Source organism: Sesamum indicum, linkage group LG4 (genome assembly GCF_026168435.1).
Source record: "Sesamum indicum cultivar Baizhima isolate 11 linkage group LG4, ASM2616843v1, whole genome shotgun sequence".
In the NCBI taxonomy this organism is placed as follows: domain Eukaryota; kingdom Viridiplantae; phylum Streptophyta; class Magnoliopsida; order Lamiales; family Pedaliaceae; genus Sesamum; species Sesamum indicum.
The window spans coordinates 17,023,362-17,084,309 of NC_142660.1; the positions used below are offsets into that span (position 1 = coordinate 17,023,362).

A 60,948-nucleotide genomic window follows, 5' to 3' on the forward strand; every position below is an offset into this window, starting at 1 on the left:
CGCGCAGGCGGGGCTGTTTCCGCACACGCGCCGGCAGCGTCCGCACAGGCGCGCGCGCGCACGTCGGCAGTGGCTTCCTACACGGGCGCCCGTCTGCTGCCGACAGGCCTGCGCGCGCGCACGTCGGCAGTAGTCGGGCAGGCGGCGTCTGCCGCCGTCGGCAGTTTTTTCCCGATGCTTCTTCAATCTTCTGGGACGCATAATATAACATAATATAATAAAATAAATATTTCGCGATTCAAATACGATGCGTAAAAAATTAAAATATTATTCTAATCTGTCTTCATATTTTTCCCTTTTTTCCCATTTATTTATTATTTTTTTTAATAATTATAATAATTAAATAAATATTTTAAATTAATAATTAATAATAATTATTTTAATTAAAATAATTAAATAAATCGTGTGATTTTGGGGCGACGTGAAAATTTTTATGCTGCGGCCGCCCAAGGCGCGCGCGCGCACGGCGGCAGTGCCCGAGCAGGCGCGGGCGCACACCGTTTTTCCCTTTTTTCCCATTTATTTATTATTTTTTTTAATAATTAAAATAATTAAATAAATATTTTAAATTAATAATTAATAATAATTATTTTAATTAAAATAATTAAATTAATCGTATGATTTTGAGGCGACGTGAAAATTTTTATGCTGCGGCCGCCCAAGGCGCGCGCGCGCACGGCGGCAGTGCCCGAGCAGGCGCGGGCGCAGGCCGGCAGTGCCCGCGCTGGCGCGCGCGCGGGCGCCCGTCGGCAGTGCCCGCGCGGGGGCGCCCGTCGGCAGTGCCCGACCGGGCGCAGGCGCGGGCGCCCGACCGCCCTGCCTGTGCCCGCGCAGGCGCGCGCGCGCGGGCGCCCGTCCGCCCTGCCTGTGCCCGCGCAGGCGCGCGCGCGCGGGCGCCCGACCGCCCTGCCTGTGCCCGCGCAGGCGCGCGCGCGCGGGCGCCCGTCCGCCCTGCCTGTGCCCGCGCAGGCGCGCGCGCCAGGGCGCCCGTCGGCCCTGCCTGTGCCCGCGCAGGCGCGCGCGCGCGGGCGCCAGTCGGCCCTGCCTGTGCCCGCGCAGGCGCGCGCGCGCGGGCGCCGGTCGGCCATGCCTGTGCCCGCGCAGGCGTGCGCGCGCGGTCGCCGGTCGGCCATGCCTGTGCCCGCGCAGGCGCGCGCGCGCGGGCGCCGGTCGGCCATGCCTGTGGCCGCGCAGGCGCGCGCGCGCGGGCGCCAGTCTGCCGTGCGCACGCGGCCGCCGGCCGGCGGCGTCTTCCGGCGGCGGCGGCGGCGGCGTCTTCCGGCGGCGGCGGCGGCGGCGTCTTCCGGCGGCGGCGGCCGGCGGTGGCTGCCGGCCGGCGGTGGCTGCCTGCCGGCGGCGTATTCCGGCCGGTGGCGGCGGCCCTGCCGGCCGGCGGCCGGCGGCGTCTTCCGGCCGGCGGCGGTTTTTTCCCAAATTTTTTTCAAACTTTTGCGACACATAATATAACTGAATATAATAAAATAAATATTTCGCGATACAAATACGATGCGTAAAAAATTAAAAAATTATTCTAATGTGACTTCATATTTTTCCCTTTTTTCCCTTTTATTTATTATTTTTTTAATAATTAAAATAATTAAATAAATATTTTCATAACTCAAAAATAAATAATTTCGACAAAAATTAATTAGTCATGTGATTTTGCGGTGACGTGCAAATTTTCGGCAGCGTCCGCAAAGGCGCGCGCGCACACGTCGGCAGCGTCCGCAAAGGCGCGCGCGCGCACGCGGGGCTGTTTCCGCAAAGGCGCGCGCGCGCACGCGGGGCTGTTTCCGCACCTGCGCGCTCGCGCCGGCGGGGCTGTTTCCGTAAAGGCGCGCGCGCGCACGCGGGGCTGTTTCCGCACCGGCGCGCGCGCGCTCGCGGGGCTGTTTCCGCACCGGCGCGCTCGCGCCGGCGGGGCTGTTTCCGCAAAGACGCGCGCGCGCACGCGGGGCTGTTTCCGCACCGGCGCGCTCGCGCAGGCGGGGCTGTTTCCGCACACGCGCCGGCAGCGTCCGCACAGGAGCGCGCGCGCACGTCGGCAGTGGCTTCCTACACGGGCGCCCGTCTGCTGCCGAAAAGCCTGCGCGCGCGCACGTCGGCAGTAGTCGGGCAGGCGGCGTCTGCCGCCGTCGGCAGTTTTTTCCCGATGCTTCTTCAATCTTCTGGGACACATAATATAACATAATATAATAAAATAAATATTTCGCGATTCAAATACGATGCGTAAAAAATTAAAATATTATTCTAATCTGTCTTCATATTTTTCCCTTTTTTCCCATTTATTTATTATTTTTTTTAATAATTAAAATAATTAAATAAATATTTTAAATTAATAATTAATAATAATTATTTTAATTAAAATAATTAAATTAATCGTGTGATTTTGGGGCGACGTGAAAATTTTTATGCTGCGGCCGCCCAAGGCGCGCGCGCACGGCGGCAGTGCCCGAGCAGGCGCGGGCGCACGCCGTTTTTCCCTTTTTTCCCATTTATTTATTATTTTTTTTAATAATTAAAATAATTAAATAAATATTTTAAATTAATAATTAATAATAATTATTTTAATTAAAATAATTAAATTAATCGTGTGATTTTGAGGCGACGTGAAAATTTTTATGCTGCGGCCGCCCAAGGCGCGCGCGCGCACGGCGGCAGTGCCCGAGCAGGCGCGGGCGCACGCCGGCAGTGCCCGCGCTGGCGCGCGCGCGGGCGCCCGTCGGCAGTGCCCGACCGGGCGCAGGCGCGGGCGCCCGACCGCCCTGCCTGTGCCCGCGCAGGCGCGGCCGCCCGTCGGCAGTGCCCGCGTGGGGGCGCCCGTCGGCAGTGCCCGACCGGGCGCAGGCGCGGGCACCCGACCGCCCTGCCTGTGCCCGCGCAGGCGCGGGCGCCCGTCCGTCCTGCCTGTGCCCGCGCAGGCGCGGGCGCCCGACCGCCCTGCCTGTGCCCGCGCAGGCGCGCGCGCGCGGGCGCCCGGCCGCCCTGCCTGTGCCCGCGCAGGCGCGCGCGCGCGGGCGCCCTACCGCCCTGCCTGTGCCCGTGCAGGCGCGCGCGCGCGGGCGCCCTACCGCCCTGCCTGTGCCCGCGCAGGCGCGCGCGCGCGGGCGCCCGTCCGCCCTGCCTGTGCCCGCGCAGGCGCGCGCGCGCGGGCGCCCGTCCGCCCTGCCTGTGCCCGCGCAGGCGCGCCCGCGCGGGCGCCCGTCCGCCCTGCCTGTGCCCGCGCAGGCGCGCGCGCGCGGGCGCCCGTCCGCCCTGCCTGTGCCCGCGCAGGCGCGCGCGCGCGGGCGCCCGTCCGCCCTGCCTGTGCCCGCGCAGGCGCGCGCGCGAGGGCGCCCGTCGGCCCTGCCTGTGCCCGCGCAGGCGCGCGCGCGCGGGCGCCGGTCGGCCATGCCTGTGCCCGCGCAGGCGCGCGCGCGCGGGCGCCGGTCGGCCATGCCTGTGCCCGCGCAGGCGCGCGCGCGCGGGCGCCGGTCGGCCATGCCTGTGCCCGCGCAGGCGCGCGCGCGCGGGCGCCGGTCGGCCATGCCTGTGCCCGCGCAGGCGCGTGCGCGCGGGCGCCAGTCGGCCATGCCTGTGGCCGCGCAGGCGCGCGCGCGCGGGCGCCAGTCTGCCGTGCGCGCGCGGCCGCCGGCCGGCGGCGGCGGCCGACGGCGTTTGCCGGCCGGCGGCGGCGGCGGCCGGCGGGTTCTGCCGGCCGGCGGCGTCTTCCTGCGGCGGCGGCGGCGGCTTCCGGCGGCGGCGGCTTCCGGCGGCGGCCGGCGGCGGCGGCGGCCGGCGGTGGCTGCCTGCCGGCGGCGTATTCCGGCCGGTGGCGGCGGCGGCCAGCGGCGGCGGCGGCGGCCGGCGGCTTTTCCGGCCGGCGGCGGTTTTTTCCCAAATTTTTTTCAAACTTTTGCGATGCATAATATAACTGAATATAATAAAATAAATATTTCGCGATACAAATACGATGCGTAAAAAATTAAAAAATTATTCTAATGTGACTTCATATTTTTCCCTTTTTTCCCTTTTATTTATTATTTTTTTAATAATTAAAATAATTAAATAAATATTTTCATATCTCAAAAATAAATAATTTCGACAAAAAATAATTAGTCATGTGATTTTGCGGTGACGTGCAAATTTTCGGCAGCGTCCGCAAAGGCGCGCGCGCACACGTCGGCAGCGTCCGCAAAGGCGCGCGCGCGCACGCGGGGCTGTTTCCGCACCTGCGCGCTCGCGCCGGCGGGGCTGTTTCCGCAAAGGCGCGCGCGCGCACGCGGGGCTGTTTCCGCACCGGCGCGCGCGCGCTCGCGGGGCTGTTTCCGCACCGGCGCGCTCGCGCCGGCGGGGCTGTTTCCGCAAAGACGCGCGCGCGCACGCGGGGCTGTTTCCGCACCGGCGCGCTCGCGCAGGCGGGGCTGTTTCCGCACACGCGCCGGCATCATCCGCACAGGCGCGCGCGCGCACGTCGGCAGTGGCTTCCTACACGGGCGCCCGTCTGCTGCCGACAAGCCTGCGCGCGCGCACGTCGGCAGTAGTCGGGCAGGCGGCGTCTGCCGCCGTCGGCAGTTTTTTCCCGATGCTTCTTCAATCTTCTGGGACGCATAATATAACATAATATAATAAAATAAATATTTCGCGATTCAAATACGATGCGTAAAAAATTAAAATATTATTCTAATCTGTCTTCATATTTTTCCCTTTTTTCCCATTTATTTATTATTTTTTTTAATAATTAAAATAATTAAATAAATATTTTAAATTAATAATTAATAATAATTATTTTAATTAAAATAATTAAATTAATCGTGTGATTTTGGGGCGACGTGAAAATTTTTATGCTGCGGCCGCCAAAGGCGCGCGCGCGCACGGCGGCAGTGCCCGAGCAGGCGCGGGCGCACGCCGTTTTTTCCCTTTTTTCCCATTTATTTATTATTTTTTTTAATAATTAAAATAATTAAATAAATATTTTAAATTAATAATTAATAATAATTATTTTAATTAAAATAATTAAATTAATCGTGTGATTTTGAGGCGACGTGAAAATTTTTATGCTGCGGCCGCCCAAGGCGCGCGCGCGCACGGCGGCAGTGCCCGAGCAGGCGCGGGCGCACGCCCGCAGTGCCCGCGCTGGCGCGCGCGCGGGCGCCCGTCGGCAGTGCCCGCGCGGGGGCGCCCGTCGGCAGTGCCCGACCGGGCGCAGGCGCGGCCGCCCGACCGCCCTGCCTGTGCCCGCGCAGGCGCGGCCGCCCGTCGGCAGTGCCCGCGCGGGCGCGCGCGCGGGGGCGCCCGTCGGCAGTGCCCGAGCGGGCGCAGGCGCGGGCGCCCGACCGCCCTGCCTGTGCCCGCGCAGGCGCGGGCGCCCGACCGCCCTGCCTGTTCCCGCGCAGGCGCGGGCGCCCGTCCGCCCTGCCTGTGGCCGCGCAGGCGCGGGCGCCCGACCGCCCTGCCTGTGCCCGCGCAGGCGCGCGCGCGCGGGCGCCCGGCCGCCCTGCCTGTGCCCGCGCAGGCGCGTGCGCGCGGGCGCCCTACCGCCCTGCCTGTGCCCGCGCAGGCGCGCGCGCGCGGGCGCCCGTCCGCCCTGCCTGTGCCCGCGCAGGCGCGCGCGCGCGGGCGCCCGACCGCCCTGCCTGTGCCCGCGCAAGCGCGCGCGCGCGGGCGCCCGTCCGCCCTGCCTGTGCCCGCGCAGGCGCGCGCGCGCGGGCGCCCGTCCGCCCTGCCTGTGCCCGCGCAGGCGCGCGCGCGAGGGCGCCCGTCCGCCCTGCCTGTGCCCGCGCAGGCGCGCGCGCGAGGGCGCCCGTCGGCCCTGCCTGTGCCCGCGCAGGCGCGCGCGCGCGGGCGCCGGTCGGCCCTGCCTGTGCCCGCGCAGGCGCGCGCGCGCGGGCGCCAGTCTGCCGTGCGCGCGCGGCCGCCGGCCGGCGGCGGCGGCCGGCGGCGTTTGCCGGCCGGCGGCGGCGGCGGCCGGCGGGTTCTGCCGGCCGGCGGCGTCTTCCGGCGGCGGCGGCCGGCGGTGGATGCCGGCCGGCGGCCGGCGGTGGCTGCCTGCCGGCGGCGTATTCCGGCCGGTGGCGGCGGCGGCCGGCGGGGTCTGCCGGCCGCCGGCGGCGGTTTTTTCCCAAATTTTTTTCAAACTTTTGCGACGCATAATATAACTGAATATAATAAAATAAATATTTCGCGATACAAATACGATGCGTAAAAAATTAAAAAATTATTCTAATGTGACTTCATATTTTTCCCTTTTTTCCCTTTTATTTATTATTTTTTTAATAATTAAAATAATTAAATAAATATTTTCATAACTCAAAAATAAATAATTTCGACAAAAATTAATTAGTCATGTGATTTTGCGGTGACGTGCAAATTTTCGGCAGCGTCCGCAAAGGCGCGCGCGCACACGTCGGCAGCGTCCGCAAAGGCGCGCGCGCGCACGCGGGGCTGTTTCCGCAAAGGCGCGCGCGCGCACGCGGGGCTGTTTCCGCACCTGCGCGCTCGCGCCGGCGGGGCTGTTTCCGCAAAGGCGCGCGGGGCTGTTTCCGCACCGGCGCGCGCGCGCTCGCGGGGCTGTTTCCGCACCGGCGCGCTCGCGCCGGCGGGGCTGTTTCCGCAAAGACGCGCGCGCGCACGCGGGGCTGTTTCCGCACCGGCGCGCTCGCGCAGGCGGGGCTGTTTCCGCACACGCGCCGGCAGCGTCCGCACAGGCGCGCGCGCGCACGTCGGTAGTGGCTTCCTACACGGGCGCCCGTCTGCTGCCGACAGGCCTGCGCGCGCGCACGTCGGCAGTAGTCGGGCAGGCGGCGTCTGCCGCCGTCGGCAGTTTTTTCCCGATGCTTCTTCAATCTTTTGGGACGCATAATATAACATAATATAATAAAATAAATATTTCGCGATTCAAATACGATGCGTAAAAAATTAAAATATTATTCTAATCTGTCTTCATATTTTTCCCTTTTTTCCCATTTATTTATTATTTTTTTTAATAATTAAAATAATTAAATAAATATTTTAAATTAATAATTAATAATAATTATTTTAATTAAAATAATTAAATTAATCGTGTGATTTTGGGGCGACGTGAAAATTTTTATGCTGCGGCCGCCCAAGGCGCGCGCGCGCACGGCGGCAGTGCCCGAGCAGGCGCGGGCGCACGCCGTTTTTCCCTTTTTTCCCATTTATTTATTATTTTTTTTAATAATTAAAATAATTAAATAAATATTTTAAATTAATAATTAATAATAATTATTTTAATTAAAATAATTAAATTAATCGTGTAATTTTGAGGCGACGTGAAAATTTTTATGCTGCGGCCGCCCAAGGTGCGCGCGCACACGGCGGCAGTGCCCGAGCAGGCGCGGGCGCACGCCGGCAGTGCCCGCGCTGGCGCGCGCGCGGGCGCCCGTCGGCAGTGCCCGCGCGGGGGCGCCCGTCGGCAGTGCCCGACCGGGCGCAGGCGCGGGCGCCCGACCGCCCTGCCTGTGCCCGCGCTGGCGCGGCCGCCCGTCGGCAGTGCCCGCGCGGGGGCGCCCGTCGGCAGTGCCCGACCGGGCGCAGGAGCGGGCGCCCGACCGCCCTGCCTGTGCCCGCGCAGGCGCGGCCGCCCGTCGGCAGTGCCCGCGCGGGGGCGCCCGTCGGCAGTGCCCGACCGGGCGCAGGCGCGGGCGCCCGACCGCCCTGCCTGTGCCCGCGCAGGCGCGGCCGCCCGTCGGCAGTGCCCGAGCGGGCGCAGGCGCGGGCGCCCGACCGCCCTGCCTGTGCCCGCGCAGGCGCGGGAGCCCGACCGCCCTGCCTGTGCCCGCGCAGGCGCGGGCGTCCGTCCGCCCTGCCTGTGCCCGCGCAGGCGCGGGCGCCCGACCGCCCTGCCTGTGCCCGCGCAGGCGCGCTCGCGCGGGCGCCCGGCCGCCCTGCCTGTGCCCGCGCAGGCGCGTGCGCGCGGGCGCCCTACCGCCCTGCCTGTGCCCGCGCAGGCGCGCGCGCGCGGGCGCCCGTCCGCCCTGCCTGTGCCCGCGCAGGCGCGCGCGCGCGGGCGCCCGACCGCCCTGCCTGTGCCCGCGCAGGCGCGCGCGCGCGGGCGCCCTTCCGCCCTGCCTGTGCCCGCGCAGGCGCGCGCGCGCGGGCGCCCGTCCGCCCTGCCTGTGCCCGCGCAGGCGCGCGCGCGCGGGCGCCCGTCCGCCCTGCCTGTGCCCGCGCAGGCGCGCGCGCGGGGGCGCCCGTCCGCCCTGCCTGTGCCCGCGCAGGCGCGCGCGCGAGGGCGCCCGTCGGCCCTGCCTGTGCCCGCGCAGGCGCGCGCGCGCGGGCGCCAGTCGGCCCTGCCTGTGCCCGCGCAGGCGCGCGCGCGCGGGCGCCGGTCGGCCATGCCTGTGCCCGCGCAGGCGCGCGCGCGCGGGCGCCGGTCGGCCATGCCTGTGCCCGCGCAGGCGCGCGCGCGCGGGCGCCGGTCGGCCATGCCTGTGCCCGCGCAGGCGCGCGCGCGCGGGCGCCAGTCTGCCGTGCGCGCGCGGCCGGCGGCCGGCGGCGTATTCCGGCCGGCGGCGGCGGCGGCCGGCGGGGTCTTCCGGCCGGCGGCGGTTTTTTCCCAAATTTTTTTCAAACTTTTGCGACGCATAATATAACTGAATATAATAAAATAAATATTTCGCGATACAAATACGATGCGTAAAAAATTAAAAAATTATTCTAATGTGACTTCATATTTTTCCCTTTTTTCCCTTTTATTTATTATTTTTTTAATAATTAAAATAATTAAATAAATATTTTCATAACTCAAAAATAAATAATTTCGACAAAAATTAATTAGTCATGTGATTTTGCGGTGAAGTGCAAATTTTCGGCAGCGTCCGCAAAGGCGCGCGCGCACACGTCGGCAGCGTCCGCAAAGGCGCGCGCGCGCACGCGGGGCTGTTTCCGCAAAGGCGCGCGCGCGCACGCGGGGCTGTTTCCGCACCTGCGCGCTCGCGCCGGCGGGGCTGTTTCCGCAAAGGCGCGCGCGTGCACGCGGGGCTGTTTCCGCACCGGCCCGCGCGCGCTCGCGGGGCTGTTTCCGCACCGGCGCGCTCGCGCCGGCGGGGCTGTTTCCGCAAAGACGCGCGCGCGCACGCGGGGCTGTTTCCGCACCGGCGCGCTCGCGCAGGCGGGGCTGTTTCCGCACACGCGCCGGCAGCGTCCGCACAGGCGCGCGCGCGCACGTCGGCAGTGGCTTCCTACACGGGCGCCCGTCTGCTGCCGACAGGCCTGCGCGCGCGCACGTCGGCAGTAGTCGGGTAGGCGGCGTCTGCCGCCGTCGGCAGTTTTTTCCCGATGCTTCTTCAATCTTCTGGGACGCATAATATAACATAATATAATAAAATAAATATTTCGCGATTCAAATACGATGCGTAAAAAATTAAAATATTATTCTAATCTGTCTTCATATTTTTCCCTTTTTTCCCATTTATTTATTATTTTTTTTAATAATTAAAATAATTAAATAAATATTTTAAAATAATAATTAAAATAATTAAATAAATATTTTAAATTAATAATTAATAATAATTATTTTAATTAAAATAATTAAATAATCGTGTGATTTTGAGGCGACGTGAAAATTTTTATGCTGCGGCCGCCCAAGGCGCGCGCGCGCACGGCGGCAGTGCCCGAGCAGGCGCGGGCGCACGCCGGCAGTGCCCGCGCTGGCGCGCGCGCGGGCGCCCGTCGGCAGTGCCCGCGCGGGGGCGCCCGTCGGCAGTGCCCGACCGGGCGCAGGCGCGGGCGCCCGACCGCCCTGCCTGTGCCCGCGCAGGCGCGGCCGCCCGTCGGCAGTGCCCGCGCGGGGGCGCCCGTCGGCAGTGCCCGACCGGGCGCAGGCGCGGGCGCCCGACCGCCCTGCCTGTGCCCGCGCAGGCGCGGCCGCCCGTCGGCAGTGCCCCCGCGGGGGCGCCCGTCGGCAGTGCCCGACCGGGGGCAGGCGCGGGCGCCCGACCGCCCTGCCTGTGCCCGCGCAGGCGCGGCCGCCCGTCGGCAGTGCCCGCGCGGGCGCGCGCGCGGGGGCGCCCGTCGGCAGTGCCCGAGCGGGCGCAGGCGCGGGCGCCCGACCGCCCTGCCTGTGCCCGCGCAGGCGCGGGCGCCCGACCGCCCTGCCTGTGCCCGCGCAGGCGCGGGCGCCCGTCCGCCCTGCCTGTGCCCGCGCAGGCGCGGGCGCCCGACCGCCCTGCCTGTGCCCGCGCAGGCGCGCGCGCGCGGGCGCCCGGCCGCCCTGCCTGTGCCCGCGCAGGCGCGTGCGCGCGGGCGCCCTACCGCCCTGCCTGTGCCCGCGCAGGCGCGCGCGCGCGGGCGCCCGTCCGCCCTGCCTGTGCCCGCGCAGGCGCGCGCGCGCGGGCGCCCGACCGCCCTGCCTGTGCCCGCGCAGGCGCGCGCGCGCGGGCGCCCGTCCGCCCTGCCTGTGCCCGCGCAGGCGCGCGCGCGCGGGCGCCCGTCCGCCCTGCCTGTGCCCGGGCAGGCGCGCGCGCGAGGGCGCCCGTCCGCCCTGCCTGTGCCCGCGCAAGCGCGCGCGCGAGGGCGCCCGTCGGCCCTGCCTGTGCCCGCGCAGGCGCGCGCGCGCGGGCGCCAGTCGGCCCTGCCTGTGCCCGCGCAGGCGCGCGCGCGCGGGCGCCGGTCGGCCATGCCTGTGCCCGCGCAGGCGCGCGCGCGCGGGCGCCGGTCGGCCATGCCTGTGCCCGCGCAGGCGCGCGCGCGCGGGCGCCGGTCGGCCATGCCTGTGCCCGCGCAGGCGCGCGCGCGCGGGCGCCGGTCGGCCATGCCTGTGGCCGCGCAGGCGCGCGCGCGCGGGCGCCAGTCTGCCGTGCGCGCGCGGGCGCCGGCCGGCGGCGGCGGCCGGCGGCGTTTGCCGGCCGGCGGCGGCGGCGGCCGGCGGGTTCTGCCGGCCTGCGGCGTATTCCGGCCGGTGGCGGCGGCGGTGGCTGCCGGCCGGCAGCGGCGGCGGCCGGCGGCGGTTTTTTCCCAAATTTTTTTCAAACTTTTGCGACGCATAATATAACTGAATATAATAAAATAAATATTTCGCGATACAAATACGATGCGTAAAAAATTAAAAAATTATTCTAATGTGACTTCATATTTTTCCCTTTTTTCCCTTTTATTTATTATTTTTTTAATAATTAAAATAATTAAATAAATATTTTCATAACTCAAAAATAAATAATTTCGACAAAAATTAATTAGTCATGTGATTTTGCGGTGACGTGCAAATTTTCGGCAGCGTCCGCAAAGGCGCGCGCGCACACGTCGGCAGCGTCCGCAAAGGCGCGCGCGCGCACGCGGGGCTGTTTCCGCACCTGTGCGCTCGCGCCGGCGGGGCTGTTTCCGCAAAGGCGCGCGCGCGCACGCGGGGCTGTTTCCGCACCGGCGCGCGCGCGCTCGCGGGGCTGTTTCCGCACCGGCGCGCTCGCGCCGGCGGGGCTGTTTCCGCAAAGACGCGCGCGCGCACGCCGGGCTGTTTCCGCACCGGCGCGCTCGCGCAGGCGGGGCTGTTTCCGCACACGCGCCGGCAGCGTCCGCACAGGCGCGCGCGCGCACGTCGGCAGTGGCTTCCTACACGGGCGCCCGTCTGCTGCCGACAGGCCTGCGCGCGCGCACGTCGGCAGTAGTCGGGCAGGCGGCGTCTGCCGCCGTCGGCAGTTTTTTCCCGATGCTTCTTCAATCTTCTGGGACGCATAATATAACATAATATAATAAAATAAATATTTCGCGATTCAAATATGATGCGTAAAAAATTAAAATATTATTCTAATCTGTCTTCATATTTTTCCCTTTTTTCCCATTTATTTATTAATTTTTTTATAATTAAAATAATTAAATAAATATTTTAAATTAATAATTAATAATAATTATTTTAATTAAAATAATTAAATTAATCGTGTGATTTTGGGGCGACGTGAAAATTTTTATGCTGCGGCCGCCCAAGGCGCGCGCGCGCACGGCGGCAGTGCCCGAGCAGGCGCGCGCGCACGGCGGCAGTGCCCGAGCAGGCGCGCGCGCACGCCGTTTTTCCCTTTTTTCCCATTTATTTATTATTTTTTTTAATAATTAAAATAATTAAATAAATATTTTAAATTAATAATTAATAATAATTATTTTAATTAAAATAATTAAATTAATCGTGTGATTTTGAGGCGACGTGAAAATTTTTATGCTGCGGCCGCCCAAGGCGCGCGCGCGCACGGCGGCAGTGCCCGAGCAGGCGCGGGCGCAGGCCGGCAGTGCCCGCGCTGGCGCGCGCGCGGGCGCCCGTCGGCAGTGCCCGCGCGGGGGCGCCCGTCGGCAGTGCCCGACCGGGCGCAGGCGCGGGCGCCCGACCGCCCTGCCTGTGCCCACGCAGGCGTGGGCGCCCGTCGGCAGTGCCCGCGTGGGGGCGCCCGTCGGCAGTGCCCGACAGGGCGCAGGCGCGGGCGCCCGACCGCCCTGCCTGTGCCCGCGCAGGCGCGGCCGCCCGTCGGCAGTGCCCGCGCGGGGGCGCCCGTCGGCAGTGCCCGACCGGGCGCAGGCGCGGGCGCCCGACCGCCCTGCCTGTGCCCGCGCAGGCGCGGCCGCCCGTCGGCAGTGCCCGCGCGGGCGCGCGCGCGGGGGCGCCCGTCGGCAGTGCCCGAGCGGGCGCAGGCGCGGGCGCCCGACCGCCCTGCCTGTGCCCGCGCAGGCGCGGGCGCCCGTCCGCCCTGCCTGTGCCCGCGCAGGCGCGGGCGCCCGACCGCCCTGCCTGTGCCCGCGCAGGCGCGCGCGCGCGGGCGCCCGGCCGCCCTGCCTGTGCCCGCGCAGGCGCGTGCGCGCGGGCGCCCTACCGCCCTGCCTGTGCCCGCGCAGGCGCGCGCGCGCGGGCGCCCGTCCGCCCTGCCTGTGCCCGCGCAGGCGCGCGCGCGCGGGCGCCCGACCGCCCTGCCTGTGCCCGCGCAGGCGCGCGCGCGCGGGCGCCCGTCCGCCCTGCCTGTGCCCGCGCAGGCGCGCGCGCGCGGGCGCCCGTCCGCCCTACCTGTGCCCGCGCAGGCGCGCGCGCGAGGGCGCCCGTCGGCCCTGCCTGTGCCCGCGCAGGCGCGCGCGCGAGGGCGCCCGTCGGCCCTGCCTGTGCCCGCGCAGGCTCGCGCGCGCGGGCGCCAGTCGGCCCTGCCTGTGCCCGCGCAGGCGCGCGCGCGCGGGCGCCGGTCGGCCATGCCTGTGCCCGCGCAGGCGCGCGCGCGCGGGCGCCAGTCGGCCATGCCTGTGGCCGCGCAGGCGCGCGCGCGCGGCCGCCTGCCGGCGGCGGCGGCCGGCGGTGGCTGCCTGCCGACGGCGTATTCCGGCCGGTGGCGGCGGCGGCCGGCGGGGTCTGCCGGCCGGCGGCGGCGGCGGCGGCCGGCGGCGGTTTTTTCCCAAATTTTTTTCAAACTTTTGCGACGCATAATATAACTGAATATAATAAAATAAATATTTCGCGATACAAATACGATGCGTAAAAAATTAAAAAATTATTCTAATGTGACTTCATATTTTTCCCTTTTTTCCCTTTTATTTATTATTTTTTTAATAATTAAAATAATTAAATAAATATTCATAACTCAAAAATAAATAATTTCGACAAAAATTAATTAGTCATGTGATTTTGCGGTGACGTGCAAATTTTCGGCAGCGTCCGCAAAGGCGCGCGCGCACACGTCGGCAGCGTCCGCAAAGGCGCGCGCGCGCACGCGGGGCTGTTTCCGCAAAGGCGCGCGCGCGCACGCGGGGCTGTTTCCGCACCTGCGCGCTCGCGCCGGCGGGGCTGTTTCCGCAAAGGCGCGCGCGCGCACGCGGGGCTGTTTCCGCACCGGCGCGCGCGCGCTCGCGGGGCTGTTTCCGCACCGGCGCGCTCGCGCCGGCGGGGCTGTTTCCGCAAAGACGCGCGCGCGCACGCGGGGCTGTTTTCGCACCGGCGCGCTCGCGCAGGCGGAGCTGTTTCCGCACACGCGCCGGCAGCGTCCGCACAGGCGCGCGCGCGCACGTCGGCAGTAGCTTCCTACACGGGCGCCCGTCTGCTGCCGACAGGCCTGCGCGCGCGCACGTCGGCAGTAGTCGGGCAGGCGGCGTCTGCTGCCGTCGGCAGTTTTTTCCCGATGCTTCTTCAATCTTCTGAGATGCATAATATAACATAATATAATAAAATAAATATTTCGCGATTCAAATACGATGCGTAAAAAATTAAAATATTATTCTAATCTGTCTTCATATTTTTCCCTTTTTTCCCATTTATTTATTATTTTTTTTAATAATTAAAATAATTGAATAAATATTTTAAATTAATAATTAATAATAATTATTTTAATTAAAATAATTAAATTAATCGTGTGATTTTGGGGCGACGTGAAAATTTTTATGCTGCGGCCGCCCAAGGCGCGCGCGCGCACGGCGGCAGTGCCCGAGCATGGGCGGGCGCACGCCGGCAGTGCCCGCGCTGGCGCGCGCGCGGGCGCCCGTCGGCAGTGCCCGCGCGGGGGCGCCCGTCGGCAGTGCCCGACCGGGCGCAGGCGCGGGCGCCCGACCGCCCTGCCTGTGCCCGCGCAGGCGCGGCCGCCCGTCGGCAGTGCCCGCGCGGGGGCGCCCGTCGGCAGTGCCCGACCGGGCGCAGGCGCGGGCGCCCGACCGCCCTGCCTGTGCCCGCGCAGGCGCGGCCGCCCGTCGGCAGTGCCCGCGCGGGGGCGCCCGTCGGGGGCGCCCGACCGGGCGCAGGCGCGGGCGCCCGACCGCCCTGCCTGTGCCCGCGCAGGCGCGGCCGCCCGTCGGCAGTGCCCGCGCGGGCGCGCGCGCGGGGGCGCCCGTCGGCAGTGCCCGAGCGGGCGCAGGCGCGGGCGCCCGACCGCCCTGCCTGTGCCCGCGCAGGCGCGGGCGCCCGTCCGCCCTGCCTGTGCCCGCGCAGGCGCGGGCGCCCGACCGCCCTGCCTGTGCCCGCGCAGGCGCGCGCGCGCGGGCGCCCGGCCGCCCTTCCTGTGCCCGCGCAGGCGCGTGCGCGCGGGCGCCCTACCGCCCTGCCTGTGCCCGCGCAGGCGCGGGCGCCCGACCGCCCTGCCTGTGCCCGCGCAGGCGCGCGCGCGCGGGCGCCCGGCCGCCCTTCCTGTGCCCGCGCAGGCGCGTGCGCGCGGGCGCCCTACCGCCCTGCCTGTGCCCGCGCAGGCGCGCGCGCGCGGGCGCCCGTCCGTCCTGCCTGTGCCCGCGCAGGCGCGCGCGCGCGGGCGCCCGACCGCCCTGCCTGTGCCCGCGCAGGCGCGCGCGCGCGGGCGCCCGTCCGCCCTGCCTGTGCCCGCGCAGGCGCGCGCGCGCGGGCGCCCGTCCGCCCTGCCTGTGCCCGCTCAGGCGCGCGCGCGAGGGCGCCCGTCCGCCCTGCCTGTGCCCGCGCAGGTGCGCGCGCGAGGGCGCCCGTCGGCCCTGCCTGTGCCCGCGCAGGCGCGCGCGCGCGGGCGCCAGTCGGCCCTGCCTGTGCCCGCGCAGGCGCGCGCGCGCGGGTGCCGGTCGGCCATGCCTGTGCCCGCGCAGGCGCGCGCGCGCGGGCGCCGGTCGGCCATGCCTGTGCCCGCGCAGGCGCGCGCGCGCGGGCGCCAGTCGGCCATGCCTGTGGCCGCGCAGGCGCGCGCGCGCGGGCGCCAGTCTGCCGTGCGCGCGCGGCCGGCCGGCGGCCGGCGGTGGCTGCCGGCCGGCGGCCGGCGGTGGCCGGCGGTGGCTGCCTGCCGGCGGCGTATTCCGGCCGGTGGCGGCGGCGGCCGGCGGGGTATGCCGGCCGGCGGCGGCGGCGGCCGGCGGCGTCTTCCGGCCGGCGACGGTTTTTTCCCAAATTTTTTTCAAACTTTTGCGACGCATAATATAACTGAATATAATAAAATAAATATTTCGCGATACAAATACGATGTGTAAAAAATTAAAAAATTATTCTAATGTGACTTCATATTTTTCCCTTTTTTCCCTTTTATTTATTATTTTTTTAATAATTAAAATAATTAAATAAATATTTTCATAACTCAAAAATAAATAATTTCGACAAAAATTAATTAGTCATGTGATTTTGCGGTGACGTGCAAATTTTCGGCAGCGTCCGCAAAGGCGCGCGCGCGCACGCGGGGCTGTTTCCGCAAAGGCGCGCGCGCGCACGCGGGGCTGTTTCCGCACCTGCGCGCTCGCGCCGGCGGGGCTGTTTCCGCAAAGGCGCGCGCGCGCACGCGGGGCTGTTTCCGCACCGGCGCGCGCGCGCTCGCGGGGCTGTTTCCGCACCGGCGCGCTCGCGCCGGCGGGGCTGTTTCCGCAAAGACGCGCGCGCGCACGCGGGGCTGTTTCCGCACCGGCGCGCTCGCGCAGGCGGGGCTGTTTCCGCACACGCGCCGGCAGCGTCCGCACAGGCGCGCGCGCGCACGTCGGCAGTGGCTTCCTACACGGGCGCCCGTCTGCTGCCGACAGGCCTGCGCGCGCGCACGTCGGCAGTAGTCGGGCAGGCGGCGTCTGCCGCCGTCGGCAGTTTTTTCCCGATGCTTCTTCAATCTTCTGGGACGCATAATATAACATAATATAATAAAATAAATATTTCGCGATTCAAATACGATGCGTAAAAAATTAAAATATTATTCTAATCTGTCTTCATATTTTTCCCTTTTTTCCCATTTATTTATTATTTTTTTTAATAATTAAAATAATTGAATAAATATTTTAAATTAATAATTAATAATAATTATTTTAATTAAAATAATTAAATTAATCGTGTGATTTTGGGGCGACGTGAAAATTTTTATGCTGCGGCCGCCCAAGGCGCGCGCGCGCACGGCGGCAGTGCCCGAGCATGCGCGGGCGCACGCCGTTTTTCCCTTTTTTCCCATTTATTTATTATTTTTTTTAATAATTAAAATAATTAAATAAATATTTTAAATTAATAATTAATAATAATTATTTTAATTAAAATAATTAAATTAATCGTGTGATTTTGAGGCGACGTGAAAATTTTTATGCTGCGGCCGCCCAAGGCGCGCGCGCGCACGGCGGCAGTGCCCGAGCAGGCGCGGGCGCACGCCGGCAGTGCCCGCGCTGGCGCGCGCGCGGGCGCCCGTCGGCAGTGCCCGCGCGGGGGCGCCCGTCGGCAGTGCCCGACCGGGCGCAGGCGCGGGCGCCCGACCGCCCTGCCTGTGCCCGCGCAGGCGCGGCCGCCCGTCGGCATTGCCCGCGCGGGCGCGCGCGCGGTGGCGCCCGTCGGCAGTGCCCGAGCGGGCGCAGGCGCGGGCGCCCGACCGCCCTGCCTGTGCCCGCGCAGGCGCGGGCGCCCGTCCGCCCTGCCTGTGCCCGCGCAGGCGCGGGCGCCCGACCGCCCTGCCTGTGCCCGCGCAGGCGCGCGCGCGGGCGCCCGGCCGCCCTGCCTGTGCCCGCGCAGGCGCGTGCGCGCGGGCGCCCTACCGCCCTGCCTGTGCCCGCGCAGGCGCGCGCGCGCGGGCGCCCGACCGCCCTGCCTGTGCCCGCGCAGGCGCGCGCGCGCGGGCGCCCTACCGCCCTGCCTGTGCCCGCGCAGGCGCGCGCGCGCGGGCGCCCGACCGCCCTGCCTGTGCCCGCGCAGGCGCGCGCGCGCGGGCGCCCGTCCGCCCTGCCTGTGCCCGCGCAGGCGCGCGCGCGCGAGGGCGCCCGTCCGCCCTGCCTGTGCCCGCGCAGGCGCGCGCGCGCGAGGGCGCCCGTGGGCCCTGCCTGTGCCCGCGCAGGCGCGCGCGCGAGGGCGCCCGTGGGCCCTGCCTGTGCCCGCGCAGGCGCGCGCGCGAGGGCGCCCGTGGGCCCTGCCTGTGCCCGCGCAGGCGCGCGCGCGCGGGCGCCCGTCGGCCCTGCCTGTGCCCGCGCAGGCGCGCGCGCGCGGGCGCCGGTCGGCCCTGCCTGTGCCCGCGCAGGCGCGCGCGCGCGGGCGCCGGTCGGCCCTGCCTGTGCCCGCGCAGGCGCGCGCGCTCGGGCGCCGGTCGGCCATGCCTGTGCCCGCGCAGGCGCGCGCGCGCGGGCGCCGGTCGGCCATGCCTGTGCCCGCGCAGGCGCGCGCGCGCGGGCGGCAGTCGGCCATGCCTGTGGCCGCGCAGGCGCGCGCGCGCGGGCGCCAGTCTGCCGTGCGCGCGCGGCCGCCGGCCGGCGGCGGCGGCGGCCGGCGGGTTCTGCCTGCCGGCGGCGTCTTCCGGCGGCGGCGGCCGGCGGTGGCTGCCGGCCGGTGGTGGCTGCCGGCCGGCGGCGGCGGCGGCCGGCGGCGTCTTCCCGCCGGCGGCGGTTTTTTCCCAAATTTTTTTCAAACTTTTGCGACGCATAATATAACTGAATATAATAAAATAAATATTTCGCGATACAAATACGATGCGTAAAAAATTAAAAAATTATTCTAATGTGACTTCATATTTTTCCCTTTTTTCCCTTTTATTTATTATTTTTTTAATAATTAAAATAATTAAATAAATATTTTCATAACTCAAAAATAAATAATTTCGACAAAAATTAATTAGTCATGTGATTTTGCGGTGACGTGCAAATTTTCGGCAGCGTCCGCAAAGGCGCGCGCGCACACGTCGGCAGCGTCCGCAAAGGCGCGCGCGCGCACGCGGGGCTGTTTCCGCACCTGCGCGCTCGCGCCGGCGGGGCTGTTTCCGCAAAGGCGCGCGCGCGCACGCGGGGCTGTTTCCGCACCGGCGCGCGCGCGCTCGCGGGGCTGTTTCCGCACCGGCGCGCGCGCGCTCGCGGGGCTGTTTCCGCACCGGCGCGCTCGCGCCGGCGGGGCTGTTTCCGCAAAGACGCGCGCGCGCACGCGGGGCTGTTTCCGCACACGCGCCGGCAGCGTCCGCACAGGCGCGCGCGCGCACGTCGGCAGTGGCTTCCTACACGGGCGCCCGTCTGCTGCCGACAGGCCTGCGCGCGCGCACGTCGGCAGTAGTCGGGCAGGCGGCGTCTGCCGCCGTCGGCAGTTTTTTCCCGATGCTTCTTCAATCTTCTGGGACGCATAATATAACATAATATAATAAAATAAATATTTCGCGATTCAAATACGTTGCGTAAAAAATTAAAATATTATTCTAATCTGTCTTCATATTTTTCCCTTTTTTCCCATTTATTTATTATTTTTTTATTAATTAAAATAATTAAATAAATATTTTAAATTAATAATTAATAATAATTATTTTAATTAAAATAATTAAATTAATCGTGTGATTTTGGGGCGACGTGAAAATTTTTATGCTGCGGCCGCCCAAGGCGCGCGCGCGCACGGCGGCAGTGCCCGAGCAGGCGCGGGCGCACGCCGTTTTTCCCTTTTTTCCCATTTATTTATTATTTTTTTTAATAATTAAAATAATTAAATAAATATTTTAAATTAATAATTAATAATAATTATTTTAATTAAAATAATTAAATTAATCGTGTGATTTTGAGGCGACGTGAAAATTTTTATGCTGCGGCCGCCCAAGGCGCGCGCGCGCACGGCGGCAGTGCCCGAGCAGGCGCGGGCGCACGCCGGCAGTGCCCGCGCTGGCGCGCGCGCGGGCGCCCGTCGGCAGTGCCCGCGCGGGGGCGCCCGTCGGCAGTGCCCGACCGGGCGCAGGCGCGGGCGCCCGACCGCCCTGCCTGTGCCCGCGCAGGCGCGGCCGCCCGTCGGCAGTGCCCGCGCGGGGGCGCCCGTCGGGGGCGCCCGACCGGGCGCAGGCGCGGGCGCCCGACCGCCCTGCCTGTGCCCGCGCAGGCGCGGCCGCCCGTCGGCAGTGCCCGCGCGGGCGCGCGCGCGGGGGCGCCCGTCGGCAGTGCCCGAGCGGGCGCAGGCGCGGGCGCCCGACCGCCCTGCCTGTGCCCGCGCAGGCGCGGGCGCCCGTCCGCCCTGCCTGTGCCCGCGCAGGCGCGGGCGCCCGACCGCCCTGCCTGTGCCCGCGCAGGCGCGGGCGCCCGACCGCCCTGCCTGTGCCCGCGCAGGCGCGCGCGCGCGGGCGCCCGGCCGCCCTTCCTGTGCCCGCGCAGGCGCGTGCGCGCGGGCGCCCTACCGCCCTGCCTGTGCCCGCGCAGGCGCGGGCGCCCGACCGCCCTGCCTGTGCCCGCGCAGGCGCGCGCGCGCGGGCGCCCGGCCGCCCTTCCTGTGCCCGCGCAGGCGCGTGCGCGCGGGCGCCCGTCCGTCCTGCCTGTGCCCGCGCAGGCGCGCGCGCGCGGGCGCCCGACCGCCCTGCCTGTGCCCGCGCAGGCGCGCGCGCGCGGGCGCCCGTCCGCCCTGCCTGTGCCCGCGCAGGCGCGCGCGCGAGGGCGCCCGTCGGCCCTGCCTGTGTGTCAAGGGCCGCCCGCGCACTCGGCACCCTTGACGCACATTCGGCACATTTCGGCCACCCAACCGCTCTACTCGGCCGACCAACAACCTTCGCCCAGACGCTAGGCTTCCGCAGTCTTAGAGTTTTTAGGCGTTGGTCTTTTGTCTTGTACTTGATGTACGTTGTAAATACTTTTGTTTGCTCAGGGGGACGTTAGGCCTCCTGAGGTGCGATGTTCAGCTTTTTCAATGTTTACTGCTGTCAATAGGAAAAACTTTTTTAAGCCTATTATAGTGGGGAATGAGTTCTCGAAGCTTGGTGTAGTCTACGTGCTAGTGTCCCCCTCAAGGCGATCCCCTTGCGCTAGCATCGTTGTACAATGTATATGCAATCGTTCAATGCAATGAAATCTATTTTCTGAACCGCGTGCTCAATTTACTGCTTTCGTACTGCACCTTGCTTACTGTTGCTTGCTGCTGTTGCTATTGCTGTTGCTATTCCTGTCGGTGTGCTGTGCTAGTGCCCGTCGGGTTGTCGGTGGTGTGTTGCTATTGGCGGAAGTAGTCGGCGGACTGCTAGCCACACGGTGCCCCTTTCCCCGCATTGCGGAAGGCGCCTCGTGAGAAGTGGTATCAGAGCCTCGATACCTCATGGGGCCGAGGCGGGTTGCTGTGACCCAAGCTAATTCTGCTGCGAGAATGTCGGGGCAAGATGCCGAGAGCCCGCGACGAGCAGCGTCGCCTAGCGAGCGAGCTGCGAACCTGGAGGATGAAAACTCCCGGTTGACGGAAATGGTGATGAATTTGGAAGAGAAGGTCTCTTCCCTCGAAACGGAAGTGTCGGTGCTGAGTGCCGAACTCGACGAATGTCGGCAGGTTGTCCAAGAGATGGGCAGTGCTTTTGGAGGTGGCGGTATCGCCGATATGCGGCGCGAAATGGAGCAGATGTCGATTCAGATTGGTTTGCTCCAACGTGCAGTGAGTAACGCCCCTGTTGTTGCTCAGGATCATGGTGCTAGGCTTCGGATTCCTGAACCGAAGGCCTATGGCGGTGCTCGGGATGCGAAGGAGGTCGAGAACTTCCTTTTTGATATAGAACAATACTTCCTTGCGGCAAATGTGGAAGATGAGGCAAGGAAGGTGTCGACGGCGACCATGTATCTAACGGGTGATGCCAAGCTGTGGTGGCGCACCAAATATGCGGAGATCCAAGCCAATCAGTTGCGGCTTGATACCTGGGCTCTTCTTCGGGAAGCGATTCGAGAGCAGTTCTTCCCGGAGAACGTCGAGTACAATGCCAGGCGGGCATTGCGGAAGTTGGAGCACACAGGCTCCGTGCGAGATTATGTGAAATCTTTCTCGGCACTGATGCTGGACATTCGGGACATGTCGGAGAAGGACAAGCTCTTCACATTCATGGAGGGCCTGAAACCGTGGGCGCGTCTTGAGCTGCAGCGCCAACGGGTGACTGATTTGGGGTCGGCTATGGCAGCGGCCGAACGCTTGACAGATTTCAACCCAGAGGGCCGGAGGGACAGGCAGACGACGCCTGGTCCTGTACAGAATAAGCCGGGCGGGGCGAGATCATTCAAGAGTAACTCCAATAGAGGTGGGGGAGATCGGAAGCCCCACGCTCAGAGTAGTTCAATGGGGAGTTCTGGCAAGAACAGGCCCCAGGAGACAAAGCAGGGGGCGCCGCAGAAGAACAGTGGATGCTTCCTATGCGACGGCCCGCATAGATATCGGGACTGCCCGAAGAAACAACTGTTGAACGCGCTGGCGACCTTTACTGACAAGGCGTCGCCCGCAAAGACTATGGAGCCACAAGCATCTGCGAGTGGTGGGCATGATTCGGAAGAAGAGGAGGACAACTTGGGCGCCATCTCCCAATGGTGCAACACGCTGTCCCAAGTGGCGGCAAAGAAGTTGGTGCCACCACATGCAAGAAAGACTGCCCCGGCTCTTACTGCGAGCCAGCCGGAAGAGGAAGCACAGCCCCGGAATCCTCGGAAGAAAGGGCTGATGTTTGTGGATGTGAAGATTCATGGCAAGCCCATCCGTGCCATGATCGATACTGGAGCTACGCACAACTACCTTGCGAGCGCCGAAGTAGAGAGACTTGGGCTCGTGCTGGAGAAGGGAGTTGGGCGAGTAAAGGCGATAAACTCGGCCGCACAACCTATTGCTGGTGTGGCCAAATCTGTGCTGATTAAGGTTGGTTCTTTTGAGGGCAAGACCAACCTTTCTGTCGTGGTGATGGACGACTTCAAGCTCATCCTCGGGCTTGAATTTTTGCGGGACACACGTACAGCGGTTTTGCCGCACGTTGATTCGTTGATGATGTTGGGGGCCAAACCTTGTATTATCCCCACATTGGCCGGGCGTACAGGAGAGAAAAATCTGTCGGCCATGCAGTTTGAGAAGGGGCGCAAGCGGAACGAACCATCCTACTTGTGCACCCTTCGTTTTGACGAAATTGAGGAGACGTCAGGGCCCATCCCTGGCGAAATAAAGAAGTTGCTGAAAGAGTTCGAAGACGTGATGCCGGACGAGCTGCCTCGGAAGCTTCCGCCGAAGAGGGCAGTGGATCACGAAATCGAATTGGTGCCTGGCACGAAGCCGCCCGCCAGGGCACCATACAGGATGTCGCAGCCTGAGCTGGTGGAGCTTAGGAAACAACTGAAGGACATGTTGGAGAGCGGAATAATCAAACCCGCTAAGTCGCCGTATGGGGCGCCGGTCCTATTTCAGAAGAAGGCCGACGGCTCCCTACGTATGTGTTGTGACTATCGGGCGTTGAACAAGATTACAGTGAAAAACAAGTACCCGATACCGTTGGTGGCGGATTGCTTTGACCGTCTAAGCCGGGCGAAATATTTCACTAAGATAGACTTGAGGTCGGGCTACTGGCAGGTCCGAATCAAGGAGGGCGATGAGGCAAAGACGACAGTGGTCACACGGTATGGAGCTTTCGAATTCCTTGTCATGCCTTTCGGCCTGACGAACGCTCCCGCAACCTTCAGCACGTTAATGAACCAGGTACTCCATGGTTTTCTAGATGAATTTGTGGTGGTGTACCTGGACGACATCGTGATTTACAGCAGAACCTTGGCCGAGCATGTAGACCATCTGCGGCAGGTTCTGACGAGACTCCGTGAGCACGAGCTATATGCGAAGGTGTCGAAATGCTCGTTTGCTCAGGAGACAATCAGTTTCTTGGGGCACATTGTGGAGAGAGGACGCATACGAATGGACCCCAAGAAAGTTCAGGCTATTGAGGAGTGGCAGCTGCCGAAAGACGTTCATGACTTGCGCTCATTTCTTGGGTTGGCAAATTATTATCGGCGTTTTGTGAAGGGCTACTCCGAGATAGCTCGGCCCCTGACGGATTTATTGAAGAAGACGGAGACTTGGAATTGGACACCCCAATGCCAAGTCGCCTTCGACAATTTGAAGAAAGCAATTGTGACAGACCCTGTGTTGGCCTTACCGGACATGTCGAAGCCGTTCGTGGTGGAGACAGACGCTTCAGATTTTGCGTTAGGAGGGGTCCTAATGCAAGATGGCCATCCAGTTGCCTTTGAGAGCAGGAAGCTTAAAGATGTTGAGCGGCGCTATTCGGTGCATGAGAAAGAACTACTAGCCGTCGTTCATTGCCTAAGATTATGGCGGCATTATTTGTTGGGCTCTCACTTTGTGGTCAGGACGGACAACACTGCGGTAAGTCACTTTATGTCGCAGCCGAAGCTGACCAGTAGACAGGCACGCTGGCAGGAGTTGCTGTCGGAATTTCACTTCGTGCTGGAGTATCGGGCCGGCTCCAGCAATCATGTGGCAGACGCCCTCAGCCGTAGGGCGGATTTGGCGAGTTTGGGGTCGGTAGCAGCGCTCTCCTCTAGCGCAGTTGCCACCTCTATCAGGGATCGGGCGCGGGAGTTATTGTCGAAAGATCCAGCAGCGCAGGGCCTGATCCAGCTTGTCGAGCAGGGCAAAGCTCGGCAATTTTGGTTGGAAGATGGATTGCTGATGACCAAGGGAAACCGCCTATATGTGCCGAAAGGTGGGGACCTAAGGAAATCACTTATCTCAGAGTGCCACGACACTCTTTGGGCGGGACACCAGGGAGAGGAGCGTACTTATGCCTTGGTGCAGAGGGCCTATTATTGGCCGCAGATGCGGGACGACGTGGAGACTTACGTCCGCACCTGCCTGATATGCCAGCAGGATAAGGCAGACCATCAGAAGAAGGCGGGTCTGCTACAACCATTGCCCATCCCAAAGAGACCATGGGAAAGCGTATCCATGGACTATATTTCTGGATTGCCTAAGGTGGGAGACTTAGGCTCTATTATCGTCGTGGTGGACCGATTATCCAAATATGCTACTTTCATTGCAGCCCCAAAGCACGTTACGGCAGAAGGGACGGCTCATCTCTTCTTCAAACATATTGTCAAATATTGGGGACTGCCAAAGGACATCGTCAGTGACCGGGACTCCCGTTTCACCGGCGTCTTTTGGACCGAGCTATTCAAAATCCTCGGGTCCAAACTTTCTATGAGCTCGAGCTATCACCCACAATCTGACGGCCAGACGGAACGCTTTAATTCGATGTTGGAGGAATACCTTCGGCACTTTGTGCGAGGTACGCAGAAAGATTGGGTGAAGCTCTTGGATGTCGCTCAGTTGTGCTTCAATGCTCAAAAGAGCTCTTCGACCAACAAGAGCGCTTTTGAAATTGTCACTGGGCAGCAACCGCTCCTCCCTCACACTCTCGACTCCCCACAAAGTGTGAGATCCCCTCTCGCCCGAAGCTTCTCCCAGGAATGGAAGCAGAACGTTGACATCGCCAGAAGTTGCCTGGAGAAAGCTCAGAAGCGGATGAAAAAGTATGCTGATCAAAACCGCCGCTTCATCGAGTTCAATGCGGGAGACCTTGTGATGGTGAAGGTCCCAGACCCAAGATTATCGAAGTCATCAAGGGGGAGAGATCCTCGGTTGATGCAAAAATATGTTGGCCCTTTATCTATCATAAAGCGTATTGGAACGGTGGCCTACAAGGTAGAGTTGCCTTCCTGGTGGAAAATCCATAACGTCTTCCATGTGAGTCAGCTAAAGAAATATTCAGCAGACAAGGAGGACGATGCCCGCAATCAGCCCAGCCGCCCGCAACTTGAATTGACGAAGACTAAGGAGAAGGTGGCTGAAGCTATCCTAAATCACCGAGTTACGAGTACCGCAAAGCGCAACCACACGGAGTACTTGGTGAAATGGAGGGGATGCAGCAGCGAGGAGAACACTTGGGAGCGCATGACGAACCTCAAGGCGTTTCTACCTCTTGTCGAAGCGTATCATGCTTCTCATGCGCGGAGGACGTCGCCATCTCAGGTGGGGGAGAATGTCAAGGGCCGCCCGCGCACTCGGCACCCTTGACGCACATTCGGCACATTTCGGCCACCCAACCGCTCTACTCGGCCGACCAACAACCTTCGCCCAGACGCTAGGCTTCCGCAGTCTTAGAGTTTTTAGGCGTTGGTCTTTTGTCTTGTACTTGATGTACGTTGTAAATACTTTTGTTTGCTCAGGGGGACGTTAGGCCTCCTGAGGTGCGATGTTCAGCTTTTTCAATGTTTACTGCTGTCAATAGGAAAAACTTTTTTAAGCCTATTATAGGGGGGAATGAGTTCTCGAAGCTTGGTGTAGTCTACGTGCTAGTGTCCCCCTCAAGGCGATCCCCTTGCGCTAGCATCGTTGTACAATGTATATGCAATCGTTCAATGCAATGAAATCTATTTTCTGAACCGCGTGCTCAATTTACTGCTTTCGTACTGCACCTTGCTTACTGTTGCTTGCTGCTGTTGCTATTGCTGTTGCTATTCCTGTCGGTGTGCTGTGCTAGTGCCCGTCGGGTTGTCGGTGGTGTGTTGCTATTGGCGGAAGTAGTCGGCGGACTGCTAGCCACACGGTGCCCCTTTCCCCGCATTGCGGAAGGCGCCTCGTGAGACTGTGCCCGCGCAGGCGCGCGCGCGCGGGCGCCGGTCGGCCCTGCCTGTGCCCGCGCAGGCGCGCGCGCGCGGGCGCCGGTCGGCCATGCCTGTGCCCGCGCAGGCGCGCGCGCGCGGGCGCCGGTCGGCCATGCGCGCGCGGCCGCCGGCCGGCGGCCGGCGGCGGCGGCCGTCGGTGGCTGCCGGCCGGCGGCGGCGGCGGCCGGCGGTGGCTGCCTGCCGGCGGCGTATTCCGGCCGGTGGCGGCGGCGGCCGGCGGGGTCTGCCGGCCGGCGGCCGGCGGCGTCTTCCGGCCGGCGACGGTTTTTTCCCAGATTTTTTTCAAACTTTTGCGACGCATAATATAACTGAATATAATAAAATAAATATTTCGCGATACAAATACGATGTGTAAAAAATTAAAAAATTATTCTAATGTGACTTCATATTTTTCCCTTTTTTCCCTTTTATTTATTATTTTTTTAATAATTAAAATAATTAAATAAATATTTTCATAACTCAAAAATAAATAATTTCGACAAAAATTAATTAGTCATGTGATTTTGCGGTGACGTGCAAATTTTCGGCAGCGTCCGCAAAGGCGCGCGCGCGCACGCGGGGCTGTTTCCGCAAAGGCGCGCGCGCGCACGCGGGGCTGTTTCCGCACCGGCGCGCGCGCGCTCGCGGGGCTGTTTCCGCACCGGCGCGCTCGCACCGGCGGGGCTGTTTCCGCAAAGACGCGCGCGCGCACGCGGGGCTGTTTCCGCACCGGCGCGCTCGCGCAGGCGGGGCTGTTTCCGCACACGCGCCGGCAGCGTCCGCACAGGCGCGCGCGCGCACGTCGGCAGTGGCTTCCTACACGGGCGCCCGTCTGCTGCCGACAGGCCTGCGCGCGCGCACGTCGGCAGTAGTCGGGCAGGCGGCGTCTGCCGCCGTCGGCAGTTTTTTCCCGATGCTTCTTCAATCTTCTGGGACGCATAATATAACATAATATAATAAAATAAATATTTCGCGATTCAAATACGATGCGTAAAAAATTAAAATATTATTGTAATCTGTCTTCATATTTTTCCCTTTTTTCCCATTTATTTATTATTTTTTTTAATAATTAAAATAATTAAATAAATATTTTAAATTAATAATTAATAATAATTATTTTAATTAAAATAATTAAATTAATCGTGTGATTTTGGGGCGACGTGAAAATTTTTATGCTGCGGCCGCCCAAGGCGCGCGCGCGCACGGCGGCAGTGCCCGAGCAGGCGAGGGCGCACGCCGTTTTTCCCTTTTTTCCCATTTATTTATTATTTTTTTTAATAATTAAAATAATTAAATAATTATTTTAAATTAATAATTAATAATAATTATTTTAATTAAAATAATTAAATTAATCGTGTGATTTTGAGGCGACGTGAAAATTTTTATGCTGCGGCCGCCCAAGGCGCGCGCGCGCACGGCGGCAGTGCCCGAGCAGGCGCGGGCGCACGCCGGCAGTGCCCGCGCTGGCGCGCGCGCGGGCGCCCGTCGGCAGTGCCCGCGCGGGGGCGCCCGTCGGCAGTGCCCGACCGGGCGCAGGCGCGGGCGCCCGACCGCCCTGCCTGTGCCCGCGCAGGCGCGGGCGCCCGACCGCCCTGTCTGTGCCCGCGCAGGCGCGGCCGCCCGTCGGCAGTGCCCGCGCGGGGGCGCCCGTCGGCAGTGCCCGACCGGGCGCAGGCGCGGGCGCCCGACCGCCCTGCCTGTGCCCGCGCAGGCGCGGCCGCCCGTCGGCAGTGCCCGCGCGGGGGCGCCCGTCGGCAGTGCCCGAGCGGGCGCAGGCGCGGGCGCCCGACCGCCCTGCCTGTGCCCGCGCAGGCGCGGGCGCCCGTCCGCCCTGCCTGTGCCCGCGCAGGCGCGGGCGCGCGGGCGCCCGTCCGCCCTGCCTGTGCCCGCGCAGGCGCGCGCGCGCGGGCGCCCGACCGCCCTGTCTGTGCCCGCGCAGGCGCGGCCGCCCGTCGGCAGTGCCCGCGCGGGGGCGCCCGTCGGCAGTGCCCGACCGGGCGCAGGCGCGGGCGCCCGACCGCCCTGCCTGTGCCCGCGCAGGCGCGGCCGCCCGTCGGCAGTGCCCGCGCGGGGGCGCCCGTCGGCAGTGCCCGAGCGGGCGCAGGCGCGGGCGCCCGACCGCCCTGCCTGTGCCCGCGCAGGCGCGGGCGCCCGTCCGCCCTGCCTGTGCCCGCGCAGGCGCGGGCGCGCGGGCGCCCGTCCGCCCTGCCTGTGCCCGCGCAGGCGCGCGCGCGCGGGCGCCCGACCGCCCTGCCTGTGCCCGCGCAGGCGCGCGCGCGCGGGCGCCCGTCCGCCCTGCCTGTGCCCGCGCAGGCGCGCGCGCGAGGGCGCCCGTCGGCCCTGCCTGTGTGTCACTGGCCGCTCCTTGGGCAAGACGGCCGGCAGTGACTTGCGGAGGACGTGCGGGCGGCTAGGGGAGGCCGGCCGGCACGCAGGTGCGCAAACGGCCTTCGAGCAGAGACTCTTACCGATTGGGGATTGCAAACCTGTTCGTATGGGAACTTCCTTGATGTGTGGGGATGCTATCCGCCAAGTATGAAGTCATTCCGAGGACGTTTGGGCAAGGAGATATAAGGGCGACGATCAGGCGCCACCCTGCGCGCGAGCAGTTTAGAAATGCATGAAGCAGAGTGCTTTATCTTTCGAGATTTGCAAAACTGTTTCTATGGCGAGATCCTTGGAGTGTTGGGAACACCTCCAAGATGTTTCAGAGGTAGACGGTTCCGTTTGGGTAGGAAACGACGATGATCTTCAGAGTCTGCCAGTGCAGTGGCGAGACTGTAATTTCAGAATATTGCGTGGGCAATTCCTCAGCGATGGATGATCGGATGGGGCTGAAATTCAAGAGTTATGATGTAGAAGTCGTAGGCTACGCTACGGTTCAAGCGGCACGTGATTTGGACGTCGGTTGAGGGAGATACGAAAAAGGTGCGCTCCTCAACCCCCTTCAATGTCTACTGCTGGAAAGAGGAAAAACTTTCTTAAGCCTATTATAAGGGGGGTATGATGCGGTGAGCTCCAGCCGGCCCTCCCCGTGCACGACGGCAGTGGCGGTAGGCAACGTCGGCACTAAATGAGCATCTCTTGGGGGCATGTTGGGGGCCTCCAAGGGCCGGCTCTAGGCATCTCAAAGGAGTGTTTAGAGTCCCCGAAAGGCATGGGAACCGGACGGGCAGCGTAGGGCCAGGACGGCCGACGTTGGGCACAAATGCGGCCGAGAGGTTCCGTGTTACGTGCAAGATTGCTCCGCGGGCTGCGAGATATTTGGGGCAACACCTCTCGTGCGAATGGGTGATCGAGGCAAGCACTCCAAGAACTCGTGATCCAACTCATGGCACGCGCTATCGGGTTCTAGCCGTCCATGGGGGTCCGTTGGCCAAGATGAGCGGTCGTGGGGCGACGCCGCATTGTGGGCAAATTATGTAGCCACGTCGAAAGGCAAGAAGGCATGTCGGGCATGCCATGCGGGATCAAAGCAAGATGTCGGCATATCATGTGGGCCTCGGACTTAAGGTGCGGTCCTACTCGGGCAAGGCATAAAAGACGGCCACGACGAAGGCGTGCGCCAAGGATGCCCCGAGTGTGCATTGGACATGATACGGGCGTTGCGGGCGCATGCGGAGCGCCGTAATGCCGAGGCAGAGCGAGGATGCTCCTTGCCATCGAGGGATGCGTCGGCGGGTTCCGAGATTGTGGGCGAGACGCATGGCGGCAGACTAGCTAGTCGGGGCCGGCCGCTAAGAGACGCTAAGGCGTGCGTGCCGAGAGCCTCGGCGAACATGGGCATTTTGGATAGGCGAGCGCAAAGGCACGCGGTGCCGCGCAGGGATGCGTTCAGATGTCGTGCTAGCGAGCTTCAGTGTCGAAGACACGCGACGAACAGTCGGTAAACTCTGAGATGTGCGAAGGCTGGTCGAAGGTTGGGTGAAACCTGAGACGCCGCACGGGCGAAAAATATATTCCGCTGCGTGACAAGAGAGTCCGCCCGTGACACTGTGCCCGCGCAGGCGCGCGCGCGCGGGCGCCGGTCGGCCCTGCCTGTGCCCGCGCAGGCGCGCGCGCGCGGGCGCCGGTCGGCCCTGCCTGTGCCCGCGCAGGCGCGCGCGCGCGGGCGCCGGTCGGCCATGCCTGTGCCCGCGCAGGCGCGCGCGCGCGGGCGCCAGTCTGCCGTGCGCGCGCGGCCGCCGGCCGGCGGCGGCGGCGGCCGGCGGGTTCTGCCGGCCGGCGGCGTCTTCCGGCGGCGGCGGCGGCGGCGGCCGGCGGTGGCTGCCTGCCGGCGGCGTATTCCGGCCGGTGGCGGCGGCGGCCGGCGGGGTCTGCCGGCCGGCGGCGGCGGCGGCAGGCGGCGTCTTCCGGCCGGCGGCGGTTTTTTCCCAAATTTTTTTCAAACTTTTGCGACGCATAATATAACTGAATATAATAAAATAAATATTTCGCGATACAAATACGATGCGTAAAAAATTAAAAAATTATTCTAATGTGACTTCATATTTTTCCCTTTTTTCCCTTTTATTTATTATTTTTTTAATAATTAAAATAATTAAATAAATATTTTCATAACTCAAAAATAAATAATTTCGACAAAAATTAATTAGTCATGTGATTTTGCGGTGACGTGCAAATTTTCGGCAGCGTCCGCAAAGGCGCGCGCGCACACGTCGGCAGCGTCCGCAAAGGCGCGCGCGCGCACGCGGGGCTGTTTCCGCAAAGGCGCGCGCGGGCACGCGGGGCTGTTTCCGCACCTGCGCGCTCGCGCCGGCGGGGCTGTTTCCGCAAAGGCGCGCGCGCGCACGCGGGGCTGTTTCCGCACCGGCGCGCGCGCGCTCGAGGGGCTGTTTCCGCACCGGCGCGCTCGTGCCGGCGGGGCTGTTTCCGCAAAGACGCGCGCGCGCACGCGAGGCTGTTTCCGCACCGGCGCGCTCGCGCAGGCGGGGCTGTTTCCGCACACGCGCCGGCAGCGTCCGCACAGGCGCGCGCGCGCACGTCGGCAGTGGCTTCCTACACGGGCGCCCGTCTGCTGCCGACAGGCCTGCGCGCGCGCACGTCGGCAGTAGTCGGGCAGGCGGCGTCTGCCGCCGTCGGCAGTTTTTTCCCGATGCTTCTTCAATCTTCTGGGACGCATAATATAACATAATATAATAAAATAAATATTTCGCGATTCAAATACGATGCGTAAAAAATTAAAATATTATTCTAATCTGTCTTCATATTTTTCCCTTTTTTCCCATTTATTTATTATTTTTTTTAATAATTAAAATAATTAAATAAATATTTTAAATTAATAATTAATAATAATTATTTTAATTAAAATAATTAAATTAATCGTGTGATTTTGGGGCGACGTGAAAATTTTTATGCTGCGGCCGCCCAAGGCGCGCGCGCGCACGGCGGCAGTGCCCGAGCAGGCGCGGGCGCACGCCGTTTTTCCCTTTTTTCCCATTTATTTATTATTTTTTTTAATAATTAAAATAATTAAATAAATATTTTAAATTAATAATTAATAATAATTATTTTAATTAAAATAATTAAATTAATCGTGTGATTTTGAGGCGACGTGAAAATTTTTATGCTGCGGCCGCCCAAGGCGCGCGCGCGCACGGCGGCAGTGCCCGAGCAGGCGCGGGCGCACGCCGGCAGTGCCCGCGCTGGCGCGCGCGCGGGCGCCCGTCGGCAGTGCCCGCGCGGGGGCGCCCGTCGGCAGTGCCCGACCGGGCGCAGGCGCGGGCGCCGGACCGCCCTGCCTGTGCCCGCGCAGGCGCGGCCGCCCGTCGGCAGTGCCCGCACGGGGGCGCCCGTCGGCAGTGCCCGACCGGGCGCAGGCGCGGGCGCCCGACCGCCCTGCCTGTGCCCGCGCGGGCGCGGCCGCCCGTCGGCAGTGCCCGCGCGGGCGCGCGCGCGGGGGCGCCCGTCGGCAGTGCCCGAGCGGGCGCAGGCGCGGGCGCCCGACCGCCCTGCCTGTGCCCGCGCAGGCGCGGGCGCCCGACCGCCCTGCCTGTGCCCGCGCAGGCGCGGGCGCCCGTCCGCCCTGCCTGTGCCCGCGCAGGCGCGGGCGCCCGACCGCCCTGCCTGTGCCCGCGCAGGCGCGTGCGCGCGGGCGCCCGTCCGCCCTGCCTGTGCCCGCGCAGGCGCGCGCGCGCGGGCGCCCGACCGCCCTGCCTGTGCCCGCGCAGGCGCGCGTGCGCGGGCGCCCGACCGCCCTGCCTGTTCCCGCGCAGGCGCGCGCGCGCGGGCACCCGTCCGCCCTGCCTGTGCCCGCGCAGGCGCGCGCGCGAGGGCGCCCGTCGGCCCTGCCTGTGCCCGCGCAGGCGCGCGCGCGAGGGCGCCCGTCGGCCCTGCCTGTGCCCGCGCAGGCGCGCGCGCGCGGGCGCCAGTCGGCCCTGCCTGTGCCCGCGCAGGCGGACGCGCGCGGGCGCCGGTCGGCCATGCCTGTGCCCGCGCAGGCGCGCGCGCGCGGGCGCCGGTCGGCCATGCCTGTGCCCGCGCAGGCGCGCGCGCGCGGGCGCCGGTCGGCCATGCCTGTGGCCGCGCAGGCGCGCGCGCGCGGGCGCCAGTCTGCCGTGCGCGCGCGGCCGCCGGCCGGCGGCGTCTTCCGTCGGCGGCGGCCGGCGGTGGCTGCCGGCCGGCGGCGGCGGCGGCCGGCGGTGGCTGCCTGCCGGCGGCGTATTCCGGCCGGTGGCGGCGGCGGCCGGCGGGGTCTGCCGGCCGGCGGCGGCGGCGGCCGGCGGCGTCTTCCGGCCGGCGGCGGTTTTTTCCCAAATTTTTTTCAAACTTTTGCGACGCATAATATAACTGAATATAATAAAATAAATATTTCGCGATACAAATACGATACGTAAAAAATTAAAAAATTATTCTAATGTGACTTCATATTTTTCCCTTTTTTCCCTTTTATTTATTATTTTTTTAATAATTAAAATAATTAAATAAATATTTTTATAACTCAAAAATAAATAATTTCGACAAAAATTAATTAGTCATGTGATTTTGCGGTGACGTGCAAATTTTCGGCAGCGTCCGCAAAGGCGCGCGCGCGCACGCGGGGCTGTTTCCGCAAAGGCGCGCGCGCGCACGCGGGGCTGTTTCCGCACCTGCGCGCTCGCGCCGGCGGGGCTGTTTCCGCAAAGGCGCGCGCGCGCACGCGGGTCTGTTTCCGCACCGGCGCGCGCGCGCCGGCGGGGCTGTTTCCGCAAAGACGCGCGCGCGCACGCGGGGCTGTTTCCGCACCGGCGCGCTCGCGCAGGCGGGGCTGTTTCCGCACACGCGCCGGCAGCGTCCGCACAGGCGCGCGCGCGCACGTCGGCAGTGGCTTCCTACACGGGCGCCCGTCTGCTGCCGACAGGCCTGCGCGCGCGCACGTCGGCAGTAGTCGGGCAGGCGGCGTCTGCCGCCGTCGGCAGTTTTTTCTCGATGCTTCTTCAATCTTCTGGGACGCATAATATAACATAATATAATAAAATAAATATTTCGCGATTCAAATACGATGCGTAAAAAATTAAAATATTATTCTAATCTGTCTTCATATTTTTTCCTTTTTTCCCATTTATTTCTTATTTTTTTTAATAATTAAAATAATTAAATAAATATTTTAAATTAATAATTAATAATAATTATTTTAATTAAAATAATTAAATTAATCGTGTGATTTTGGTGCGACGTGAAAATTTTTATGCTGCGGCCGCCCAAGGCGCGCGCGCGCACGGCGGCAGTGCCCGAGCAGGCGCGGGCGCACGCCGTTTTTCCCTTTTTTCCCATTTATTTATTATTTTTTTTAATAATTAAAATAATTAAATAAATATTTTAAATTAATAATTAATAATAATTATTTTAATTAAAATAATTAAATTAATCGTGTGATTTTGAGGCGACGTGAAAATTTTTATGCTGCGGCCGCCCAAGGCGCGCGCGCGCACGGCGGCAGTGCCCGAGCAGGCGCGGGCGCACGCCGGCAGTGCCCGCGCTGGCGCGCGCGCGGGCGCCCGTCGGCACTGCCCGCGCGGGGGCGCCCGTCGGCAGTGCCCGACCGGGCGCAGGCGCGGGCGCCCGACCGCCCTGCCTGTGCCCGCGCAGGCGCGGCCGCCCGTCGGCAGTGCCCGCGCGCGGCCGCCCGTCGGCAGTGCCCGCGCGGGGGCGCCCGTCGGCAGTGCCCGACCGGGCGCAGGCGCGGGCGCCCGACCGCCCTGCCTGTGCCCGCGCAGGCGCGGCCGCCCGTCGGCAGTGCCCGCGCGGGGGCGCCCGTCGGCAGTGCCCGACCGGGCGCAGGCGCGGGCGCCCGACCGCCCTGCCTGTGCCCGCGCAGGCGCGGTCGCCCGTCGGCAGTGCCCGCGCGGGCGCGCGCGCGGGGGCGCCCGTCGGCAGTGCCCGAGCGGGCGCAGGCGCGGGCGCCCGTCCGCCCTGCCTGTGCCCGCGCAGGCGCGGGCGCCCGACCGCCCTGCCTGTGCCCGCGCAGGCGCGCGCGCGCGGGCGCCCGGCCGCCCTGCCTGTGCCCGCGCAGGCGCGCGCGCGCGGGCGCCGGTCGGCCCTGCCTGTGCCCGCGCAGGCGCGCGCGCGCGGGCGCCGGTCGGCCATGCCTGTGCCCGCGCAGGCGCGCGCGCGCGGGCGCCAGTCTGCCGTGCGCGCGCGGCCGGCGGCCGGCGGCGTTTGCCGGCCGGCGGCGGCCGGCGGTGGCTGCAGGCCGGCGGCGGCGGCGGCCGGCGGGGTCTGCCGGCCGGCGGCGGCGGCGGCCGGCGGCGGTTTTTTCCCTAATTTTTTTCAAACTTTTGCGACGCATAATATAACTGAATATAATAAAATAAATATTTCGCGATACAAATACGATGCGTAAAAAATTAAAAAATTATTCTAATGTGACTTCATATTTTTCCCTTTTTTCCCTTTTATTTATTATTTTTTTAATAATTAAAATAATTAAATAAATATTTTCATAACTCAAAAATAAATAATTTCGACAAAAATTAATTAGTCATGTGATTTTGCGGTGACGTGCAAATTTTCGGCAGCGTCCGCAAAGGCGCGCGCTCACACGTCGGCAGCGTCCGCAAAGGCGCGCGCGCGCACGCGGGGCTGTTTCCGCAAAGGCGCGCGCGCGCACGCGGGGCTGTTTCCGCACCTGCGCGCTCGCGCCGGCGGGGCTGTTTCCGCAAAGGCGCACGCGCGCACGCGGGGCTGTTTCCGCACCGGCGCGCGCGCGCTCGCGGGGCTGTTTCCGCACCGGCGCGCTCGCGCCGGCGGGGCTGTTTCCGCAAAGACGCGCGCGCGCACGCTGGGCTGTTTCCGCACCGGCGCGCTCGCGCAGGCGGGGCTGTTTCCGCACACGCGCCGGCAGCGTCCGCACAGGCGCGCGCGCGCACGTCGGCAGTGGCTTCCTACACGGGCGCCCGTCTGCTGCCGACAGGCCTGCGCGCGCGCACGTCGGCAGTAGTCGGGCAGGCGGCGTCTGCCGCCGTCGGCAGTTTTTTCCCGATGCTTTTTCAATCTTCTGGGACGCATAATATAACATAATATAATAAAATAAATATTTCGCGATTCAAATACGATGCGTAAAAAATTAAAATATTATTCTAATCTGTCTTCATATTTCTCCCTTTTTTCCCATTTATTTATTATTTTTTTTAATAATTAAAATAATTAAATAAATATTTTAAATTAATAATTAATAATAATTATTTTAATTAAAATAATTAAATTAATCGTGTGATTTTGGGGCGACGTGAAAATTTTTATGCTGCGGCCGCCCAAGGCGCGCGCGCGCACGGCGGCAGTGCCCGAGCAGGCGCGGGCGCACGCCGTTTTTCCCTTTTTTCCCATTTATTTATTATTTTTTTTAATAATTAAAATAATTAAATAAATATTTTAAATTAATAATTAATAATAATTATTTTAATTAAAATAATTAAATTAATCGTGTGATTTTGAGGCGACGTGAAAATTTTTATGCTGCGGCCGCCCAAGGCGCGCGCGCGCACGGCGGCAGTGCCCGAGCAGGCGCGGGCGCACGCCGGCAGTGCCCGCGCTGGCGCGCGCGCGGGCGCCCGTCGGCAGTGCCCGCGCGGGGGCGCCCGTCGGCAGTGCCCGACCGGGCGCAGGCGCGGGCGCCCGACCGCCCTGCCTGTGCCCGCGCAGGCGCGGCCGCCCGTTGGCAGTGCCCGCGCGGGGGCGCCCGTCGGCAGTGCCCGACCGGGCGCAGGCGCGGGCGCCCGACCGCCCTGCCTGTGCCCGCGCAGGCGCGGCCGCCCGTCGGCAGTGCCCGCGCGGGGGCGCCCGTCGGCAGTGCCCGACCGGGCGCAGGCGCGGGCGCCCGACCGCCCTGCCTGTGCCCGCGCAGGCGCGGCCGCCCGTCGGCAGTGCCCGCGCGGGGGCGCCCGTCGGCAGTGCCCGACCGGGCGCAGGCGCGGGCGCCCGACCGCCCTGCCTGTGCCGGCGCAGGCGCGGCCGCCCGTCGGCAGTGCCCGCGCGGGCGCGCGCGCGGGGGCGCCCGTCGGCAGTGCCCGAGCGGGCGCAGGCGCGGGCGCCCGACCGCCCTGCCTGTGCCCGCGCAGGCGCGGGCGCCCGACCGCCCTGCCTGTGCCCGCGCAGGCGCGGGCGCGCGGGCGCCCGGCCGCCCTGCCTGTGCCCGCGCAGGCGCGCGCGCGCGGGCGCCCTACCGCCCTGCCTGTGCCCGCGCAGGCGCGGCCGCCCGTCGGCAGTGCCCGCGCGGGCGCGCGCGCGGGGGCGCCCGTCGGCAGTGCCCGAGCGGGCGCAGGCGCGGGCGCCCGACCGCCCTGCCTGTGCCCGCGCAGGCGCGGGCGCCCGACCGCCCTGCCTGTGCCCGCGCAGGCGCGGGCGCCCGACCGCCCTGCCTGTGCCCGCGCAGGCGCGCGCGCGCGGGCGCCCGGCCGCCCTGCCTGTGCCCGCGCAGGCGCGCGCGCGCGGGCGCCCTACCGCCCTGCCTGTGCCCGCGCAGGCGCGCGCGCGCGGGCGCCCGTCCGCCCTGCCTGTGCCCGCGCAGGCGCGCGCGCGCGGGCGCCCGACCGCCCTGCCTGTGCCCGCGCGGGCGCCCGTCCGCCCTGCCTGTGCCCGCGCTGGCGCGCGCGCGCGGGCGCCCGTCCGCCCTGCCTGTGCCCGCGCAGGCGCGCGCGCGAGGGCGCCCGTCCGCCCTGCCTGTGCCCGCGCAGGCGCGCGCGCGAGGGCGCCCGTCGGCCCTGCCTGTGCCCGCGCAGGCGCGCGCGCGCGGGCGCCAGTCGGCCCTGCCTGTGCCCGCGCAGGCGCGCGCGCGCGGGCGCCGGTCGGCCATGCCTGTGCCCGCGCAGGCGCGCGCGCGCGGGCGCCGGTCGGCCATGCCTGTGCCCGCGCAGGCGCGCGCGCGCGGGCGCCAGTCTGCCGTGCGCGCGCGGCCGGCGGCCGGCGGCGTTTGCCGGCCGGCGGCGGCCGGCGGCGGCCGGCGGTGGCTGCCGGCCGGCGGCGGCGGCGGCCGGCGGGGTCTGCCGGCCGGCGGCGGTTTTTTCCCAAATTTTTTTCAAACTTTTGCGACGCATAATATAACTGAATATAATAAAATAAATATTTCGCGATACAAATACGATGCGTAAAAAATTAAAAAATTATTCTAATGTGACTTCATATTTTTCCCTTTTTTCCCTTTTATTTATTATTTTTTTTAATAATTAAAATAATTAAATAAATATTTTCATAACTCAAAAATAAATAATTTCGACAAAAATTAATTAGTCATGTGATTTTGCGGTGACGTGCAAATTTTCGGCAGCGTCCGCAAAGGCGCGCGCGCACACGTCGGCAGCGTCCGCAAAGGCGCGCGCGCGCACGCGGGGCTGTTTCCGCAAAGGCGCGCGCGCGCACGCGGGGCTGTTTCCGCACCTGCGCGCTCGCGCCGGCGGGGCTGTTTCCGCAAAGGCGCGCGCGCGCACGCGGGGCTGTTTCCGCACCGGCGCGCGCGCGCTCGCGGGGCTGTTTCCGCACCGGCGCGCTCGCGCCGGCGGGGCTGTTTCCGCAAAGACGCGCGCGCGCACGCTGGGCTGTTTCCGCATCGGCGCGCTCGCGCAGGCGGGGCTGTTTCCGCACACGCGCCGGCAGCGTCCGCACAGGCGCGCGCGCGCACGTCGGCAGTGGCTTCCTACACGGGCGCCCGTCTGCTGCCGACAGGCCTGCGCGCGCGCACGTCGGCAGTAGTCGGGCAGGCGGCGTCTGCCGCCGTCGGCAGTTTTTTCCCGATGCTTCTTCAATCTTCTGGGACGCATAATATAACATAATATAATAAAATAAATATTTCGCGATTCAAATACGATGCGTAAAAAATTAAAATATTATTCTAATCTGTCTTCATATTTCTCCCTTTTTTCCCATTTATTTATTATTTTTTTTAATAATTAAAATAATTAAATAAATATTTTAAATTAATAATTAATAATAATTATTTTAATTAAAATAATTAAATTAATCGTGTGATTTTGGGGCGACGTCAAAATTTTTATGCTGCGGCCGCCCAAGGCGCGCGCGCGCACGGCGGCAGTGCCCGAGCAGGCGCCGGTCGGCCCTGCCTGTGCGCGCGCGGCCGCCCGTCGGCAGTGCCCGCGCGGGGGCGCCCGTCGGCAGTGCCCGACCGGGCGCAGGCGCGGGCGCCCGACCGCCCTGCCTGTGCCCGCGCAGGCGCCGCCGCCCGTCGGCAGTGCCCGCGCGGGGGCGCCCGTCGGCAGTGCCCGACCGGGCGCAGGCGCGGGCGCCCGACCGCCCTACCTGTGCCGCGCTGGCGCGGCCGCCCGTCGGCAGTGCCCGCGCGGGCGCGCGCGCGGGGGCGCCCGTCGGCAGTGCCCGAGCGGGCGCAGGCGCGGGCGCCCGACCGCCCTGCCTGTGCCCGCGCAGGCGCGGGCGCCCGACCGCCCTGCCTGTGCCCGCGCAGGCGCGCGCGCGCGGGCGCCCGGCCGCCCTGCCTGTGCCCGCGCAGGCGCGCGCGCGCGGGCGCCCGTCCGCCCTGCCTGTGCCCGCGCAGGCGCGCGCGCGCGGGCGCCCGTCCGCCCTGCCTGTGCCCGCGCAGGCGCGCGCGCGAGGGCGCCCGTCCGCCCTGCCTGTGCCCGCGCAGGCGCGCGCGCGCGGGCGCCCGTCCGCCCTGCCTGTGCCCGCGCAGGCGCGCGCGCGCGGGCGCCGGTCGGCCCTGCCTGTGCCCGCGCAGGCGCGCGCGCGCGGGCGCCGGTCGGCCATGCCTGTGCCCGCGCAGGCGCGCGCGCGCGGGCGCCGGTCGGCCATGCCTGTGCCCGTGCAGGCGCGCGCGCGCGGGCGCCGGTCGGCCATGCCTGTGCCCGCGCAGGCGCGCGCGCGCGGGCGCCGGTCGGCCATGCCTGTGCCCGCGCAGGCGCGCGCGCGCGAGCGCCAGTCTGCCGTGCGCGCGCGGCCGCCGGCCGGCGGCGGCGGCCGGCGGCGTTTGCCGGCCGGCGGCGTCTTCCGGCGGCGGCGGCGGCGGCCGGCGGTGGCTGTGTGCACGCTTCACACTCTCTCCCCCACTCGAGGTGTTGCCGTCCTCGGCAAACACTCATACCCGCCGCTGCGGTTGTTCACACTTGAACCAACTTAAACGCACATGGGCCGGTTGCCCAAATTGTCGGAACCACGCCGCTCGTGGACCAAACATCTCTGCAAAGAGTCCTCTCTTGACTCAGCACAAAATAGGGTCACTGCCCTCAAAGATTGCGGGACTGGGATTTTCATTCACAACGCAACACAAGGCTAAGATTTCTGAATCCTCGCCCAACTACAAAACTCAAGCTCAAATCCCTGCCTGCTAGCACCCACAAGAAGGGGATTTTCAACCCCCAGCCCGACCGCAAACTCGAATTCCATTTCAAGCCCGGCCGCACCATGCCGCTCGTGGTGCCAGTGGAGCCCATGCTCCCCTCAAATCTCAACTCGGTAGTCCCCCTCGGAAATCCATCAACCAAAGAGCCCATAATATGGTGTCCGAATCCCCTCGAAGAACATTCGCAATTCTGCTCAATTATGCTCCTGACGAGCATCCAACGCACGGCTTAGTGGGTTGCTCCCACTCAAGCTCCGGACAAGTTGCCGTTTTTCTCATAACGGATGCTTATGCCCCTCTGGTTCTTGAAGCGTGCCATCTTTCCTCTAGACGCACTCTCATCTACCACAACAGCATTCCATCCGCCATTTCTGCTCGGCCACATACGGCTCATACCGACAACTGCCCACAAAACGAAGGGGTCTCAACATCCACTCCTCGCAACCCCAAGGGTGGCTTGTTCCAAGCACCTCATGTACAATTGTGCCTAAGCACCTCAACTTTCTGCTCGTCCTTCCCCGCTGGAAGGTTCCTCGAATCCACATGAGAAGGTGGCCCTTCATCCACCACTCTCCACAAAAGGTGGCATCTCGCACACCACAACGGCCTCAACGCCTAGATCACCTCCTGACTTGCGGCAATTCCGCACACATGGTTGCTTATCTCGCAATCGTGGCTCTCGCAGTCCACCCGACGCATCGGCATGTCCCCCTCTCGCTCAGGGAAGTCAAGATGAATTCTGAAAATTTGATATTCGTTTCATCCCAAAAAAATTTCGGACCACGGTTGACAGCTCGCTCCACATATCTGCGACGCTAACCCAACTGCCAACCAATATCATCGAAGTTGGACCGTAGCCGCTTGTCCTTTGAAGCAGCCCAAACTCGCGCAAAAGGACTCTACTCAACATGATCTCTGTGGCAGACATCCCCTAAAATCATACCGTCTCACAATCGGCTCGCTGAAGCATTTTAAAGCCCAAGACAACAAAGCCACACATCTGTGTCGTAATCCGGTCTGATCTTGTCTCAACTGACGATCTCAACTCAACTGAGCTCTACCTGATGTAGAGGCGTGTGCCAATCCAGATCTTCAACTGGGCACAATTCTCTTTTTGAAGAGCACAGAGCCCGGGTACCGGGCTCTGATACCAACTGTCACGGGCGGACTCTCTTGTCACGCAGCGGAATATATTTTTCGCCCGTGCGGCGTCTCAGGTTTCACCCAACCTTCGACCAGCCTTCGCACATCTCAGAGTTTACCGACTGTTCGTCGCGTGTCTTCGACACTGAAGCTCGCTAGCACGACATCTGAACGCATCCCTGCGCGGCACCGCGTGCCTTTGCGCTCGCCTATCCAAAACGCCCATGTTCGCCGAGGCTCTCGGCACGCACGCCTTAGCGTCTCTTAGCGGCCGGCCCCGACTAGCTAGTCTGCCGCCATGCGTCTCGCCCACAATCTCGGAACCCGCCGACGCATCCCTCGATGGCAAGGAGCATCCTCGCTCTGCCTCGGCATTACGGCGCTCCGCATGCGCCCGCAACGCCCGTCTCATGTCCAATGCACACTCGGGGCATCCTTGGCGCACGCCTTCGTCGTGGCCGTCTTTTATGCCTCGCCCGAGTAGGGCCGCACCTTAAGTCCGAGGCCCACATGATATGCCGACATCTTGCTTTGATCCTGCATGGCATGCCCGACATGCCTTCTTGCCTTTCGACGTGGCTACATAATTTGCCCACAATGCGGCGTCGCCCCACGACCGCTCATCTTGGCCAACGGACCCCCATGGACGGCTAGAACCCGATAGCGCGTGCCATGAGTTGGATCACGAGGTCTTGGAGTGCTTGCCTCGATCACCCATTCGCACGAGAGGTTTTGCCCCAAATATCTCGCAGCCCGCGGAGCAACCTTGCACGTCACACGGAACCTCTCGGCCGCATTTGTGCCCAACGTAGGCTGTCCTGGCCCTACGCTGCCCGTCCGGTTCCCATGCCTTTCGGGGACTCTAAACACTCCTTTGAGATGCCTAGAGCCGGCCCTTGGAGGCCCCAACATGCCCCCAAGAGATGCTCATTTAGTGCCGACGTTGCCTACCGCCACTGCCGTCGTGCACGGGGAGGGCCGGCTGGAGCTCACCGCATCATACCCCCCTTATAATAGGCTTAAGAAAGTTTTTCCTATTTCCAGCAGTAGACATTGAAAGGGGTTGAGGAGCGCACCTTTTTCGTATCTCCCTCAACCGACGTCCAAATCACGTGCCGCTTGAACCGTAGCGTAGCCTACGACTTCTACATCATAACTCTTGAATTTCAGCCCCATCCGATCATCCATCGCTGAGGAATTGCCCACGCAATATTCTGAAATTACAGTCTCGCCACTGCACTGGCAGACTCTGAAGATCATCGTCGTTTCCTACCCAAACGGAACCGTCTACCTCTGAAACATCTTGGAGGTATTCCCAACACTCCAAGGATCTCGCCATAGAAACAGTTTTGCAAATCTCGAAAGATAAAGCACTCTGCTTCATGCATTTCTCTCCTGCTCGCGCGCAGGGTGGCGCCTGATCGTCGCCCTTATATCTCCTTGCCCAAACGTCCTCGGAATGACTTCATACTTGGCGGATAGCATCCCCACACATCAAGGAAGTTCCCATACGAACAGTTTTGCAATCCCCAATCGGTAAGAGTCTCTGCTCGTAGGCCGTTTGTGCACCTGCGTGCCGGCCGGCCTCCCCTAGCCGCCCGCACGTACTCCGCAAGTCACTGCCGGCCGTCTTGCCTAAGGAGCGGCCAGTGACATTCTCCCCCACTCGATCCGTTGACGTCCTCGTCAACACATACACGAAGGATTGAGGTGTATGCGGTGCCCAATACTCTCTCTCAGTATCGCGCGACACCAGACCGTCCTCCTACTCTTTCGAGCACTTCGGTCGTGAAGTGCCTCTTCAGCACCCCACGTAATCTCCCCACAAACGGTGCCTCTGCCGCACCTGATGTGATCATCTCAACGCAAGTGGAAGTCCGTGTACTCGTCGACACCCTCTTCCCAAATCTGTGCTAAGCTCCCCCACAAAACATAGTGCCTCAAACGCACTCGATTCATCACGAAAATTCAAAGCGGAAGTCTGTGCCTCTCTCTGCACTCTCTTCCCAAAGTGGTGGGTAGCTCTCCACAATCGTACTCAATTTACAATTCAAATACCACAGGTCGGAAGTCTGTACACGCATTCTGTACTCTCTTCACGACTTTTCAAACGGGTGGGTAGCAAACTGTGCTTCAAGTCCCGTCAAGTGCGCCTCTGAAACTCTGATGTCCCTCAAAACAGTGCCTCAGATACACTCGAATTGATTTGGAACGACTGAAGTGTGGAGTCTGTGTGCACGCTTCACACTCTCTCCCCCACTCGAGGTGTTGCCGTCCTCGGCAAACACTCATACCCGCCGCTGCGGTTGTTCACACTTGAACCAACTTAAACGCACATGGGCCGGTTGCCCAAATTGTCGGAACCACGCCGCTCGTGGACCAAACATCTCTGCAAAGAGTCCTCTCTTGACTCAGCACAAAATAGGGTCACTGCCCTCAAAGATTGCGGGACTGGGATTTTCATTCACAACGCAACACAAGGCTAAGATTTCTGAATCCTCGCCCAACTACAAAACTCAAGCTCAAATCCCTGCCTGCTAGCACCCACAAGAAGGGGATTTTCAACCCCCAGCCCGACCGCAAACTCGAATTCCATTTCAAGCCCGGCCGCACCATGCCGCTCGTGGTGCCAGTGGAGCCCATGCTCCCCTCAAATCTCAACTCGGTAGTCCCCCTCGGAAATCCATCAACCAAAGAGCCCATAATATGGTGTCCGAATCCCCTCGAAGAACATTCGCAATTCTGCTCAATTATGCTCCTGACGAGCATCCAACGCACGGCTTAGTGGGTTGCTCCCACTCAAGCTCCGGACAAGTTGCCGTTTTTCTCATAACGGATGCTTATGCCCCTCTGGTTCTTGAAGCGTGCCATCTTTCCTCTAGACGCACTCTCATCTACCACAACAGCATTCCATCCGCCATTTCTGCTCGGCCACATACGGCTCATACCGACAACTGCCCACAAAACGAAGGGGTCTCAACATCCACTCCTCGCAACCCCAAGGGTGGCTTGTTCCAAGCACCTCATGTACAATTGTGCCTAAGCACCTCAACTTTCTGCTCGTCCTTCCCCGCTGGAAGGTTCCTCGAATCCACATGAGAAGGTGGCCCTTCATCCACCACTCTCCACAAAAGGTGGCATCTCGCACACCACAACGGCCTCAACGCCTAGATCACCTCCTGACTTGCGGCAATTCCGCACACATGGTTGCTTATCTCGCAATCGTGGCTCTCGCAGTCCACCCGACGCATCGGCATGTCCCCCTCTCGCTCAGGGAAGTCAAGATGAATTCTGAAAATTTGATATTCGTTTCATCCCAAAAAAATTTCGGACCACGGTTGACAGCTCGCTCCACATATCTGCGACGCTAACCCAACTGCCAACCAATATCATCGAAGTTGGACCGTAGCCGCTTGTCCTTTGAAGCAGCCCAAACTCGCGCAAAAGGACTCTACTCAACATGATCTCTGTGGCAGACATCCCCTAAAATCATACCGTCTCACAATCGGCTCGCTGAAGCATTTTAAAGCCCAAGACAACAAAGCCACACATCTGTGTCGTAATCCGGTCTGATCTTGTCTCAACTGACGATCTCAACTCAACTGAGCTCTACCTGATGTAGAGGCGTGTGCCAATCCAGATCTTCAACTGGGCACAATTCTCTTTTTGAAGAGCACAGAGCCCGGGTACCGGGCTCTGATACCAACTGTCACGGGCGGACTCTCTTGTCACGCAGCGGAATATATTTTTCGCCCGTGCGGCGTCTCAGGTTTCACCCAACCTTCGACCAGCCTTCGCACATCTCAGAGTTTACCGACTGTTCGTCGCGTGTCTTCGACACTGAAGCTCGCTAGCACGACATCTGAACGCATCCCTGCGCGGCACCGCGTGCCTTTGCGCTCGCCTATCCAAAATGCCCATGTTCGCCGAGGCTCTCGGCACGCACGCCTTAGCGTCTCTTAGCGGCCGGCCCCGACTAGCTAGTCTGCCGCCATGCGTCTCGCCCACAATCTCGGAACCCGCCGACGCATCCCTCGATGGCAAGGAGCATCCTCGCTCTGCCTCGGCATTACGGCGCTCCGCATGCGCCCGCAACGCCCGTCTCATGTCCAATGCACACTCGGGGCATCCTTGGCGCACGCCTTCGTCGTGGCCGTCTTTTATGCCTCGCCCGAGTAGGGCCGCACCTTAAGTCCGAGGCCCACATGATATGCCGACATCTTGCTTTGATCCCGCATGGCATGCCCGACATGCCTTCTTGCCTTTCGACGTGGCTACATAATTTGCCCACAATGCGGCGTCGCCCCACGACCGCTCATCTTGGCCAACGGACCCCCATGGACGGCTAGAACCCGATAGCGCGTGCCATGAGTTGGATCACGAGGTCTTGGAGTGCTTGCCTCGATCACCCATTCGCACGAGAGGTGTTGCCCCAAATATCTCGCAGCCCGCGGAGCAACCTTGCACGTCACACGGAACCTCTCGGCCGCATTTGTGCCCAACGTAGGCTGTCCTGGCCCTACGCTGCCCGTCCGGTTCCCATGCCTTTCGGGGACTCTAAACACTCCTTTGAGATGCCTAGAGCCGGCCCTTGGAGGCCCCCAACATGCCCCCAAGAGATGCTCATTTAGTGCCGACGTTGCCTACCGCCACTGCCGTCGTGCACGGGGAGGGCCGGCTGGAGCTCACCGCATCATACCCCCCTTATAATAGGCTTAAGAAAGTTTTTCCTATTTCCAGCAGTAGACATTGAAAGGGGTTGAGGAGCGCACCTTTTTCGTATCTCCCTCAACCGACGTCCAAATCATGTGCCGCTTGAACCGTAGCGTAGCCTACGACTTCTACATCATAACTCTTGAATTTCAGCCCCATCCGATCATCCATCGCTGAGGAATTGCCCACGCAATATTCTGAAATTACAGTCTCGCCACTGCACTGGCAGACTCTGAAGATCATCGTCGTTTCCTACCCAAACGGAACCGTCTACCTCTGAAACATCTTGGAGGTGTTCCCAACACTCCAAGGATCTCGCCATAGAAACAGTTTTGCAAATCTCGAAAGATAAAGCACTCTGCTTCATGCATTTCTCTCCTGCTCGCGCGCAGGGTGGCGCCTGATCGTCGCCCTTATATCTCCTTGCCCAAACGTCCTCGGAATGACTTCATACTTGGCGGATAGCATCCCCACACATCAAGGAAGTTCCCATACGAACAGTTTTGCAATCCCCAATCGGTAAGAGTCTCTGCTCGTAGGCCGTTTGTGCACCTGCGTGCCGGCCGGCCTCCCCTAGCCGCCCGCACGTACTCCGCAAGTCACTGCCGGCCGTCTTGCCTAAGGAGCGGCCAGTGACACTGTGCCCGCGCAGGCGCGCGCGCGCGGGCGCCCGACCGCCCTGCCTGTGCCCGCGCAGGCGCGCGCGCGCGGGCGCCCGTCCGCCCTGCCTGTGCCTGCGCAGGCGCGCGCGCGAGGGCGCCCGTCCGCCCTGCCTGTGCCCGCGCAGGCGCGCGCGCGAGGGCGCCCGTCGGCCCTGCCTGTGCCCGCGCAGGCGCGCGCGCGCGGGCGCCAGTCGGCCCTGCCTGTGCCCGCGCAGGCGCGCGCGCGCGGGCGCCGGTCGGCCATGCCTGTGCCCGCGCAGGCGCGCGCGCGCGGGCGCCAGTCGGCCATGCCTGTGGCCGCGCAGGCGCGCGCGCGCGGGCGCCAGTCTGCCGTGCGCGCGCGGCCGCCGGCCGGCGGCGTCTTCCGGCGGCGTCTTCCGGCGGCGGCGGCGGCCGGCGGTGGCTACCGGCCGGCGGTGGCTGCCTGCCGGCGGCGTATTCCGGCCGGTGGCGGCGGCGGCGGCGGCGGCGGCCGGCGGCGGTTTTTTCCCAAATTTTTTTCAAACTTTTGCGACGCATAATATAACTGAATATAATAAAATAAATATTTCGCGATACAAATACGATGCATAAAAAATTAAAAAATTATTCTAATGTGACTTCATATTTTTCCCTTTTTTCCCTTTTATTTATTATTTTTTTAATAATTAAAATAATTAAATAAATATTTTCATAACTCAAAAATAAATAATTTCGACAAAAATTAATTAGTCATGTGATTTTGCGGTGACGTGATTTCGGCAGCGTCCGCAAAGGCGCGCGCGCACACGTCGGCAGCATCCGCAAAGGCGCGCGCGCGCACGCGGGGCTGTTTCCGCAAAGGCGCGCGCGCGCACGCGGGGCTGTTTCCGCACCTGCGCGCTCGCGCCGGCGGGGCTGTTTCCGCAAAGGCGCGCGCGCGCACGCGGGGCTGTTTCCGCACCGGCGCGCGCGCGCTCGCGGGGCTGTTTCCGCACCGGCGCGCTCGCGCCGGCGGGGCTGTTTCCGCAAAGACGCGCGCGCGCACGCGGGGCTGTTTCCGCACCGGCGCGCTCGCGCAGGCGGGGCTGTTTCCGCACACGCGCCGGCAGCGTCCGCACAGGTGCGCGCGCGCACGTCGGCAGTGGCTTCCTACACGGGCGCCCGTCTGCTGCCGACAGGCCTGCACGCGCGCACGTCGGCAGTAGTCGGGCAGGCGGCGTCTGCCGCCGTCGGCAGTTTTTTCCCGATGCTTCTTCAATCTTCTGCGAAGCATAATATAACATAATATAATAAAATAAATATTTCGCGATTCAAATACGATGCGTAAAAAATTAAAATATTATTCTAATCTGTCTTCATATTTTTCCCTTTTTTCCCATTTATTTATTATTTTTTTTAATAATTAAAATAATTAAACAAATATTTTAAATTAATAATTAATAATAATTATTTTAATTAAAATAATTAAATTAATCGTGTGATTTTGGGGCGACGTGAAAAGTTTTATGCTGCGGCCGCCCATGGCGCGCGCGCGCACGGCGGCAGTGCCCGAGCAGGCGCGGGAGCACGCCGTTTTTCCCTTTTTTCCCATTTATTTATTATTTTTTTTAATAATTAAAATAATTAAATAAATATTTTAAATTAATAATTAATAATAATTATTTTAATTAAAATAATTAAATTAATCGTGTGATTTTGAGGCGACGTGAAAATTTTTATGCTGCGGCCGCCCAAGGCGCGCGCGCGCACGGCGGCAGTGCCCGAGCAGGCGCGGGCGCACGCCGGCAGTGCCCGCGCTGGCGCGCGCGCGGGCGCCCGTCGGCAGTGCCCGCGCGGGGGCGCCCGTCGGCAGTGCCCGACCGGGCGCAGGCGCGGGCGCCCGACCGCCCTGCCTGTGCCCGCGCAGGCGCGGCCGCCCGTCGGCAGTGCCCGCGCGGGGGCGCCCGTCGGCAGTGCCCGACCGGGCGCAGGCGCGGGCGCCCGACCGCCCTGCCTGTGCCCGCGCAGGCGCGGCCGCCCGTCGGCAGTGCCCGCGCGGGGGCGCCCGTCGGCAGTGCCCGAGCGGGCGCAGGCGCGGGCGCCCGACCGCCCTGCCTGTGCCCGCGCAGGCGCGGGCGCCCGACCGCCCTGCCTGTGCCCGCGCAGGCGCGGGCGCCCGTCCGCCCTGCCTGTGCCCGCGCAGGCGCGCGCGCGCGGGCGCCCGGCCGCCCTGCCTGTGCCCGCGCAGGCGCGCGCGCGCGGGCGCCCGGCCGCCCTGCCTGTGCCCGCGCAGGCGCGTGCGCGCGGGCGCCCTACCGCCCTGCCTGTGCCCGCGCAGGCGCGCGCGCGCGGGCGCCCGTCCGCCCTGCCTGTGCCCGCGCAGGCGCGCGCGCGCGGGCGCCCGACCGCCCTGCCTGTGCCCGCGCAGGCGCGCGCGCGCGGGCGCCCGTCCGCCCTGCCTGTGCCCGCGCAGGCGCGCGCGCGCGGGCGCCCGTCCGCCCTGCCTGTGCCCGCGCAGGCGCGCGCGCGCGGGCGCCCGTCCGCCCTGCCTGTGCCCGCGCAGGCGCGCGCGCGAGGGCGCCCGTCGGCCCTGCCTGTGCCCGCGCAGGCGCGCGCGCGGGCGCCAGTCGGCCCTACCTGTGCCCGCGCAGGCGCGCGCGCGCGGGCGCCGGTCGGCCATGCCTGTGCCCGCGCAGGCGCGCGCGCACGGGCGCCGGTCGGCCATGCCTGTGCCCGCGCAGGCGCGCGCGCGCGGGCGCCGGTCGGCCATGCCTGTGCCCGCGCAGGCGCGCGCGCGCGGGCGCCAGTCGGCCATGCCTGTGGCCGCGCAGGCGCGCGCGCGCGGGCGCCAGTCTGCCGTGCGCGCGCGGCCGCCGGCCGGCGGCGTTTGCCGGCCGGCGGTGGCTGCCGGCCGGCGGCGGCGGCGGCCGGCGGTGGCTGCCTGCCGGCGGCGGTTTTTTCCCAAATTTTTTTCAAACTTTTGCGACGCATAATATAACTGAATATAATAAAATAAATATTTCGCGATACAAATACGATGCATAAAAAATTAAAAAATTATTCTAATGTGACTTCATATTTTTCCCTTTTTTCCCTTTTATTTATTATTTTTTTAATAATTAAAATAATTAAATAAATATTTTCATAACTCAAAAATAAATAATTTCGACAAAAATTAATTAGTCATGTGATTTTGCGGTGACGTGATTTCGGCAGCGTCCGCAAAGGCGCGCGCGCACACGTCGGCAGCGTCCGCAAAGGCGCGCGCGCGCACGCGGGGCTGTTTCCGCAAAGGCGCGCGCGCGCACGCGGGGCTGTTTCCGCACCGGCGCGCGCGCGCTCGCGGGGCTGTTTCCGCAAAGACGCGCGCGCGCACGCGGGGCTGTTTCCGCACCGGCGCGCTCGCGCAGGCGGGGCTGTTTCCGCACACGCGCCGGCAGCGTCCGCACAGGCGCGCGCGCGCACGTCGGCAGTGGCTTCCTACACGGGCGCCCGTCTGCTGCCGACAGGCCTGCGCGCGCGCACGTCGGCAGTAGTCGGGCAGGCGGCGTCTGCCGCCGTCGGCAGTTTTTTCCCGATGCTTCTTCAATCTTCTGGGACGCATAATATAACATAATATAATAAAATAAATATTTCGCGATTCAAATACGATGCGTAAAAAATTAAAATATTATTCTAATCTGTCTTCATATTTTTCCCTTTTTTCCCATTTATTTATTATTTTTTTTAATAATTAAAATAATTAAACAAATATTTTAAATTAATAATTAATAATAATTATTTTAATTAAAATAATTAAATTAATCGTGTGATTTTGGGGCGACGTGAAAATTTTTATGCTGCGGCCGCCCACGGCGCGCGCGCGCACGGCGGCAGTGCCCGAGCAGGCGCGGGCGCACGCCGTTTTTCCCTTTTTTCCCATTTATTTATTATTTTTTTTAATAATTAAAATAATTAAATAAATATTTTAAATTAATAATTAATAATAATTATTTTAATTAAAATAATTAAATTAATCGTGTGATTTTGAGGCGACGTGAAAATTTTTATGCTGCGGCCGCCCAAGGCGCGCGCGCGCACGGCGGCAGTGCCCGAGCAGGCGCGGGCGCACGCCGGCAGTGCCCGCGCTGGCGCGCGCGCGGGCGCCCGTCGGCAGTGCCCGCGCGGGGGCGCCCGTCGGCAGTGCCCGACCGGGCGCAGGCGCGGGCGCCCGACCGCCCTGCCTGTGCCCGCGCAGGCGCGGCCGCCCGTCGGCAGTGCCCGCGCGGGGGCGCCCGTCGGCAGTGCCCGACCGGGCGCAGGCGCGGGCGCCCGACCGCCCTGCCTGTGCCCGCGCAGGCGCGGCCGCCCGTCGGCAGTGCCCGCGCGGGGGCGCCCGTCGGCAGTGCCCGACCGGGCGCAGGCGCGGCCGCCCGTCGGCAGTGCCCGCGCGGGCGCGCGCGCGGGGGCGCCCGTCGGCAGTGCCCGAGCGGGCGCAGGCGCGGGCGCCCGGCCGCCCTGCCTGTGCCCGCGCAGGCGCGCGCGCGCGGGCGCCCGGCCGCCCTGCCTGTGCCCGCGCAGGCGCGTGCGCGCGGGCGCCCTACCGCCCTGCCTGTGCCCGCGGAGGCGCGCGCGCGCGGGCGCCCGACCGCCCTGCCTGTGCCCGCGCAGGCGCGCGCGCGCGGGCGCCCGTCCGCCCTGCCTGTGCCCGCGCAGGCGCGCGCGCGTGGGCGCCCGTCCGCCCTGCCTGTGCCCGCGCAGGCGCGCGCGCGAGGGCGCCCGTCCGCCCTGCCTGTGCCCGCGCAGGCGCGCGCGCGAGGGCGCCCGTCGGCCCTGCCTGTGCCCGCGCAGGCGCGCGCGCGCGGGCGCCAGTCGGCCCTGCCTGTGCCCGCGCAGGCGCGCGCGCGCGGGCGCCGGTCGGCCATGCCTGTGCCCGCGCAGGCGCGCGCGCGCGGCCGCCGGTCGGCCATGCCTGTGCCCGCGCAGGCGCGCGCGCGCGGGCGCCGGTCGGCCATGCCTGTGCCCGCGGAGGCGCGCGCGCGCTGGCGCCAGTCGGCCATGGCTGTGGCCGCGCAGGCGCGCGCACGCGGGCGCCAGTCTGCCGTGCGCGCGCGGCCGCCGGCCGGCGGCGGCGGCCGGCGGCGTCTTCCGGCGGCGGCGGCCGGCGGTGGCTGCCGGCCGTCGGCGGCGGCGGCCGGCGGTGGCTGCCTGCCGGCGGCGTATTCCGGCCGGCGGCGGCGGCCGGCGGCGTCTTCCGGCCGGCGGCGGTTTTTTCCCAAATTTTTTTCAAACTTTTGCGACGCATAATATAACTGAATATAATAAAATAAATATTTCGCGATACAAATACGATGCATAAAAAATTAAAAAATTATTCTAATGTGACTTCATATTTTTCCCTTTTTTCCCTTTTATTTATTATTTTTTTAATAATTAAAATAATTAAATAAATATTTTCATAACTCAAAAATAAATAATTTCGACAAAAATTAATTAGTCATGTGATTTTGCGGTGACGTGATTTCGGCAGCGTCCGCAAAGGCGCGCGCGCACACGTCGGCAGCGTCCGCAAAGGCGCGCGCGCGCACGCGGGGCTGTTTCCGCAAAGGCGCGCGCGCGCACGCGGGGCTGTTTCCGCACCTGCGCGCTCGCGCCGGCGGGGCTGTTTCCGCAAAGGCGCGCACGCGCACGCGGGGCTGTTTCCGCACCGGCGCGCGCGCGCTCGCGGGGCTGTTTCCGCACCGGCGCGCTCGCGCCGGCGGGGCTGTTTCCGCAGAGACGCGCGCGTGCACGCGGGGCTGTTTCCGCACCGGCGCGCTCGCGCAGGCGGGGCTGTTTCCGCACACGCGCCGGCAGCGTCCGCACAGGCGCGCGCGCGCACGTCGGCAGTAGTCGGGCAGGCGGCGTCTGCCGCCGTCGGCAGTTTTTTCCCGATGCTTCTTCAATCTTCTGGGACGCATAATATAACATAATATAATAAAATAAATATTTCGCGATTCAAATACGATGCGTAAAAAATTAAAATATTATTCTAATCTGTCTTCATATTTTTCCCTTTTTTCCCATTTATTTATTATTTTTTTTAATAATTAAAATAATTAAACAAATATTTTAAATTAATAATTAATAATAATTATTTTAATTAAAATAATTAAATTAATCGTGTGATTTTGGGGCGACGTGAAAATTTTTATGCTGCGGCCGCCCAAGGCGCGCGCGCGCACGGCGGCAGTGCCCGAGCAGGCGCGGGCGCACGCCGTTTTTCCCTTTTTTCCCATTTATTTATTATTTTTTTTAATAATTAAAATAATTAAATAAATATTTTAAATTAATAATTAATAATAATTATTTTAATTAAAATAATTAAATTAATCGTGTGATTTTGAGGCGACGTGAAAATTTTTATGCTGCGGCCGCCCAAGGCGCGCGCGCGCACGGCGGCAGTGCCCGAGCAGGCGCGGGCGCACGCCGGCAGTGCCCGAGCAGGCGCGGGCGCACGCCGGCAGTGCCCGCGCTGGTGCGCGCGCGGGCGCCCGTCGGCAGTGCCCGACCGGGCGCAGGCGCGGGCGCCCGACCGCCCTGCCTGTGCCCGCGCAGGCGCGGCCGCCCGTCGGCAGTGCCCGCGCGGGGGCGCCCGTCGGCAGTGCCCGACCGGGCGCAGGCGCGGGCGCCCGACCGCCCTGCCTGTGCCCGCGCAGGCGCGGCCGCCCGTCGGCAGTGCCCGCGCGGGGGCGCCCGTCGGCAGTGCCCGACCGGGCGCAGGCGCGGGCGCCCGACCGCCCTGCCTGTGCCGCGCAGGCGCGGCCGCCCGTCGGCAGTGCCCGCGCGGGCGCGCGCGCGGGGGCGCCCGTCGGCAGTGCCCGAGCGGGCGCAGGCGCGGGCGCCCGACCGCCCTGCCTGTGCCCGCGCAGGCGCGGGCGCCCGACCGCCCTGCCTGTGCCCGCGCAGGCGCGGGCGCCCGTCCGCCCTCCCTGTGCCCGCGCAGGCGCGCGCGCGCGGGCGCCCGGCCGCCCTGCCTGTGCCCGCGCAGGCGCGCGCGCGCGGGCGCCCGGCCGCCCTGCCTGTGCCCGCGCAGGCGCGCGCGCGCGGACGCCCTACCGCCCTTCCTGTGCCCGCGCAGGCGCGCGCGCGCGGGCGCCCTTCCGCCCTGCCTGTGCCCGCGCAGGCGCGCGCGCGCGGGCGCCCGTCCGCCCTGCCTGTGCCCGCGCAGGCGCGCGCGCGAGGGCGCCCGTCCGCCCTGCCTGTGCCCGCGCAGGCGCGCGCGCGAGGGCGCCCGTCGGCCCTGCCTGTGCCCGCGCAGGCGCGCGCGCGCGGGCGCCGGTCGGCCATGCCTGTGCCCGCGCAGGCGCGCGCGCGCGGGCGCCGGTCGGCCATGCCTGTGCCCGCGCGGGCGCGCGCGCGCGGGCGCCAGTCGGCCATGCCTGTGGCCGCGCAGGCGCGCGCGCGCGGGCGCCAGTCTGCCGTGCGCGCGCGGCCGCCGGCCGGCGGCGTTTGCCGGCCGGCGGCGTCTTCCGGCGGCGGCGGCGGCGGCCGGCGGTGGCTGCCTGCCGGCGGCGTATTCCGGCCGGCGGCGGCGGCGGCGGCCGGCGGCGGTTTTTTCCCAAATTTTTTTCAAACTTTTGCGACGCATAATATAACTGAATATAATAAAATAAATATTTCGCGATACAAATACGATGCATAAAAAATTAAAAAATTATTCTAATGTGACTTCATATTTTTCCCTTTTTTCCCTTTTATTTATTATTTTTTTAATAATTAAAATAATTAAATAAATATTTTCATAACTCAAAAATAAATAATTTCGACAAAAATTAATTAGTCATGTGATTTTGCGGTGACGTGATTTCGGCAGCGTCCGCAAAGGCGCGCGCGCACACGTCGGCAGCGTCCGCAAAGGCGCGCGCGCGCACGCGGGGCTGTTTCCGCAAAGGCGCGCGCGCGCACGCGGGGCTGTTTCCGCAAAGGCGCGCGCGCGCACGCCGTGCTGTTTCCGCACTTGCGCGCTCGCGCCGGCGGGGCTGTTTCCGCAAAGGCGCGCGCGCGCACGCGGGGCTGTTTCCGCACCGGCGCGCGCGCGCTCGCGGGGCTGTTTCCGCACCGGCGCGCTCGCGCCGGCGGGGCTGTTTCCGCAAAGACGCGCGCGCGCACGCGGGGCTGTTTCCGCACCGGCGCGCTCGCGCAGGCGGGGCTGTTTCCGCACACGCGCCGGCAGCGTCCGCACAGGCGCGCGCGCGCACGTCGGCAGTGGCTTCCTACACGGGCGCCCGTCTGCTGCCGACAGGCCTGCGCGCGCGCACGTCGGCAGTAGTCGGGCAGGCGGCGTCTGCCGCCGTCGGCAGTTTTTTCCCGATGCTTCTTCAATCTTCTGGGACGCATAATATAACATAATATAATAAAATAAATATTTCGCGATTCAAATACGATGCGTAAAAAATTAAAATATTATTCTAATCTGTCTTCATATTTTTCCCTTTTTTCCCATTTATTTATTATTTTTTTTAATAATTAAAATAATTAAACAAATATTTTAAATTAATAATTAATAATAATTATTTTAATTAAAATAATTAAATTAATCGTGTGATTTTGGGGCGACGTGAAAATTTTTATGCTGCGGCCGCCCAAGGCGCGCGCGCGCACGGCGGTAGTGCCCGAGCAGGCGCGGGCGCACGCCGTTTTTCCCTTTTTTCCCATTTATTTATTATTTTTTTTAATAATTAAAATAATTAAATAAATATTTTAAATTAATAATTAATAATAATTATTTTAATTAAAATAATTAAATTAATCGTGTGATTTTGAGGCGACGTGAAAATTTTTATGCTGCGGCCGCCCAAGGCGCGCGCGCGCACGGCGGCAGTGCCCGAGCAGGCGCGGGCGCACGCCGGCAGTGCCCGCGCTGGCGCGCGCGCGGGCGCCCGTCGGCAGTGCCCGCGCGGGGGCGCCCGTCGGCAGTGCCCGACCGGGCGCAGGCGCGGGCGCCCGACCGCCCTGCCTGTGCCCGCGCAGGCGCGGCCGCCCATCGGCAGTGCCCGCGCGGGGGCGCCCGTCGGCAGTGCCCGACCGGGCGCAGGCGCGGGCGCCCGACCGCCCTGCCTGTGCCCGCGCAGGCGCGGCCGCCCGTCGGCAGTGCCCGCCTCTCACGAGGCGCCTATCACACAGCGCGTCGTGTGGCTAGTAGTCCGCTGACTACGTCCGCCAATACCTCCGCTCGGCACAAATGCAGCGCGCCGAATATATCAGAGTCGGGAGGAACAAATCACAAAACAGTAAATTGCGCACGCGGATTCAGAAAACCAAATTGCATTAAACTGAAAATGCGTATACAATGATCAACGATGCTAGAGCAAGGGGTTCGCCTTGAGGGGGACTCCAACACGTCACTAAACCAAGCTTCTTGAACTCATTCCCCCCTATAATAGGCTTAAAAAAATAAATCCTATTGTCTACACTAGACACTAGAAAAGCTGAAATTTGCAACTCAAGAGGCATAACGTCCCCTTGAGGAATCTAAACAACAGAAAGCAAATAACAAAGCAGTAACAAAGCAATAAAAGGCCTACACCTAGGACTCTAAGACTAGTTGGTTGTCCAGCGTCTGTCGATGAAGGCTGAGTGGTCGGCCATGTAGAACGGTTGAGTGGCCGAAGTGCGCGTCACTGGGCCTAGTGAATGGGCAACCCGTGACATTCTCCCCCACCTGAGATAGCGACGTCCCTGGCGCTACGGAAGCATGGTACGCTTCGACAAGAGGTAGAAACGCCTTTAGGTTTGTCACTCGCTCCCAAGTGTACTCCTCGTTGCTGCATCCCCTCCATTTCACCAAGTACTCTGTGTGGTCTTTCTTCGCGGTACTCGTCACTCGGTGATCTAGGATTGCTTCAGCCACCTTCTCCTTCGTCTTCTTCAATTCGAGTTGTGGGCGGCTGGGTTGATTGCGGGTATCGTCTTCCTTGTCTGCTGAATACTTCTTCAATTGGCTGACATGGAAAACGTTGTGGATCTTCCACCACGGCGGCAACTCCACCTTGTACGCCACCGTCCCAATACGCCTAAGGACAGGCAAAGGACCAACATATTTCTGCATCAACCGAGGATCTCTCCACCTTGATGACTTTGACAATTTCGGATTCGGGACCTTCACCAGCACCAGGTCTCCCGCATTGAACTCAATGAAGCGGCGATTCAGATCTGCATACTTCTTCATCCGCTTCTGAGCTGTCTCCAGGCAACTTCTAACGATATCAACATTCTTCTTCCACTCCTGGGAGAAACGTCGAGTAAGAGGGGATCTCACACTTTGGGAGATGTCAAGAGTGTGAGGAAGGAGCGGTTGCTGCCCAGTAACGATTTCAAAAGCGCTCTTGTTGATAGTGGAAGAGCTCTTTTGAACATTGAAATATAGCTGAGCGACATCCAGGAGCTTCACCCAATCCTTCTGCGTACCTCGCACAAAGTGCCGAAGGTAGTCCTTCAACGTAGAATTAAAGCATTTTGTCTGACCATCGGACTGTGGATGATAGCCCGAGCTCATGGAACGTGTGGACCCGAGAAGTTTGAACAACTCGGTCCGGAAGACGCCAGTGAATCGGGAGTCACGATCACTGACAATATCTTTTGGCAGTCCCCAATGCTTGACGATGTGCTTGAAAAAGAGATGAGCTGTCCCTTCTGCTGTAACGTGTTTGGGTGCTGCGATAAATGTAGCATATTTTGATAAGCGATCTACCACGACGATGATAGAGCCTAAGTTCTCGACCTTAGGCAATCCAGAGATGTAATCCATGGAGACGCTCTCCCATGGACGCTTTGGGATGGGAAGTGGTTGCAGCAGACCGGCCTTCTTCTGATGGTCTGCCTTGTCCTGCTGACAAATCAAACAAGTGCGGACATGCGTCTCGACATCGTCCCGCATCTGTGGCCAATGATAGGCCCTCCGCACCGAAGCAAACGTGCGGTCCTGTCCTTGGTGTCCCGCCCAAAGTGTGTCGTGGCATTCGGAAAGAAGTGATTTCCGTAGGTCCCCGCCTCTCGGAACGTATACGCGGTTTCCCTTGGTCATCAGCAATCCATCCTCGATCCAAAAGTGTCGAGCCTTGCCCTGCTCGACAAGCCGAATCAGGCATCGCGCTGCGGGATCTCTCGGTAGTAACTCCCGCACCTGATCCTTCGTAGAGATAGCAGCCGCGCTAGAAGAGAGCGCTGCTATCGACTCCAAGTTCGCCAAGTCCGCCCTGCGGCTCAAGGCGTCTGCTAACTGCTTCCTAAGCTCCACAAGCTTAGGTTGCGGCATTCTGTACGGTGCCCTAGCGGGCGGTCTCGTGCCAGGCACCAACTCGATCTCGTGATCCACTGCCCTCTTCGGTGGTAGCTTCCGAGGCAGCTCGTCTGGCATCACGTCTTTAGACTCCCCCAACAGTTCCTTACTACCGCCCGGGGTGGGCCCTGACACCTCTTCCATCTCTTCAAAACAAAGGGTACCCAAGTAGGAGATCTCATCCTGCTTGTGCCCCTTCTCAAACTGCATGGCCGACAAGTTCTTCTCTCCAGTACGTCCGGCCAAGGTAGGAATGACACACGGCTTCGCCCCCAACATCATCAGCGAATCGGCATGAGGTAAGACAGCAGTGCGTGTATCCCGTAGAAATTCAAGCCCAAGGATAAGCTTGAAGTCGTCCATTGCCACAACAGAAAGATTGGTCTTGCCCTCATAAGCACCAACCTTAATCAGCACAGACTTGGCTACACCGGCAATGGGTTGTGCAGCCGAGTTGATCGCCTTCACACGCCCAACTCCCTTCTCCAGCACGAGCCCGAGTCTCTCCACTTCGGCGCTCGCAAGGTAGTTGTGAGAGGCTCCAGTGTCGATCATGGCTCGAATCGGCTTGCCATGAATCTTCACATCCACGAACATCAACCCTTTCTTCCTAGGAATCCGGGGCTGAACATCTTCTTCTTTTTCCGGCTGCTCCACAGTAAGCGCCGGGATGGTCCTTTTCGCAAGGGGTGGCGCAACTCTCTTTGCCGCCACCGTAGAGAATGTGTTGCACCATTGGTTTACGGCCCCCAAGTTGTCCTCGTACTCCTCCGTGTCATTCTCACCACCTGCCTCTGCTTGTGGCTCCACACTCTTTGAGGACGACGCCTTGTCGGTAAAGGTCGTTGCCAATGCATTCAACACCTGTCTCTTCGGGCAATCCCGATACATATGCGGACCATCGCAGATCAAACACCCTCTCCTCCTCTCGGGTGCTCCCTGCCTGTTCTCCTGGGGCCTGTTCCTGTCCGAACCGCCCTGTGAACCATTCTGAGCATGGGGCCTCTGGTCTCCCCCACCTCTGTTGAAGTTATTCCTGAACCATCTCGTCCCATTCGACTTCTCCCGCTCAGGACTAGGCGTCGCCTGCCTATCCTTTTGAGTCTCTAGGTTGAAATCGGCCAGGCGTTCGGCTGCGATGATAGCCGAACTCAAATCAGTCACTCGTTGCCTCTGCAACTCGTTTCTCGCCCACTGTTTCAAGCCTTCCATTAAAGTGAACAGCTTGTCTGCCTCCGACATGTCTCGGATGTTCAGCATCAGCGCTGAGAAAGCTTTGACATAACGGAACCTGTATGTTCAAGCTTTCGCAATGCCCTCCTGGCATTGTACTCCACATTCTCGGGGAAGAACTGCTCTCTGATCGCCTCCCGTAGAAGAGCCCACGTGTCGAGCTGTATTTGATGAGCCTGGATTTCCGCAAACTTGGTCCGCCACCACAGCTTTGCGTCACCAGTCAGGTACATGGTCGCAGTCGCAACCTTCCTTGCCTCGTCCCGCACGTCTGCCGCAAGGAAGTACTGCTCCATGTCGAAGAGGAAGTTCTCGACCTCCTTCGCATCACGCTCACCGCTATAGGCCTTCGGTTCTGGTATTCGAAGCCTAGCACCGGGGTCGTGAGCAACCATAGGCGTGCTACCCACTGCACGCTGGAGCAGTCCAATCTGAATGGACATCTGCTCCATGTCACGCCGCATATCGGCAATGCTGTCGTTTCCGAATACGCCAGCCATCTCCTGAATCACCTGCCGACATTCGTCCAACTCCGAATTCAGCACCGTGATCTCAGATTCCAGGGAAGAGACCTTCGTCTCCAATTCCACCAACCGGGAGTGTCCGTCCTCCGGGTTCTCAGCTCTCTCGCTGGATGAAGCTGCGGCATGTCGCGGGCTTTCCGGATCTTGCCCCGATGCCTTCGCAGCAGTAGCGGTGCGCCTCGGCCCCATAGTGGCACGAGGCTCTGATACCACCTCTCACGAGGCGCCTATCACACAGCGCGTCGTGTGGCTAGTAGTCCGCTGACTACGTCCGCCAATACCTCCGCTCGGCACAAATGCAGCGCGCCGAATATATCAGAGTCGGGAGGAACAAATCACAAAACAGTAAATTGCGCACGCGGATTCAGAAAACCAAATTGCATTAAACTGAAAATGCGTATACAATGATCAACGATGCTAGAGCAAGGGGTTCGCCTTGAGGGGGACTCCAACACGTCACTAAACCAAGCTTCTTGAACTCATTCCCCCCTATAATAGGCTTAAAAAAATAAATCCTATTGTCTACACTAGACACTAGAAAAGCTGAAATTTGCAACTCAAGAGGCATAACGTCCCCTTGAGGAATCTAAACAACAGAAAGCAAATAACAAAGCAGTAACAAAGCAATAAAAGGCCTACACCTAGGACTCTAAGACTAGTTGGTTGTCCAGCGTCTGTCGATGAAGGCTGAGTGGTCGGCCATGTAGAACGGTTGAGTGGCCGAAGTGCGCGTCACGGGGCCTAGTGAATGGGCAACCCGTGACACCGCGCGGGGGCGCCCGTCGGCAGTGCCCGACCGGGCGCAGGCGCGGGCGCCCGACCGCCCTGCCTGTGCCGCGCAGGCGCGGCCGCCCGTCGGCAGTGCCCGCGCGGGCGCGCGCGCGGGGGCGCCCGTCGGCAGTGCCCGAGCGGGCGCAGGCGCGGGCGCCCGACCGCCCTGCCTGTGCCCGCGCAGGCGCGCGCGCGCGGGCGCCCGGCCGCCCTGCCTGTGCCCGCGCAGGCGCGCGCGCGCGGGCGCCCGGCCGCCCTGCCTGCCCTACCTGTGCCCGCGCAGGCGCGTGCGCGCGGGCGCCCTACCGCCCTGCCTGTGCCCGCGCGCGCGCGCGGGGCGCCCGTCCGCCCTGCCTGTGCCCGCGCAGGCGCGCGCGCGCGGGCGCCCGACCGCCCTGCCTGTGCCCGCGCAGGCGCGCGCGCGCGGGCGCCCGTCCGCCCTGCCTGTGCCCGCGCAGGCGCGCGCGCGCGGGCGCCCGTCCGCCCTGCCTGCCTGTGCCCGCGCAGGCGCGCGCGCGAGGGCGCCCGTCCGCCCTGCCTGTGCCCGCGCAGGCGCGCGCGCGAGGGCGCCCGTCGGCCCTGCCTGTGCCCGCGCAGGCGCGCGCACGCGGGCGCCGGTCGGCCCTGCCTGTGCCCGCGCAG

The 60,948-nt window shown here is 62.5% G+C and overlaps 1 protein-coding gene across 1 annotated transcript; it reads right to left on the bottom strand.

Annotated features, from left to right (window-relative positions):
* Positions 1–43,963: 43,963 nt before the first annotated feature.
* Positions 43,964–59,020, bottom strand: LOC148788516 (uncharacterized). Its single transcript, XM_088880114.1, has 2 exons — positions 56,143–59,020; positions 43,964–44,118 (listed from the first exon to the last, which is right to left on the bottom strand). Exons 1-2 carry the CDS (start codon positions 59,018–59,020, stop codon positions 43,964–43,966), a joined length of 3,033 nt encoding a protein of 1,010 aa, XP_088736240.1.
* Between the last annotated feature and the right edge of the window lie 1,928 nt (positions 59,021–60,948).

Excerpts from the sequence above, each read along its gene's own strand:
- LOC148788516 (XM_088880114.1), bottom strand. The coding sequence starts at position 59,020 with ATGTCGGAGGCAGACAAGCTGTTCACTTTAATGGAAGGCTTGAAACAG. Across the intron at positions 44,119-56,142 it reads GGTGGGGGAGAATGTCACGG|TTGTCGGTATGAGCCGTATG; the intron begins GTTGCCCATTCA and ends TTTTGTGGGCAG.